The sequence below is a fragment of the Lissotriton helveticus genome, chromosome 12, assembly GCF_964261635.1.
Source record: "Lissotriton helveticus chromosome 12, aLisHel1.1, whole genome shotgun sequence".
Classification (NCBI taxonomy): domain Eukaryota; kingdom Metazoa; phylum Chordata; class Amphibia; order Caudata; family Salamandridae; genus Lissotriton; species Lissotriton helveticus.
In genome coordinates, this window is record NC_136073.1 from 312,288,318 (window position 1) to 312,360,406 (window position 72,089).

A 72,089-nucleotide genomic window follows, 5' to 3' on the forward strand; every position below is an offset into this window, starting at 1 on the left:
AATGTAGGGTCCAGCAAAAGGAAAAACAACCAGGGTGACCACACAGAAAAGGCAGATTTCCTACAGTAACTAAGACTAAGGATCTGGTTGGCATCGGTTTTTACTTTTCACTAACTGCTACAATTGTGCAATACAGCTACCTCTGTATCTTATCACAACATACCAAGAGTTCTTTCATACAAAAAGAGTTGGTCACAAACTCCTTTCTACCAGCATCTCTTCCTTCGCTGGTTAAACAGGTCATGTGGAAGTACACCAATTTATTCTAAATGAATGATGTTAAGGTAACAAGATTTGAGGCAGAAACCATTATTTATAAACTCAATAATTTTTCCCTAGAACTGCTTGAAAAGCAATGGCTGGCAATAACTGCATTTTACAAAAACGACAGCAGCTGAATTTTTCTGTATTGAAAAATCTAAAAAAAAAGGCTAAAGAGCTTTCTGTGCACTTCATTATACAGAGAAACAGAAGAAACGTTTGCAGTTTTATTCAACATACTGGAATTTAACATACATTGAAGAAACAGATACATGACCAGTAGGTTCATCCATTTTTTTTACATATCTGCAAATGAGCAGTAGTCAAAACACTTCATGTTCAAAATAGGTTATTCAACAAAAAACAAAATACTTTGCAACAATATTTATGTAGTACAACCAAAGTGCAATAGGCATGTCAATAATGAACTGTAAGGCAGAATAAATATGTGTCACCCAATTGTAAACTTGTGCATACATCTCTACTGGTATTAGTGTCGATCTAGAACAACTGCAAAACCAAAATAAACCGTCACACATAAAAACTAGATTAATCCACCAGATCACGGAGCATATGATGGTTTGTTCTACAAAGCATCATATGCCACATTCAATTTGAAGATCTGAGCAGTTTTGCCAATACAGAAGACACTTTTAGCTGTGTCCAAACAATGAATTTCATGCATTGAATGGGTTGAGAAAATACTTAACTCACAGTTTGGCATAGTTTTGTGGTTCAAATGATCGACTCGATTTTAAAACCGTAAGAAGATTATGAACACTTGCAACATACATTTGAAATTGAAGCTTCACAGTAAAAAGGCAAAAAAACAATTTTTGGTGTTTAACAGTGGAAAGTATAAATAAATCAGACACTCATCACTTATTGGTTCACTTTGCTACGGGGAGGAGAAGTCACTTTGCAAGAGCAGGATGGTGTCATGCACAAGATATGGTCAACAGCTGCAATAGTCCCTCAGATTCCATCAGTCTCCCAAATTATCTGAAGTGTGAAACAATGACAACAGCTCCTTACAGGTCTGTGTTTCTACAGAACTAAACTGAGATTCCATGGTGTTCCAAGCCAAATCAGCAAGAAGAAAGTCATCCATTGCAGTCTGAGTCTCATTGCTGGTCAGGAAAAGGCTACCGAGAGTATCTAAGCAGCTGTCAATCGTCTGTGTCTCCGCACTATTAAGCTGCACTTGATTTTCTAAGCTCAGAGTGGGAGCAAGTTTTCCAGAGATCATATCAGTTTGTGTTTCATTGTCAGACGAGTCTGTGCTCACAGAAAAGCTGGCTTCTTTCAGGATATTTCCGATTGGGAGAGGAGTACTGTGATCCAAAAAGAAATTTAAATCAGTCTGGGTCTGCGTATCAAACATTGCCAAGAAGTTGGCATTTCCTCTTAGTGTAGAGCCAGAGGAAAAGAAATCGGTCTGAGTTTCGATGTCCAGAGATTCTGCATTGATATTTCCAAGATCACTTTCATCAGTTTGAGTCTGTATGTTGGAAGCTGAAAAAAACTCTTCAATGTCAAAGTCAATTCCTGCATGAGGTGCGGAGCCAGAAGACAGATGCATTTCACCCCCAGCATTTGCATCCGATAGAAGACTACGGTTATCTAACGTTTGATTAGACAAGTTACCGGATAAAATATTTTCCAGATCACTTAACAGGTCCATAGTCTGTGTTTGACTGTCTGTCATGTTTTGCTGTGGCAGGACATCTCTCTGTTCAGTGAAGTTAATAAACGGTTCAGATTTTACATTATGTGAACCCAATTCCCTAATTTCGCTTGTTTCTAGGAAAGTATGGTCCATATTTATACCAATTAAACGGTTTTCTGAGAGGTTGGTTTCGGATTTTACTGTGCCAGAGCTCACGTCCCTGAACATATTGGACTGTAGAAAGCGTTGGTCCACAGTTTCAGCACTTAAGGTCTCTTCTGAAAGGCTTGTTTGAGTTGACACAGTATATGATGAACTGACAATATTGAAAAGATCATTACACATCACAGCTTGGTCCATTTGCTCTCTGTTCTCAGCTGAATTTACAGGTTCACTGGTCTGAGTCTCCCTTGTAATGCTACTGGGTGAAAAGGAATCACAACCAAAGGGACCAGTCTGAGTGGCCATTGAAGAAATCCCTTTGGAATCAGACCCCAAAGTCTGAACCTCAACACTAACTGGTAAAAACACCGGAGCACCAAATGATAAGTCAGTCTGTGAACAGGAGGATTCACTGAAATTCCAAGATCCGGTTGGCACAAGCACCTGTGAGATGCAAGATAAATCGGTTTGTGCATTTGATGATGCAAACCTAACTTTCGATCGGTTATGTCCTAACCCCTGAACCACACTTCTAGACAGAGTGCTTCCAATATCTGTTTGTGCAGTTCCGATGATTGTTTCTGAACTAGAAGGGGCTATTTTTGAGAAAGGCATTGCTCCCTTTAACACAAATATTTTTGCATTTGGAGAAGAATTTACTGAGCGAGATACCAAATGAACAGGACTTGCAAGAGAGCAATCTGCTGATGGTACAGTAGGGAAGAGAGCAAACTGCATGACTGGAAGCTGAACCAGCCCAATATTTGGCTTTGGAAGAAGAAATTTTGGAGTACGTTTTGACTGTCCGAGGGCTTGCTCAATGATACAAGGGCTATCCAAGTCTGAAAAGGTTACCAGGGGCTTGAACGCAGAAGAATCAAATTTCTGAGCAACATCACAATGCAACACTTTTTGGTTGAAGAATTCAGATTGTTTGTCTGAGGTTTTATAACTTTGCACCAGTTCTTCCATCTTCCTCTTCCTAACTGGTGGATCCCTGTACGAAATAAAGAGACACCTTTAGTACATTTATGTCGTAAAGCAATGGCTTACACTGAAAAAGTCAATCTGGTAAGACATTGTTGCGTATTTAAATGTTTCACATCAGTAGTTACCATTATCAATCTGTGCTGCACTCAAAACTGTGACCTCCCCACACCTAGCTCCAAAAGTGTCTCCTCTAACATGTTCACTATAATGCATAGAGCTGGCTGACCGCCATAATTCAATTAAAAAACTATTTTTACACTCCATCTGACCAAGCAATACATTAATGGACTTTAAAATGAAGATGCAGTGGTTTGCATTTATAGACCTTTCTATGAGCTGTACTTCCTTTGGAATTATTCTTAGCTACGTTTTTTTTCAGAAACTGATCTTTGTCATCAGAGAGTTAGTGACTATTACAATGCTCCTCCTCCTTCTTTAATATGGGAAACCTCAGAATGAACCATGAAGGGGGGGTAGAGGCGCACTCTGGTTTTAAAAATTAATTAATAGTAAAGTTATCCTATGTACTCAATGGGTGCTACACTACAAGAGTGTGTTGGCTACACAATATGTGAAAACAATAGTGGGTTGAAACATTTTACTTTTCATATTTAATTTCCTGGAGAAATAAATAATTATTGGACTGTGTTTGTGAGGCAGACAGGTGACAAGTGCTGCTAATGGTCTGATATGCATCACTGGTCCTTCCTCCAAGTTGTCCTAAAGCATGACAGGTTGGGGACCTACAGACGCAGGCTCATTGGGGTCCTTTACTGTCAACCCTTCGCATAGGTCCGGGTCAATAGCGCCCTTTCTGCACCGTTTTCTATCCGTAGAGGCACTTGCCAGGGCTGAACTTTATTGTTCACCCTCGCGAAAAACCACCACCACCACCCCCCTGCCGACACACACCGCACCCAGATCCTCCACTGGGAGGTTCAATTCCGAAGATGGTCTTGGGACAACAGCCCAGAGAAGAGACTTGCGCTCAATGCAGACGATGTCCTACTTTTTCTGCCCCATCCACGTGCCTGAGGGCCCCGATGTCGCCACCTCATTGGCCGATATAAGGAAGCCTCTGGTCTCCTTGTAAATAGGTCTTTATCGGTTCCATTAGAGGGAGGCGTGATTGTTCATTCCTAGCAAACAGACATACCGGTGCAATGTCTTTCCTTTAAATACCAAAGGGTCTACATCAACTTGCTGCCGGAACATGAGACACCTCAACCTGACACATCTGGTGGTAAAAATGAGGTGGGCATCCAGAAATGGATTTAGCTCCCACTGCACGTTTTGAGCTGCATAGCCCTTTTAAAAGGATGTTCCTTCCTCGCTTCCTGTACGCCTTCCAGCATTTCCTGCTCCCAATCCCCAACCGGTGGTTCCACACTATCAACTCCATCCTCCGAATGTTCTTATGGTCCGGTGGTGCCTCACAAATAGCCTTTATCAATGGCCAACAGTCCCCATATATGGCGGTGATTGGGGACGGTTGACCTCCAATGGGACTACCTGGGCTCACAATTGATCGTTATCAACTATTGGTTTAGTGGTGGTTGGGATGCTCTCCCTACTGGACCTAGACAATATCTTGGGTATCTAATATGGTGTGCTGATACCCCAAACCCTTCCGACATCACCAGAGTGAGATTCCTTCGTTGGAGATCCTCCCTATGGCTCCTGGGCTGGAAAGACCATTTGACAAGGACGACGCCCCTCTGGGATGAACATGGCTGTACCACATCGCAGGCCTAAATGGGTTCACAAATGGAACACAATCGGCATCACAGTTCTTGGGGATATGGATGGGGTCTCATATACTAACTTTTCAGGTCTTGCAAGACGATAATCACCTCACTCAGACAAAAATCCATAAATACCTACAACACGCTGCCAATATCCCCTCAAACACAGACATCCCGGCATTCAACCCCCCAGAGGTTAGGTCATTATTAGGACGTATCAGCAAAGATACCATCTCACAAATCTACCACCTTTTTGTTAATGATCATAGCTGCTTGGAGACGCTTACACTCCGCTGGGAAGGGTGAATTGGTGACCTGGACGAAGTGGACTGGAGAATCCAAAAACTGGCCCCAAGCGTGTTTACTATTTCCGTGCATCTCAGTTTGATCCAACTAAATCACCTCCATACGACATATATGACTCCAATACAACTGCATCGTGGTGGGAAAAAAATCCCCCAATACACTTGCTTTCATTGCTCCACACCCAAAGTTGATTTTTACCATATGGTCTGGGCCTGCCCGTACTGACACCTTCCTGGCAGGTGATACAACATGAACTCTCAGAGGTAATGGGGCGACCCCTTGACCGGACTACTGGAGTGGCCCGGTTTGTAGGGGGTCGCATCCATGATTGCAAAGTGCAACGTTGCCTGGAAGTGGAACTCCTCACAGGAACTGGAGAACGGGCGTGGACTGGTGTGCTCAATTGAAGAAACCTATCTACGCTGCGCAGGACTGCCCGCAAAAACACGAGCAGATTTGGGAGAAGTAGGACGCTTATTAAGGTTTGGTATTTTAAACTTTGACATCTATATTGCTTATAAGCAAATGTAAATATGTTCTTATTGGTGGACTTGAAGTTAATAAAGTTTGTAATTACAAAAATATGAACCTACACCTTTTAGAACCCTGAAACAGTGGATAATACCATCGTGACCAGCAGGGTGTCCCCTATACAGTAATTTTTTCACGCAATTTGAGTGAGATTCTACACAAAATACCCCTTTATTTAAATATTACTTTTGGTCATCACCATTTTTTGGATCTCATTCGACATCCTAGCACTTTACCTTTTAATGCTTTTTTTCGGAGAAGAGAAAGTGTTGCTGTTTTATTTCCCTGTTCCTTTTGGCTACTATGACAACATTTTTTGTAATTAATTTTCAGGTTGTGAAGGGTAAATGTCAAGGAATGAGTACCACAACGTCTGTGTGGTGTTGTCTTCCTGCACCTATCCCATCAAAGGCTGTGGGATATGTGTGAAAATTTTGTACAGGAGTATGGCAGAGAAGTAAAGGGTTGGGCTTAGCGCTAACAAAAAGGAAATAGGATGGGGGTAGTCATCTGCAGAGTCAATTTCTGTCACTGAAGTGACTGGAGGGTCACCTTTCTACTTGCTTTCCTCCATGATGCTACTGTGAACCCTTCTGCAACAGGATAGGCAGCTACTCAGTCACCAGCAGTCCCAACTGACGTCAAATGTTCAGTGACATCAAGAGATGTTGGGGGAGAAGGCTATTTGTCTGTCAGTCTCTACCTCTTTAGCGAGTTGGGTCGCCTACCACCCAAAAGTCCTGGAAAAGCATTGTACCACCGTCACCATCTCCTCCAGATGTGATACAGACTTCATGCCTTTACAGCTTCTAGGCTAAGAGGGAAAGAAAAAAGAAGCAGATCTTCAAGAAACAGGTTCCAAATGTAGTTTAAAATCTGACTGCCATGATTTATCTCCAGCTTCTCCCGAGCCAAATCTGTATAGGTTTTTTCTATTGACAATGCTGCGGCCTTCCACAAGAACTCAAACAGAACAGCAAAGAAATTTAATTTGCAGACCACCACATCTGAAAGCAGCATATAAATCACATGTGAGACTGTGAGCCAATACAGGCAAAACATCAAGTTTGCCCAAATATGACTTTGGTACTGGACTCATGGAGACTATGATGGATACTTCAAAAAACCCTCTCTGTTTAGTCTATCAGATATAACCGGGAGGAAGAAAAAAAGATAGTCTGCCGATTTATAACCAAGTTCCTGAAGGAAAGGTTTCCTGTAGATTCCTAGGTTGTAACTGTGGTGGTAACAAAACATTAATGCAGTTCAACTAACTTCTTTTAATCTGCTGGAGAATTTAAGAAGATGGGATGCTTTGGGGGTGAAAGGTGTGTGAAACATCAGTGGCTATTTCAAAAGCTGCCAGTTCCCCATCGCTTTAGAGTCATTGCGATCTATTTCTTTGGGACTCAATGACAGTTCCTGGAGTTCCTTTTTAATGACTAAAGGGAGAATTTTCTTGAGACACTGAAGGAAAGAATGATATCCCGATTAGTGTTAGGATGGATTCTGCTGATCTGGCCGCTGCAAACATAGATTTCTAGCTAGACACTTTTCCTGGCTCAGACTTGTGTTCACCCCTGATGTGCAACAAAAGAAGCTGAAATAACCCTTCTATGGGACATCTCTTTTCCGTCCCCAGGCATGGGAATGGAATCCCCCCCCCCACTCAAAAAAAAATATATAGCTGCACATACCATTTTGGAAAAGTCAAATTCAGGAACAGGTGCAGCATCTTTAAGGCAAAAGCTTTCCATAGAAAGAGGCAAATGCCAATATTTTTAAGGTACAGTAAAGGCACTTGCAAAACAATTAATCCAGCCTACAACAACAAGCACTACAGCAGGAGAGAACATTTCCAACAATTTCTATCCCTAGCAACAAATTCTAGCTCTTTCATTCAGATTACGTAGAACGGTTAAAATCCTAGTGTTGGACCACCTAGATCTAGACATTTTACACTTCTAAAGAAAGGCCGGATAAAGGCAACGGCAAGACGTTTATGAAACAAGAGTCTTTTCCTGTTATTCCCTCATCCACAAGCAAGGTCACAGGTCACCCATTTTCACATCTATAAGCAGCAAACAAGTGGGTGAAAAGAGAGAACTTCATCAAACTGTTCTTCATTTGCAGCAAGGAGCCTGGATTTGTGGGTGAAAAGAGAGAACTTCATCAAACTGTTCTTCATTTGCAGCAAGAAGCCTGGATTTGTGGGTGAAAAGAGAGAACTTCATCAAACTGTTCTTCATTTGCAGCAAGGAGCCTGGATTTGTGGGTGAAAAGAGAGAACTTCATCAAACTGTTCTTCATTTGCAGCAAGGAGCCTGGATTTGTGGGTGAAAAGAGAGAACTTCATCAAACTGTTCTTCATTTGCAGCAAGGAGCCTGGATTTGTGGGTGAAAAGAGAGAACTTCATCAAACTGTTCTTCATTTGCAGCAAGAAGCCTGGATTTGTGGGTGAAAAGAGAGAACTTCATCAAACTGTTCTTCATTTGCAGCAAGTAGCCTGGATTTGTGGGTGAAAAGAGAGAACTTCATCAAACTGTTCTTCATTTGCAGCAAGGAGCCTGGATTTGTGGGTGAAAAGAGAACTTCATCAAACTGTTCTTCATTTGCAGCAAGGAGCCTGGATTTGTGGGTGAAAAGAGAGAACTTCATCAAACTGTTCTTCATTTGCAGCAAGGAGCCTGGATTTGTGGGTGAAAAGAGAGAACTTCATCAAACTGTTCTTCATTTGCAGCAAGGAGCCTGGATTTGTGGGTGAAAAGAGAGAACTTCATCAAACTGTTCTTCATTTGCAGCAAGGAGCCTGGATTTGTAGTCTGGTTAAACTCAGTTTAAAATTTGCTAAAAAGAAACGTGTTCTATCAGTACAAAGTATTTCACTTTGGACTGAAATTTGCTTCCAGGGTTTATTTTTTTTAATTACATGGGGATGTATGGCGGGGCCCAGCGATCCTCTAGTTCGAAAACCTACAGTCTAAGTTCCAACTTGCGGAAACAGAGCGATATAAATACATGCAACTAGGCACGCACTTCATACACATATCCGTGAGGGGGAAAGTATCCCGGAGTACAGCCCTTTGGAGGATCGGCTTCTATTGGATCCCATCCCCGAAAAGGCATGATCCCTAACATAAGAAGATTGTTAATAATTCGCCCAACCCCTTAGGGGCACTGAGAGAGGCCTGGGAGACCGACATCAGGTTACTAGAAGAAGATGATTCGGTGGAGGCCGTGCAAAGACCGAGGGAAGTGCCAATTAGGGCAAGATTTAGGCTAGTACAATTGCAGATCCTCCACAGGTCCTACTTCATTAATACACTCATGTATAAACTGGGAGCATTACACACAGACCGATGTATCCGGATTTGTGGCAGTAAAGGTACCATCTTTCATATCCTATGGGAATGCCTTCTCATACACGGTTACAGGGTGAAGGTAGCATGGCTCATGTCAGAGGTCCTGGGACATGAAAGTCCTAGAGATGCCAGGTGACTGTGTGTAATGGGGGAGCAAACATGGCCGAAATACCAGAAACTCTGGCTAATGGTGGCTGCAATGGTGGCCAAGAGAAATACTGCCCGGGCGTGGGAGGGCAAGACTGCAACAAGTAGGTAATAGCCATTTCCCACTAATGTTGTTGTTTGCATAACAAAGGAAAAGCAAGTGAGCCTCATTTTCAGTGTGATAATTATGTATAGCCTCTGTTTCAGAGGAGTAGTCCATGTGTTTCGGAAGCTATTTATTGGAAGAGCCTCCCAATTTGAATTTTATACATAGGGTTTTGCTTTCACAGGCTCAATTTTGTCACGGTAGGATTCAAATAACTTACTTTTTATCAAGACAAACTTCCCCCTTAAGTTCCCTTTAAGGACTCCCTCGGCCATTTATCATGGACAAGAGCCCAATAACTTGCCTTAAAAAGTGCCATTGTTTGAATAGTGACTGTTTCCGGGGTTTCCCAGACCTCCTTTAAATTCAGTTGCTAAAACAAAGATTTTATATGGAGAAACCAAGAGCGTTCACAATTAGTGTCCAAAACCTCCCATAACCTGGCTCTTGGAGCCAGATAAAATGCAGCTTTAAGATTAACAAATACCACATACAGATGGTCTTGGCGCAAGATGACAGTCTTCACAATAAAACAGCAAAGCAAAATATTTGATCTATAGTACTTATTTTCAATCTAAATGAAAGTGGGATAAAAACCAAGATACTAGCATAAAATCCTCGACCCTCATCAGACCCGGTTTGTAAAAAATCTTCTGAAGATTGACTATCAGACTGATGGGTCTGTAATTCCAGGGCAGTTTTGTCTCTAATCTTATTTATATACTGGAATTATTTCTGCCCCTTTCCAAGAGTCAAGGATATTGGCACCAGATATGATTGCAATAGAAAGAAGGTAGATTAAAGGAGTCCCAGATCCCATGCGATATAGGTCCCCTGGAATATCAGGGCCTGGGGCTTTGCCCTTTTTGTGGAATTTCTAGCTTGCAGAGTTTCATCCAATGTAAAGAGGGAGATGAGGCCAGGTGCGAGCTCAGCAATAAGAGTAATCTTTAATTAGTTACTCGAGCTTGCTAAATGATTCCCGCCACGTTGAGTATAAATTCGAAAAATGTTCGACCCAAGCCTGCGCCTCTATGAAGTGTTTGTCAGAATTATCCAGCCTTACCGTGCCATATGTCAAAATTATCTATAATTGTCAGCAGACAGAAGATCCCTCCACATTGAATCCTCCCAATCTCTTTTACTGATATCTTGCACCCTTGTGCAACTCCTTCTGCAGTCAACTCTGCCTGCATGATCATGGCTCCTATCAGCTTTAAGTAGTTTTGTTTTTGCTTTTCTTTTCTACACTTTGCTTTTCTTTTCTACACTTTTCTACACTTTGTCACACCAAGGTGTTGAATCTGTAGATCTAATTGAGGATTCTTTATAATAGATATCCCCCTCAAGGGGAAGCTCGCAACTTCCCTGAGCAAGAACCCTCCCACCGGCGCAACGAACCCCAGCCAGGCGGCCACCAACCTCACAAAGTGGATCAGCAACTGCGCAGACGACCTCGCCCCTCTGAAGACCCCGCCTAGCAGACCCAGCAGCAAGAAAGCCCCATGGTTCACCAACGAACTGAAGAGCTCCAAGAGGAACTGCCGAGCCCTCGAGAATGCCTGGCGCAGAGACCCAACTCCGGACAACATGACTGCCCTCAAGCTCGCCACCCGAAAACACCACCAACTGATCCACGCCACCAAGAAAACTGCATTCAAGGAACGACTGGACAACAACGCACACAACAGCAAGGAACTCTTCAACACCGTTAAAGAGCTCTCCAACCCCAACGCCGGAAACAACGACATCACCCCTTCACAAGACCTCTGCAACTCCCTGGCCTCCTACTTCTACAACAAGATCGCGGACATACACAACAGCTTCAGCACTCAACCGACGCACGCCACGACCGAACCACCGCCCCCCACCACCACCCTCCGCGCCTGGACCCCGATCAGCACCGAAGACACCATCCGCACGATGAACTCCATCCACTCCGGATCTCCGACCGACCCCTGCCCTCACCACGTCTTCAACAAGGCCGACGCTGTCATCGCACCCCACCTGCGGGACATCATAAACACCTCCTTCGACACCGCTACCTTCCCGGAGAGCTGGAAGCACGCCGAACTCAGCGCTCTACTGAAGAAACCATCAGCCGACCCCACCGACCTCAAGAACTACCGCCCCATCTCGCTGCTCCCATTTCCTGCAAAAGTCATCGAGAAGACCGTCAACAAGCAGCTGGCCGCCTTCCTCGGGACAAACGGATCCCTCGACCTCTCGCAGTCTGGATTCCGGGCCAACCACAGCACCGAGACTGCCCTGATCAAAGCCACCGATGACATCCGAGCCCTGCTCGACAACGGAGAAACAGCGTCCCTCATCCTCCTAGACCTCTCCGCGGCTTTCGACACTGTCTGCCACCGCACCCTAGTGCAGCGCCTCAGCAACGTCGGAATCCAGGAGAAGGCACTGGAATGGATCATCTCCTTCCTCGCCAGAAGGACACAGAGTCCGCCTCCCCCCGTTCAGGTCAGAAGCCACCGAAGTCATCTGCGGCGTTCCTCAAGGCTCCTCGCTCAGCCCAACCCTCTTCAACGTCTACATGAGCCCCCTCGCAGCCATCGCACGCCAACACAACCTCAACATCATCTCCTACACAGACGACACCCAGCTGATCCTCTCCCTCACCAACGACCCCACCGCCGCCAGAGCCAACCTACACGAAGGGATGACAGACGTAGCCAAGTGGATGATGAACAGTCGCCTGAAACTGAACTCGGACAAGACGGAAGTCCTCATCCTGGGATCTTCACCCTCCGCCTGGGACGACTCCTGGTGGCCCCCCGCCCTGGGCAGCGCACCCAAACCAACAGACCACGCATGTAACCTGGGCTTCATCCTTGACTCCTCCCTCTCCATGACCAGACAAATCAACGCCGTCTCCTCGTCATGCTTCAACATCCTGCGCATGCTACGTAAGATCTTCCGGTGGATCCCCACCGAGACCAGGAAGACGGTCACCCAGGCCCTCGTCACCAGCCGTCTGGACTACGGCAACTCCCTCTACGCCGGTACCACCGCCAAACTCCAGAAGAGACTCCAGCGGATCCAGAACGCCTCAGCACGACTCATCCTGGACATCCCCCGTCGCAGCCACATCTCCGGACACCTGAGAGACCTGCACTGGCTCCCGGTCAACAAGAGAATCACCTTCCGTCTCCTCACCCACGCACACAAAGCCCTACACAACCAAGGCCCCGGATACCTCAACAGCGGCCTCAACTTCTACGCTCCCACACGCCAGCTTCGATCGACCGGCCACGCCCTCGCCGCCATCCCCCACGTCCGAAGAGCCACCAGAGGGGGAAGGTCCTTCTCCTACCTGGCCGCCAAGACTTGGAACTCCCTCCCGACCCACCTCCGCCTGACCCAGGACCACCTCGCCTTCAGGAAGCAGCTCAAGACCTGGCTGTTCGAGCAGTAGCGGACCCCCCCCCTCCCCTAGCGCCTTGAGACCCTCAGGGTGAGTAGTGCGCTATATAAATGCTGTGATTGATTGATTGATTGATTGAAGGTAGTAAATAAAGTGGTGGGCATCTAAAAATAGAGATTTGAGATGATAGCATCTTCAAGTTGCTCAAGAATTGTGACAAACAGCTTGTGTATGTTTGCTAAGACAGTTATACTCTTCGCAATGCTTGGCCATTTGACAGATCTTTTTGAGTAAAACGTAAGGAGGTCATTGGCAGGAGCTGTCAGATCTTTCAGAAGCAATCTGCTCAGAGAAAAACAGTGCCCCTATGGAAGTTGCCAGAAGAAATGACAACAACCACATCTTGCTTATTTGTTCAGAGGCGAACATCCAAAAGGATGTAATCAGTCATGCTGGTGCTTCTACTTCTTTCGACGGTATGAGCAGTGCCCCATCTGATAGACAGTAATCATTACAGGCACGTAATCCATGTGACAAGGTAAAAAGTGGTCCATTGTTCTGCTGCTATTGATATCTTTTTTAGAAGGCGTCGTAAGAGAAGGGGTGCCCCACTCATGTTCCTGGCCGGAAAGGGTACTTTGAGCTAGTTAGCTCGAATGTCACATTGAAATCATCTGCAAGATGAGTGGATGATAACCATCGCAGTGCTCTATATGTGAATCTAAAGCTTGTCAAATAGGGGACTCTCGATTAAGCGTAAAATTGCAGTTATAAACATTGAATAATCTCAGCAATGGACCAGATGTAGTCAGAAAAAGTAGACCTAGAATATCAGACAATATGTGATCTAGGTACTTTATCTTACAGTCCAGCGAGTTCTTAATCCATACGGTAAGACCTCCAAAGGGGCATCCAGCAACCAAAGGCCTGGCATCAATGCTATAGTTCACATATCCTGTCCTATGGACAGCAGACACTGCCCAAGTATCCTGGAAGATGCAAATGTAATGTTTAACTATACATTCTCTTTATACTGGCTCACCTAGTTTAGAATTCAAGCCTACAACATTCCCAGGAAGTATAGAAATGTGAGCATAAACAGGAGTCATACTGTGTAGAACCTACGAGATTTACTATATCTAGACCGGCATCCGCTGGTCTATCTTGAATGTGCCCAGACAATAAAAGGAAAATGCATAGCGAGGTATGAAGTTCTGTTGCATTTAAATCCTGCAATGGCTCATTTTGCAAAAGGGAAATCAGAGCATGCAGTCAATCCAAGTTTGTCAATCCAGATTCCCTTTGTGTGTTAAGAAAATCAATGCAGAGCATGAGATTTCGCTTAGGCAAAAGAGCCAATGGAGGAATACGATTTATAATGTATGGAGGCGAGAGGGTAGCTTACACTGTATTTGAGAGCAGTTAATAGAAGTGGGTTTTACGTCAAGAGCCTGCAGGCCATTAACCAAGTCTTCATTTTCCAAGGAGAGAGCTGTATAAATCAAATGGCCCCTTGGGTCTAGAGTGGCGCAGTGCGTGAACAATGTCAGAGCGTATTATTGAATAGTCTAGTGTGTCTAATCCAATGTATAATTGTAGTTTTTTTTAAATTTTATTTTTTTATAAAGAGTGCCCTCTCTATTGCTTTCGGAGAGCTTTGGGACTCTGATCATGTATCTTCCCTATTCCTGAGTGAAGGGTGGTGGCTCATCAATGGTTCTCTACATGTTTGTTTGCTCCCAGTGGACTTGTTTGTGAATATGGCTAACATTGAAGCGCTAAAAAGGGGAACTTTTATGTTGTCAGGGTCTTATTTAGCTAAAAATCAGTCAGACCTTGGGAGGCTATCTCCCCACTATGTGGTGTAGTTTTTGCAATCACCAGTGCATCTCTTATCCCACATGCCCATCCTATTAAGGGCTGGAAGATGTTTTGACTTTGTCCCTTCTAGCTCATTAAGTATGTGCTACTGTACCATTTGGGGGTAAAGCCTTTTGTATTGCCTAGTCATTGCTGGTACATAGCCATCAACCAAGACTTGGAGTTTCCCTTCACTCACCAGTAATTTACTTTTTAAATATGTGATTTCTTTAGCAAGTAACTTTAATAGTTGCAAGTGCTCCAAGATCAGTTGGGCAGGAGCTCTCCGCTGTATTCTTCATGGTATATGGAGCGCTGCTGCATTCTGTCAGAGTAGAGCTAGGTGGATTTAAGGCCATTAGAAGGGAAAATTGGTTGCTGCATGCTGCTCCACATAAATAACAATGCCGTGTGATATTTGGGGGATTCTAAGACTGCGGTCTGAGTAGTGCATTGTGGCAGGGAACTGACCTTGCGTCCTCTTAGCCGAGCTGAGGAAGTGGGACATTTTAAAAAACAATTGTAGTAACTTTAGGGACTGCTTTCCCCTCACACTTCCCCCTTTTAATTTAGAATCAGCACAACTTCTTCATTTCAGCCATCAATTTCTGCAGAGTGCAATTTTCTGCGGCATGTCAGTTCATTTTATTGTTAGTAGTTGCACCGGGGCAGAGGAGAGGGCAGACCGCCCAGCACAAACTTCAAAGACTCAGACTCAAAATCATATTTTATGTATGGAAATGGACTACAAGAAACGGAGCTTGAGGCCCCCAAAACTGTCAACTGAGAAACAGCCACTTAAGGAGGAAGATAAGTTCTGCAAGACTTCTGTCTGTGAACAAGACTGAGGGGGCCAAGGCATGCCATTCTCCCAGCTGAGCGAGGAGACTTCACCCAGGGAAACCAAGATCATGTGCCCCTGGAGCACCAGTGCCTGCATGCTTGCCAAGATCAGCGAGAAGAGGACAGCATTGGAGGTAGCGAAATCCAGTGTGGGATCCTGCCATTAGGATCCATGTAGCGAGGCATGAGGAGACGGTTGCGGCACTGATCGGGTCGTTGCCTGTGCATAGGTTAAAGTCATCAACCCCCTGATGCCAGAGGAGGACCATATTAAGTGAGCAGTAAACATTGCTGCAGTGATCATATCATTGCCCATGTGAAGTTTTGTTGTGGATGACCCCGTATGCCAAGTGGGGCCACAGTGAAGAATACTCCGGATCGGGCCATAGCAAGAGTGCGGAGTGAATTCAGTTGACACCGTGTTCCAGGTGGGGCCGCCGTGAAAATTGCACCTGCGCACAGTGTGCTGGGGAGGGTGTGGGGGGGGGCTTATACAAGGGCGCTGAGCAAAGGCAAGGAGAATGGTATGGGCAAGACCATTGTCAAGAAGGAGGCTGCTGTAGTGACCTGTTCAGCCCTGACTGAGGATTAGGAGCCACCAATCACCCTACCAGAGGACCCCAGAAAATGTACTAGCATTTGAAGAGCATTAGGTATCCCTGGGCCACTGTCTCTTCAAGACCACGTGTGAGGCACTTTAGGACACCAGATCGCTTCCCCTCCAGGGCTGCATCTGAAGATCTCACTAGAGAGAAGTACTTCAACATCCACAAAGGGGGCGGGGGGAACTCCAGTCGTGCAGGTCCTGCTGGTGTAGATGAGACCTATTTACAGGCCGGACAGCCCTAGGGGACCTTGCCTACCATATACTTTTGACTTTAATAAGAGTTGTAGCAGTACTTCTAAGACCGACTACTTGTGGGGATTTACCTGAATGTGTCATAGTGAATGGGGAATAATCATCACTACCGCTAGTAAAAGGGGTGTGGGACTCAGGAACCTGCCTGTTAAAACAATAACTAGAGCCATGACCTCCGAGAACTGTGTGTATTGCTTGTAAAGGTCTTATTTTACTTCTTGTTGATATATAAATACTACTTTTTCTCATAAAATTAAGTATTTGACTAAACAATCATGTATTGTTGCGGCAGAAAGCATTTTGAATTGTGAGCTTGGGATCACCCTGCTGTGTATCTAAGCCAACAAACCCCCCCCCTCTGGGAAATCTAGGAATGCTCGACCCGCGCTACCACTGAGAGTCAAGTGATGAAGGGGTTCTGGCCCCAGAACGTCAGAAGTAAAAGGCTTCAGCCCCCACAGCTGGGCTCAGAGCAATATCTGTCAAATACAATCATTATGGACAAAGAGCAAGCAAATGTCTACTCACTTGGACCAGAGCTGATACTTCCAATTATCAACCATATTGTTAAATGAATATTACACAAACGAACAAGTTACTTATCTTCGGTAACGCTTTTTCTGGTGGATACTGTATCTGCCTGTGGATTCCTCACCTTGTGAATATCCCCCTGCGTCAGCAACATTCGGAAATTCTCTTGTAGCTCTTCACGCCGACGTTGACGACGTCACAGAACGCACGGCTTCGCGCGCGGCTCCGCTGACGCCACTGACTCCGTCAGCGTGATGACATCAGTTCCGCCTTTTTTTCCGTGCCTTCGAGGCACACGGATAGACCGACAACTGTAGATATACACACAATGTACACAGTACCAAATATTTCAAAACACACAGTGTGTAGTCAATGCAGGAAAGCACTTATAATAACACATTTCCTTTGACAATAAAATATTTACATTAAAACATAGACACTAATACAGGTATGGAAGGGAAGAGTGGACAACGGGGAGGCGGGTGGGCCAGTGAGGAATCCACAGGCAGATACAGTATCCACCAGAAAAAGTGTTACCGAAGTTAAGTAACTTGTTCTTCTGATGGATACATCTGCCAGTGGATTCCTCACCTTGTGAATAGAGTCCCACAGCAGTCCCCACTCCCGGAGGAGCGTGTCTACTCTCCTATACCAGAAAATACTGGAGGACAGAACGCGCAAAGTGGCCGTCCCTCCTCACTTCAGAATCTAAGCAGTAATGCTTCGCGAAAGTGTGGAGGGAGGCCCAAGTTGCCGCTCTACAAATGTCCTCTACATGTACACTCCTAGACAAAGTAGATGTAGCAGACCTTGCTCTAGTAGAATGAGCTCTTAAACATTCAGGAGGTTGCTTACCCACCAGAGAGTAGCATATCTTGATACACAAGACAATCCATCTTGACAGCGTGCGCTTGTGCACCGCCTTGCCTCTTCTGGCTCCAACAAAACCCACAAAGAGCTGGTCATCCACTCTGAACTCTCTAGTTCTGTCCAAGTAGAAGCTCACCACCCTCTTAGGGTCCAAGCGGTGAAGTCTCTCCTTCTCCTTGGAAGGGTGAGGGGGAGGGGGAGGGTAAAAGGTAGGAAGGGTAACGGACTGCCCTAGATGGAAGGGAGTTACCACCATAGGCAGAAAAGCAGCCCTGGTCCTGAGAACCATTCGTTCAGCATGAATGGTCAAGAATGAGGGCTTTGAACTAAGAGCTTGAAGCTCACTTACCCTCCTTGCCGAGGTAATTGCTATCAGGAAGACCATTTTAAAAGATAACGGTCTCAAGGGACACTTGTGCAAAGGTTCAAAAGGTGAACCCATCAAGAAAGTAAGCACAAGATTCAAGTCCCATTGAGGCACAATAAATGGAGTAGGAGGAAATGTATTTGTAAGGCCCTTTAGAAACCTTAAAACAATAGGAGATTTAAATAAGGACGGCTGATCTGGCAGAGAGAGAAATGCCGACAAGGCCAAAAGATAACCTTTGACCGTAGCTATAGCAAACCCTTGCTGAGCCAAAGAAAGTGCAAACTGAAGTATGTCAGACAATCGAGCCTTCAAAGGGTCAATGGACTTCTCCCCACACCAAGAGACACATTTAGACCATCTATAAGAGTAGACAGACTTGGTGGAATCACGCCTGGCCGATAAAATGACATCCACCACATCATGTGGGAGAGAAAAAGAATTTAGGTTGCCCCGTTCAATCTCCAGGCATGAAGGTGTAAGGTCTGGAGGTGGGGGTGTAGAACCTGCCCCTCCATCTGAGAGAGATCTGCCCTGAGAGGGAGATGGAGCTGTGGGCACGAGGAGAGGTGGAGAAGATCTGTGTACCACACCCTTCTTGGCCAATCCGGGGTGATCAAAATGACTTGGGCCCGGTCTTCACATATCTTCCCTAGTACCCGAGGAATCAAGGGTATGGGAGGAAACGCGTAAAGGAGTCTTGAGTCCCAACTCAACTGAAACGCGTCCCCCAAAGCTCCCTGCATCGGATACTGGAGACTGCAGAATGACGGGCAGTGAGCATTCTCGTGAGTGGCAAACAGGTCCACCTGAGGAATTCCCCATGTCCGAAAGACGTGACGAACCACTTCTGGATGAAGCCTCCACTCGTGATCGGCCGAGAACTGCCGACTGAGACTGTCTGCACGCACGTTCAGAACTCCGGCCAGATGATTTGCCATCAGACAAATCTGATGGTCCTGAACCCAGGACCAAAGACGCAGAGCCTCTATGCAGAGACACCGCGATCCCACTCTTCCCTGCTTGTTGACATACCACATCGCGGTTGTGTTGTCAGTCAGGACCTGAACAGACCTACCGCGAAGGAAAGGGAGGAAGGCCTTGAGCGCCAAACGAATCGCCCGCAATTCCAGAAGGTTGATGTGGAGCAACCTTTCCTCTGGAAACCAAAGACCCTTGATCTCCAGATCCCCCAGATGAGCACCCCACCCTAGGGTGGATGCATCAGTTATCACTGTGGACACCGACGGAGGCAGTTGAAAAGGCTTTCCTTGAGACAGATTGCCTTCCAGGCCCCACCAAGACAGATCCGCTGCAGCTTCTCTTGAGATCCTCACAGACTCCCTGAGATCTCCGTTGTGTTGATACCACTGCCTGCGGAGGCACCACTGGAGTACCTTCATGTGCCAGCGTGCATGGTTGACCAGCAGAATGCAGGAAGCCATCAGACCGAGCAGACGACGGACCTTCAGGACTGGAACGACCGCTCCATTGTGAAATAAAGGAATAATTTCCTGTATGTCACGAATCCTTTAGGGAAGGAGGGAATGCCCGACACAGTTGTATCCAGTACAGCACCTATAAACTGATTGAGCTGGAAGGGCACCAGGTGAGATTTGGGCACATTTATCGAAAAGCCCAATCTGTACAACAACTGAGTTGTGACTTGCAGAAGATGGAGCACTTTCTCTGGAGAATCTGCTTTGATCAGCCAATCGTCCAGATAAGGGAATACTGGTATCCCTGACCTTCTGAGATGTGCTGCCACCACAGCCATCACCTTGGTGAAGACTCGAGGCACAGTAGTAAGACCAAACGGAAGGACCGTAAACTGATAATGTTGCGAACCCACCGTGAAACAGAGATACTTCCTGTGCGACTTCAGGATGGGGATGTGAAAATATGCATCCTGCAAGTCGATCAACACCATCCAGTCTTCTTCCAGCAGCGCTTGAAGAATCTGCGCAAGGGTGAGCATCTTGAACTTCTCCTGCTTCAGAAAGAGGTTCAAAATCCAGAGGTCCAGGATTGGACGAAGTCTGCCATCCTTCTTGGGAATCAGGAAATACCGGGAGTAGCATCCCTGACCCCTTTCCTGCTCCGGAACCACCTCTCTCGCACCTTTTCTTAGTAACGCCAGGACTTCCTCATGCAGAAGTGGCAGGTGGTCCTCTGAGCAAACCCCTTGGCAAGGAGGGTAATTCGGAGGGAATTCCCGAAAGGGAAGAGCATACCCATTCTCCACGAGATTGAGAACCCAAAGGTCCGAATTGACAGATTCCCAATCTCGTAGAAAATAGGTAAGCCGACCCCCCCACAGGACCCGCATGATCCGGAATGGCAGATCTAGGGCTGCTTTGTGGAGGTTGGAGGGGGGTGGGAAGAGGAAGCTTGACGACCTCGAGGACGAGCTCTTTGCCTGCCCTGTACGATTTGTACAGCGGATTTCGCTGTTGCTGCAGCGGTTGCGGCTGCTTGTAGGCTCGAAAGGAGGACCTTCCAAATCCTCTATACCTTTTACCTACAGTACCTCTGGACTGTAGACCCAAAGACCTGGCAGTTGCCCTGCTATCTTTGAATCTCTCCAACGCAGCGTCAGCCTTTTTCCCAAAAAGGCCAGAGCCATCAAAAGGAAGATCCATTAAGGCAGCCTGGACATCAGCAGAGAATTCGGAAGACTTCAGCCAAGCTGCTCTTCTGGTGGCAATAGAAGACCCCATGACTCTCGCCACAGAGTCAGCCGTGTCCAACCCACTCTGGATGACTTGCCGAGCAGCTGCTTGGGTATCAACAAGCAGTTCATTAAAATTCTGCCTGTCCTCCTCTGGAATTTTAGGGGCCAACTGTTTCACAGAATGCATCAGAACATGGATGTAACACCACAAGAGGCATGTGGCGTTCGTCGATTTGAGAGCCATGCTCGCGGAAGAAAAAAAAAAAAAAAAAAAAAAAACCTTTCTTTGCTGCTTGGTCTTGCTTTTTAGAATCTTTGTCCCCAGGCACCTGAGGGAAAGCACCTGCAGATCTTTTGGAGCAGGCTGCCTGTACCACCAAGCTCTCTGGTAAAGGATGAGAAGATAAAAAGTCTTGGTCTCCAGGAGCCACCCTATATCTTCTTGCGCCAGCCTTCGAAACTGCTGGAGCTGTAAGAGGCCTATTCCACACCTCCAAGATTGGCTCTGTCAAAGCTTCATTAAAATGAAGCATAGGCTCTACCACAGAAGATGGAGAGTGGAGGACTTCTGTTAATATATTTGACTTGTACTCCACAGTAGGCAGATTTAAATTCAACAGTTCTGCTGTCTTCTTGATGACCACATGATATGGTGCCACATCTTTTGAAGGGGCATCTGGGACAGAGGATAACGCCCAATCCGGAGACAGTTCTAATCCACTAGCCTCCCTTAGGTCATCAAAGAAATCTTCAGATTCCTGCAGCTCACCTTCTTCCATCTCCACTTCTCTGTACCTCTGTTCCTCTAGAAGTCGCTGAGCCTCACGTCTCGACCTCTCCTTCGGGAACAGCATCGAGCTCGGAGCCAAAAGAACAGGCCGCTGCACTCTAGGTCGAACTGGAACCGGTGATGAAGGAATCGCCGTCGAAGACATCGGCGGCGCCGAGAGATGCCAAGGCTGTGTCGGAGCCAGCATAAATGGCGCCGGAGCATACGTCTGGGGGACTCCCAGATTAAAGGCCATCGGACCAACCGGTGCTCCAGAGGGGTACATGGCTCTCGTGAAGACACCATACATAGCGTTTAAATACTGTGTAGGGTCTTGCCCCGGGCCTGGAAAGGGAGGGTATGAACCCACAGACTGCTCTCGAGGAGGCACCGGAATTCGTGTCAACTTCTTCCTCGGGTTGGTGAGCCAGAGTCGTCGAACCCTCAGGCAAGGGAGCCTCTTCCTCCTCTCGAGTTGGAGTTTGAGACGGCGTCGGAGAGGGATTCAACACCGGAGCCGGTGAATACTCCGGCGACTCCATGGGCGAAGCCTCACCTTCCGGATCCAGAACATCTGGAGAAGGAGATACATCATCCTTACGATGTCTTCTACCTGGTGACTTCGGCCTCGAATCCGAATCCTTCCCAGAATGGTGGCGAGATCCGTGCTTCCTCTTCTTATGCTTTTGTGTCGACCTGGAAGCATGCCCCGATGACGACCTCGAAGGCGACCTCGACCTCGTCCACCTCGATTGCGACTTCGAACTCTTCTTGTCCTTTTTACCCTTCCTTCATCTTGGCAACTAAGAGCTTCGACTCTCTTTCATGAAGGGACTTGGGATTTATTTTCTTGCAGCATGGACACCCCTGGACATCATGGTCTGAAGACAGGCACCATACGCAATCTTCATGCGGGTCCGTGATTGACATCATTTTCCCGCATTCTCCGCACGGCTTGAATCCGGTCTTCTTCGAGGACATCTCAACAGGAGACAAAGAAACAAAAAAACACTAAAAGCAACAAACAGTAACAGTTACTCAATAGCTACAGAGGATCCCTCGAAAACCGTTAGCGTCGACGACGCGGAAAAAAGGGAACTGACGACGGAGTCCTATTATGGAGTCAGGGACATCAGCGGAGCCGCGGGCGCGAAGCCGTGCGTTCTGTGACACCATCCACGTCGGCGTGAAGAGCTACAAAAGAATTTCCGAATGTTGCTGACGCAGGGGGATATTCACAAGGTGAGGAATCCACTGGCAGATGTATCCATCAGAAATACCCGTTGACTCAAACCTTTGATATCCTAGCAGTATATGAAACTTTCATACATCTGCCAGAGAAGGCTTAATGTTCCTTGAACAGCTAAGGGAGCCAAAAAGATCCTATAAAAAAGCTTCAATGTAGCCAGGGTATAACTCTTCAATAACTCGGTATTTTGCTTCTTCCCATACACAAACCATACTCATGGTACTCTCCGCAGTGATATCAGTAAAAACTGACCCACTTACTCACCTGCATTCCTGTTTCACGTTTAAAAGATCCTAGCAGCCATCAAAACTAAAGGCAAGCCTGAATGCCCAAGAGGCAATATCTGACAGCCACTCATTCATAGACCACCCTACCTTGATTTTAGATTACTCTTGCAAAAGCCACTCGCAATAGGGAACACACTAATGATGGAGACATGACAACATATTAAGCCTCGCTTTAAAGAGGTAACCATTGCTTTGATAGCAAGCATAGAACTTCCATAATCTAAGAAGACAATTGCAATAGAGTATTCAGGTTGCGACAAAGTTGGGATGGAGGAGGAAGGAGTTGATGGGAATCTTTGGATCCATAAAGCTCTCCATAAATAAGGTAGCAGGCCAGATCTTGAGAAGTGGGCTATTCTTACAGTTTTGTAAGGCAATATCCCGTGCCACAGGCACAATTCTACACTCTATGTCAGGATCAAAAGGACGATGGTTTGCCTCATCAGAGCCTTTCTTAGGTACTCTAGACGTTTATATTGGTGTTCTAGGCATTTAACTATACTGGAAATTTGTCCTGGAGACATGTCTGTAAACGCAAATCGAAACATAAAAATAATAATAACAACATTCATATTAGACAGATAAAAGAAAAGATAGATCAGCGCGTCATGGAGCAACTTATATCCATATTTCTGCCTTGTGCAGCCCAATTCTGGCCCTTTTCAATTACTTTTAGTGAAAAGGAAAGTTGTAACACTCCTCTTACCTGTGTTCAGCTGGGATCTCATGCCCAGTTCTGTAAATGTGAGACAATAGTGCTGTTCGGCTAGCATACGGGCATCCGCAAGTACACTGGAATGTTTTCCCACAGCAACTAGCATGCCGCTTCAAGTCACCTTCTGTGCTGTAGGAGTTATCACACTTCTCACACTTGTGCTTCTTTTCAGCATGCATTTTCATAAAGTGCTACAAGTGAAAGGAAAGAATTTTACTACAAAGAAAGTTTTATGTTGAATTACAAAGTTTTTGAAGTGGTGCATGTGATCTACTAACTAAGGGCCTGAATTAGAGTTTGCTGGACAGGTTACTACAGCACAACTCTTATAACAAGTGCCATAGGATATGACGCAATTGTAATAAGGCATGCACGTAATATCCATCTAGTTTGTAACCATCAGTCAAACTCTAAATCAAACTCCAAGTTCTTCCTTACAATACATTTATAAAGTAATGTTTCCCTTGAAGACTGGTATTTCAAGCCTACACACATTCATTTAAGCTACTTGTAAGGTGCTAAATACACAGAGTAACGCATGTCTCTGTGAAAATATACATATTCAAAGTTTGTCTGTGCCTCCATTCTGCAGAAGAATTCTGCAAAAAGTTGTAGCGAGAACTTCGTATGTATATTGCCACAAAGAATGAATTGGTTTCACTATTCGGTTGAGGTATTGAAGTCTGAACACACGCTATGCCATTTCCAGAAAGCTTTTCTGATATTGTTACTTTCTACGTTACTGTTGTAACACGGCCAAGTAGCTACATCCTAGTCTCAAATAATATGAAGCAAAATGACACATTGCTTGATAGTTCTCTCTCTCTATAGGCCGTAACTCTACCTGCTGAAACTGCGGTTATTTTCAAGCATACCAACCGACCTTGCCATTCACTGATGTACATTTGAAAACTTTATTTACATGGAAAACTTTACATAAGTGTTTACATACTGGAGAAGCACAACACAAGTGCAAATATACTTAAACGTGTGTGCTTGTGATCTATTACATTTAGCTGCATGTTAAAGCAAAAACAGAAGGGGTTCAAACTCACATTACATCGAATTAAAGTAAAACCCTCGAGTTAATATTCATAAATTGCAGGCTTGAAAATTCTGAAACCATAGACTTTATCCAGGAGACCTGGGGAATTACCACTTTAGTCAGATTTCCATCTAATTAGCTAATTAGAGCAGGTTCTTTAAATAATGTACTTATCAAAACACACTAAGTTAATCACTTCTCTTTGTTTGTTAAACCCCATACTCATCATGAAAGGTAAAAAACACCCTGAACATTCTCTTTGCAGTCAGTGGCTCACTGTTAGCTTAACTCTGAAGAGAAGCGTTGTAAAACCTCACTTCCACAGACAAGACAAGATTCTTCTGCAGCAATGTCTTCCCTAAGAACACACCATTGACTAGAACATGTTTTTTCTATTGACTTAAATACACAAAATACGGTTTCCGTTTAAAATGATCGGTTTGAAATTAGATCTTTTTCAAACTAAATTAACTGAATTAAACATGCAATACTAAAAACGTAGTGGGCAATGTGCATCACGGTCCAAAAAAACACCACCGCAGAGTTTTGGTAACCTTTTTGGTTTAGTGGTTTATTAGCTTGTAGCCAGGAACACTCAAAAGCATTACTGGGTAAAAATACACAGTTGCCGGTCATGTTTAGTGCAGAAAAAAACCGTAGCCTGCAAAAATAAAACAAAAGAGCCACACTAATGTTCATTCTGTGTTATTTCAACAGTGCAGATCTACATACCTGTTTCACGAGAGAAAATTGGGAAAAGGGCCTGTTCGGCCCTCTAGGGCATCCTTCGATGGGGCAACAATACAAACGCTGGGAATGAGGTTTTAAAACTTTTCTTACGGTTGGATTTATTAGACCTTCCTGATAAAAAAAAGTAATTGATTAAATTAGATTTTTCAGCAGACCTTAACATTTACCAACATACGAAATTCGCGCAGATGCAAACAGTTCAATAAACATTCTTGTGCCCATGAAATGATTTAACGAGCTAATTAAAATTAAAGAAAACACACACACACACAGAACATGAAACAAAAAAAAGGATACTAAATAAAAAAAAGTTATGAACATACTATTCTGAAGAGTCATTGTAACTTTGAACTTTTCGAATAGCTTTCATGAAGTCTCAATAGTGTAAAGGATAATACAAATTGAGGAAAACCCTCCATATTCTCTCACATTTACAGATGACTTTGCTTTAGTATCACTCAGGATCGCCAACCGACCCATGTCCCCACCACATTTTCAACAAAGCAGACTCCATTATCGCGCCCCATCTCCGAGACGTCATCAACTGCTCTCTCAACTCCGCCTCCTTCCCGGAAAGCTGGAAACATGCCGAACTCAGCGCCCTTCTGAAGAAACCCACAGCAGACCCCACTGAACTTAAGAACTACCGCCCCATCTCGCTCCTCCCATTCCCTGCCAAAGTCATTGAGAAAGCCGTCAACAGTCAGCTCGCCGCCTTCCTCCAATCCAACAAATCCCTCGACCCTTCACAGTCCGGCTTCCGGGCCAAACACAGCACCGAGACCGCCCTCATCGCAGCAACAGACGACATTCGAACTCTACTGGACATCGGAGAAACAGCTGCCCTCATCCTACTTGACCTCTCCGCTGCCTTCGACACAGTCTGTCATAGCACCCTTATACAGCGCCTCAGCAACGTCGGAATACAAGGAAATGCATTGGACTGGATCATCTCGTTCCTTGCCGGAAGAACGCAGAGAGTCCGCCTCCCCCTTTTAGATCAGAGGCCACCGAAGTCATCTGCGGCGTACCACAAGGATCATCACTCAGTCCCACCCTCTTCAACATCTACATGAGTCCCCTCGCATCCATCGCGCGCCAATACAACCTCAACATCATCTCCTACGCAGACGACATCCAGCTGATCCTCTCCCTCACCAAAGACCCAAACACCGCCAAACCAACCTACACAAAGGGATGAAAGAAGTTGCAGAGTGGATGAAGAACAGCCGTTTAAAACTGAACTCGGACAAAACGGAATGCCTCATCTTAGGTCCATCCCTCTCCGCCTGGGACGACTCATGGTGGCCACCGGCCCTGGGAAACGCACCCATACCTACGGACCACGCACGTAACCTGGGCTTCATCCTGGACTCCTCCCTCTCGATGACCAGACAAGTCAACGCCGTCTCATCATCATGCTTCAACATCCTACGTATGCTCAAAAAAATCTTCCGTTGGATCCCCACCGAAACAAGAAAGACAGTCACCCACGCACTGGTCACAAGCCGACTGGACTACGGAAACACCCTCTACGCCGGAACCACAGCCAAACTACAGAAAAAACTTCAACGCATCCAAAACGCCTCAGCCAGACTCATACCAGACATCCCCCGCCAAGCTCACATTTCCGGTCACCTGAAAGACCTCCACTGGCTCCCCGTCAACAAGAGAATAACGTTCCGTCTCTTCACCCACGCACACAAAGCCCTCTACGACCTAGGACCCGAATGCCTCAACACGCGCCTGTCTTTTTACACCCCCAGCCGCCAACTTCGATCGTCCAGTCAAGCCCTCGCCGCAATTCCGCGCATCCATAGATACACCATGGGGGGAAGATCTTTCTCCTACTTAGCGGCCAAAACCTGGAATTCTCTCCCCACCCACCTCCGCCTTACACAGAACCACCTCTCCTTCAGAAAACTCTGGGTGAGTAGTGCGCTATACAAATGTTAAACTTGAACTTGAACTTAGTATCACTGCTCCCAACTTTGAATATCCACCTATAGTACAATGTTAATACTCGGAGACCTAAAATATAACTTTGGGAGTTTCCACCACGACTTTAGTGTCCATTTAAAATCAGGCAAAGTACACTCAATCATGTAGACAATATGCCTCTCTCAAGTTCAGTCAGTCTCTCAAAGTTCACTGCATCATTCTTCTGCACCCTCACCCCTCATGTTAACCTCATTATAATACATAGGATTCTGTAATTCTGTATATTCGCCTGTCTTAAATGTCTTTATAATGGGCGACTTGTGACGCACCCAGTCGCCGATTATAAAGATGGTGTCCGAACTGGACTAAAAGTTATAACAGATGGGATAACTGTATTATAAATACACAGGATTCTGTTATCCATGTATTTAATTCAATATTTGCATTTGCTAAATAAATTACTACCAGGAGAGAATCATAAATTATCATAAAACCAGAAAAGTGCAGATGACAGGGGCACAGTGAAACCGCTCACTCATAGTGACTAAAATAGCGGCAATAAATCAAGGTGCATGCACCCCTTCTGAAACGTTATAAGGGTATTTTAAGTCACCTTGTAGTTCTAAAACCTTAAAAAGAAACTCGGCCTTCAGCCTCATTCCTCTAAATGGCCATGGAACTCCTCCATGACTTGCAATATCTTTATAATGTTTCAGAGGGGGTACTTTAGCCGATATCTTAATGTACAAATGCTGCTTCCAGAGTACGCACCAAATGAGTATAACAGGAAGGTCTCAGTCATTGGAAGAAAGGCTACATTAAGAGGTTTGGAGTATCTCAACTTTGGAGTTGTAAACCAAATAGCCAAGGAATCCAGGCCCCTATGTTCCATGCTTTAATTATGAGCCACTTTTGACCTGTGACCATAATTATTTATTTTTATCTATGGGTAAGTTTTCCTGATTCCCCCATAAAATGTTTACATCCTGAAACCGATATGTTAGACCTATACTTTGACACCTAATTAACTAGTTGCAGACAGCTCATCAGTTTTTCAAGATAGCCATTATCTTCCTAAAGTCCCAACTTCCAAATTAAAGCTGGCCCACGAAGGCAAATGGTCTGTATGCTGGTGGTCGCCGTATGAACTGTTTCAGCATACTTCTCAACTCACCATTTGGGAGTGGGGGGGTGGGTCATCGTTGTCTACTTTGGACTTAACTGCTTATATCTAGGAACATTACTGCAGAATTGTTATATATCTTTTTTTTTTTTAATGAGACACTTCGTTAGGTCACTTTTTAGAGATACAATATAATCAAATCATACAAGATTCATGTCTTTTATTGTCAATGCCACTTCACATTATCATAAAAAGGTACATATGGATACAGATGTTTTTTGCAAATAACTTCTGCTTTTTTTTTTATAAAGCACCTATCCTGGCTCAATGGCATCAAATAGTCTTACAACAGACCAAACTATGTTACAAATGTTTTAAGATGCAGACTAAGGGCCTGATAAAGAGTTTGGCAGTGTGGGGCGGCAGGCCACCGCCCCCTCCCGCACAGCTAAACTCGACCACCAGCTGCCACACCCGATTAAGAGTTCCCTCGTTGTCTGGCAGACAGTCCTTTTGCGTTTCTACGGCAGTGCCTTTCAAATAGGCACCGCAATGGGACAGCCAAAGCCCTTTCCTTCACGACACGGACTGTTAAGTCCATGCCATTCAGGAAAGAAGGTGCATGTACACAAAGGGGCGCACCATGTGCCACCCTGCATACAACAAAGGGCTCAGAGGCAACAGGGGGCCCTGTAGGGTCCCCTTTGTTTCCTCACCGCCAGAATTTCATGGTGTGAACACTGCCATGAAATCCTGGCATTGAGGAAAACTCGTAATATGCTTGGCAGTGCCGCAGCAGCACCACCAGCATATTGTGCACCTATGACTGCCGAACTCGTAATCAGGCACCAAGTGATTTGCCCAGAATCACAGCAAGTTGAGTCAAAACCAGGATTTGAACCTGGTTCCACATTTTTCAAGGTCGGCAGCTCTAGCCACAAGGTCATCATATTCAAGCATCTGCATGTCAAAAAACACACCATCAGACAGTGTGGCTGAATTATAATGTTACATTTACTGAAAAAAGTGTTCAAAAAGTAAAAATGTATTAAAAGATAATCGCCATAGACGGGCAAGGATCAATGGATGGGTATGGATCAATGGCAGTCATCTTTGAATGAGTTAGTAATCTCTGAACAAACCCATTCAAATATGGCAGAGGAATATATGTGTGCATTGACAGTGGCCATCTCTGAATGGGTATGTTCAGACATTACAAATGCATTTCTTGGTGTCAGCTGCGCATTCATGGGCAGCCAACTTGAAATGGTAAAAACCCATTTTAAGATGGATGCCTGACTGTGGTACACCAGGCAAAAAAAATGAACTGTATAGGGTCATGAGAGCAAGGACGGGACAGGGGTGGGTCAGCAAAAGCAACATAAGAACTAGGACAGGGTATGGGGTGATGGGAGTTAAGCAAACAGGGCAGCAAAACGTGGAGAACAAGAAATCACAAACACGCTATTGAACTGCATAAATTAAATTTCAAAAATATATTTTCGCTGAATGCAAGCAATGTAATTAATAAAAGGACAAAAGTGATGGAATCATAGCACGGAGACCAAAACGCTTTTAAGTATGACAAAGAATAGGGGCGGTAAGCCATCACATAAAAAGAAGACGACTGAAATAAATAAACCACCCAAGAGAAAGCAGGCTGAGTTATGTCTTTACAAAATGAATGCCCAACTCTGAAAAAGTAATGTTCAATGATAGTGAACGCAAGTCTTAATCGTGAAAATGTCTATCAATAGTAAAAGTGTGCAGGCATTGAACTGCTTTCAAATCTATGGGGCACTTAAGTGGAGATTAAGGAAGTGGCTAGACATCCTACCAAGATGGAGAGGTGGAACAAGTGAGCTCTGCACGTGCTCTGCCTGGGGAATGGCCCCATGATAAATAGAGACTGACCCCGACAGTGTAGACAAACAGATGGGGAGGCAACTGCTTTCCAGCAAAATAACATCTGTAATGTGAACACCTGTACGTGAACCGCGGCACTATGAATCTTCTCCGCACAGTCAAAAGTACTCTTCCAAGACTATTCCCGCTATTGTGGCGGGCAAGGAAGAAGCCGGAGATTCTGTTAGTTCCTGGACTTATGAAAACAAATACAGATTTTGCAGTGTAGTCTCTAGTCCTTAACCTTCTGCCGCCCCCCCCCCCCCACCTACGCCACCAACTGACAGCACGACACCTGTCAGCACAGCCCCTAGGGTGCCAGAGGGTTTGTGTGCTGTAGCACAAACTGCACTGCTGACTCGAGTGATCCCAATCCGTAGGAGGAAGCAGGGAAGGTACACTGGAGAGAGGAGGCCAAAGGGAGAGAGATGGAACTTAAAATCTTTATGTTACTGCCGAACTCCCTCCCGATCCCACCTCAGGGAAATGAATTAAATTATCTGTCTATGGAGGAAGCCAAGAGATGTCTGGAAATCATTGTGAAACTGATCCTTAAACTAGCATGGAAGCAGAGGTTCAATTTGACACATGTTGTGCAATGAAAGAGTGTACCTCGCCTCCAAGGAGATCAAAACCCAATGAGCTTGCAATCCTATGAGAAAAGATGCTTCAAATGCCACCAAACTGCATGCAAAAGGGCCTGCTTTCATAGCTACCCACAGCAGGGGTGCAGAAACAGGCGATGTGAGGAGACGTGCTCCTGGAAGGAGGACAGAACCATGATAAAGTGCTAGCCAGGGTCTCATCAAGTCAGATTTGCAGGGTAGCCAGGCAGCATTAGCAAGAGAAGTAATACATTATATGTTAAAGACCTCTGCAGAGGGATACAAGAACTGCTCACCAATCTATGTCCTACACTGGAAGATGTAAGAAAAGATGATTTTGTGTGGGTCACAAATTTTGGAGGTGGAGAATAGGATGAACCACCAAGAAAGGCCTGGTTCAACAACATTGAAAGCCATTTCCTCATTCTGGGAGAGAATCTGAGACTCGAAATGAGAGGAAATGGAAAACTGCCCGAGAAGAAAATATATTTGCATGAGTGCGCTGAAAGAAGGAGCAGGAGGGCTGGATCTAGAATATTTTGCATTAGGCATGTTCACTTTGCTGCTGGATGATGGCCATACAGAGGTACAGCTTCACATAGCACACAGTAGGGCCACAGCAACATATACATGATCAAAGTCCAAGAACTGCCCTCACTAAATTGCACTACTTAAAGGAGAAGGAAGAAGTGGCAGGAGCACCTCTGCACGGTGCTGAGCATATTATCGAACCGGTGTACTCGCCATGTCTACATGTAAGCCTTGTAACATCACATTTTGATAGTCTCATACAGCATCCGTGTTATTTAAAAGAGTTACATTATGCCTCCTATTTTTCTACTTCTTTTCGTGTACATTTGGTCACCACAATGTTTCTCTATACATGTGTATTAATTTTCAGATGACATGACTTCATTTGTTTTCCCTCTTGCATTTATATTATGATACACCATATCGCTATTGTATCCACCTGAGATGTAGTAAAACGGTCAAATTTAATAAAAAAACACTGAAAACTGGAAAATCCAATTAAAAAACATTGGGGGAAAAAAGAGGAAGGAGAAGTACTGAGGGTGGCAAGAAGTCTGAAACACGACAGCTTAAAAGACTATACATGCACACCCTCCCCTATTTCTATGGTTATGTTAAGAGAAGGCTATCATTCAAACATAGTACAGACTTGAGGAGGGAATAATTCGCTGAAAGTGGGCTTAATCTTATGGTACAGTGTTTGTATAGGATAATAAAATGTGTTTCTTTAAAGACAGAGGAGAGGCAGAGACAGTCATGAAATTTCAACTACAGAAAATGTACATAAGGGAAGAGATCCTAATGATTAAGAAATGAATCAAGGCAGGTAGGCCCGAATTACAAGGGTATTTGAGAGAACACACTCAACTGAGAAGTTCTACTTGAAGAGGATAAGAAACACAAACACGAAAGGGCTGAGACAAGTGACTTGGCTGAATATTCCCACACATGGAACAGGAAAGGCTTAGGAAATTGAAACTGTCTATTTAAATTATATTAACGTGCTCAGGAGAATAGGTTTTATTTAAAGAAGTGGAAGGGTGGTTGATGGAGGAAAGGGTTATTAATTTATATCACATTAGTATGTAGATAAAATATATAGTGGGCAGGCACCCCACAGTGCAGTTGGGATTGGAAAGTCTTTTGTTAGCCCACATGGGTGATGGCTGACATATGGAATCTTACAAGCACATTGGGAGGTAGGTCCTCTTGCACTTTGGGTGTTTCTTAAAAAGCGGATTATCTGTTTTTATGGGGGTTTAATCGTTTTGGGTTTTTTTAAAAAGGGGGGGGGGGAATGCGAAGGCTTAAGTTTGGCAGGTAATTATGTAATGTTCTGCCACATTCTGCGAACATTTGTTTACTTTGGAGCTTAACAAGCTTTTTCAAAGGAAATAGAAGACATGCTGATGCACTCTTTAATGCTATTCTTTTTAAGTCATTCTACAAAGGGTTTGGTCATCCATTGGGACTCAAATCTCCTATGATGAGACTGGCAGTGTAGCTGTAACTTCTAATCCATCACTCGGACATTATTTGGCTCTAGGATAAGCGCTTATCTCACCGTGGTCAGCTCGAAATAAAGCACAGGCATTACATGCACATTTATTATTCTTATGCGCATTTTAAGCTTAATGGTGTAGCCTTTTTCCTCTTTAGAGACTGCCAGTTCAATATTTTAGGTAGTAATAGACCTTGCGATGGTGATGCATAATGGTAAAAGAGTTACTGTTCATCTGATGGGGCAATGGTACTCCTCAAATAAAAAAACAACATTGCCAATTAGATCTTATGCTAAACCTCCTGAATTTTGGGGAAGGGGACATAATACCTGCAGAAGCTAGCTTTTAATTGTGTGTATGAGGGTCAAAAGGATAGACCAGGTTGGTTTGGGGGGTGTTAATGATTTCTCAAAGAAGTTTAAGACTTCATTACATGAAGCAGGTTTAAGAGATATTCCATAATCAGGACAAGGGAAAAGAAGCTATTTTAGCAAGTGCATGGAAAATTTTAAAGAATGTATTATATGTTTGTGAGTAATGATAGGGCCCTCTTAATGCAGTTTAGTGCTTTATGCCTAATCTCTGTATCAGGTCATGCTCCAGTGATGATGAATGCAGAGCTACTGTTGGAACAAATCTGATGGGAGACAGAACCTCCATCCCAATCATTAGAAAAGAAAAAGTAACGATGCATTCAAGTCAGTCATAAGCATGGGCGTCTGCAGTTGGGGGCAAGGAGGGGCGCTTGCCCCCCCTGGAGCGACCCTCCTTGCCCCACCTGCGGACGCCCATGAAAACTGTGACTTCAAGACGGGGTTCTCACTCTCTTTCCTCTACTTTCTTTTATTTGCTTCCCTGTGAAATGGATCCAAAAAAGAAAGACGCTTTTGCTGGAAATGTCGTATTTTTCTGACATTTTAAGTGCAGCATTGGGAATAAAAGGGTAAAAATATGAAAAATAGATAAATAACTAAATAAAGTAAGGCAAAGTGGTAGCAAACTGGCCAAACTGATTTTATTCACACTGAAACACATTAGCGCCACTTTTACAGTGTTTGCCAGTGAAGCGCTATTTTTGTTTTCTTGTCTTTGTTTTCCCTGGACTTGGAACTAGTGCACCAATCCTGGAGGTGCTGCAATGTGTGGATTGGAAAACAAAATATGTGCTGTGGTTCTGCGTCCAGGGATGTGGTCTTTTTACCATACTGCTTACGTTTTGTAAGGATATAAGCAATTGCCATTGAAATGGGTCCATTCAGGGCCCTGTAGTCATGTCCTTAACTTTTCAGGCAAAAGCACTCACTGATTTCTGAATAGTGAGTGTAAAAGCATTAAGGTAACCATGTTGCTCCTGCTTACATTTCCCATGGTTTGCTAAATTTTGCATTCCCTTTAAGTGTTTGCTTTTTCCAGGATGTCGTTACTTTTTTTTTTTGAAGGCCGCATATTGCTCTTGTCCAGTTCGTAATTTAAATTGAGCCGCATCCAGGTGTTTATAGCAGGCAACAATTGGGTTGTAGTTGAAGACAGTGGGAGTTTTTCTCAGTGGGACAGTAGGGACAGTACGGTGTTCAGTGGGGGAGAGGATGTGGCACTATGGTCAGAGCTGCTGAATTTGGAACTGGGAACCAGGTTCAGCCTTAATAACCAGTCCACCAGACCGCTCTCCTGCGAGAGCACGAGCACAATCACATGCTGGACCTTAGAAGGCTTCGCAACACCTTAGAAGTCCTGGTGTCTTCGCACCAGCAGGTGGACCCTAGCATGACAAGTGTAGGTTAACCTTCAAGGCTTGTCCACCACTATCCATGCTGAAGTTCACTCCCAGTCTTGCGGGCAGGCCTATGAAGCAGCACACCCTAGAACAACAGTCACTGAGGTCACAGGACCCTTGTGAAGGGCCAGCTCTAGGGCGGTGCAACCAGTGTGACCGCACCGGGTGCTGACTTTAGGCGGAGGCATCATGTTTACAAGTATATTATGGTTTTAAAAACGCATGCTGCCTCCTTCCTGGCCTCCAGCAATTTTCGGCAACAATAAACATTTCATGATGACTCTGGTGATTAATGTTCTTCCTAGAGAGAGATCAGAATTTTGTCTAGTGGAAGTTTTGACTCATGGAAAGGTAGCACAGAGGGTTAATGTACCGGCTGCAAAGAACATGCTCCATGCAGTTCACAAAGTGCACATAATGTAAATAGGTCAGTGGGCTACTGCTTTTGTCAGATAGATCTTTTTGTTACTTGCAGTTTAGAAGTTAAAATCCTTACTTGGAACAGTGAGCTATTAACTGTCATCTAAGAGCTGCATACAAACTGCAAGGTATAAATTAGAGCGTTATGTTCCCCCCCCCCACCCACCCTCAGTCTTTGATTATCCTAATGTCGCAAAAAGTGTTCTTTTGGACAGAAATCAATTCTGATTATTAAGGAGAACCCCCAACCATGGTATTACGTTTTAAATTCTAGGTATTGTGTTTCTCCAGACCAATCATTATAAAACTATACGGGCTACTGGTATGGTTGTCATGTGACTCCTACATCTTGTAGTCCTTAGTCTTATGTAACATTTTCTATACAGTGATTTACACACATATTGATTGTCTCTGTGTAATGTGTGTGATGTAAAGTGCTCTGACACCCTACAATGGTATGAGTGGCGCTGTAAATCAAATTAAATGCATCTGAGCGAGAGTGGTTATGGAGAATTGGGGGGCACAGTTAAAGGGTGGTAGTGAGGGAACCCATGGCAGAGGTGGTCATTGGGGGGCACTAACAAACATTAATGCACAGGACACCACCAGTGCTATAGCTGGCCCTGCCCTTGAGGCCAGTCTGCCTCACCCATAGGTACCTCCATTGGTCTTGTTTCAGAAGTAGTAGCTGCAACTCACCAGGGATTGGCAATGCAGGATTTGCACGCACACCAAACTAAGGGGCCTATTAGGATGGCGGACGGACGAGATGGAGGGTCCGTCCGCAGGGCCAGCGGCGTTCCCTCCCTCGGAATTAGGATGTGACCGCCACCCTGGCGGTCACATCCCATATAGTTAACATTGCGGCGGGTGCTGCTTGAAGCAGCACCCTCCGCAATGTTAAATATGCATGTTTTCCCTTTGCATGCACAAAGCGGCAGGCACCGCATGCAAAGGCAGGGGGGTTTCATAGGTACCCCCCATGTGCACCCCCCCCCCCCATCACCCCTGGGGGCCCGCAATGGGCCCCCAAACACAAAAGACCATATGCTTTTCCACGGCAGGAAACCCACCGTGGAAAAGCATGTTTCCGCATGCATCCTAATATGGCTGGCGGTGTCTGATAGACACCGCCACCATATTAGAGCTTTTCCGCCACGGTCGGAAGGCGACCGCGGCGGAAAGGCGGCGGACGGTCTTCCCGTCTGCAGATGACCCCCCTGCCATCCTAACCTGGCGGGGGGTCTTTTCAACCACCGCAGCGGTGACTCCGCATCCTCCGGGCCGGTGGTGGCTTCCGCCGGCCCGGAGGATGCGGATTCACCGCCATCCTAATCGGCCCCCTAGTTTGCAAACTTCACAGACTCCCTGCTTCATTCACAAGCACTTTTAACATGTGCTGCCTGCTGTGGGGCCACTGGAATTAATGATGCAGCAAAGGATGACAACATTATGCCGTAGTGTTGACTAAATTATGCATTAAAAAAAAGTCTGCCGCGTAATGCAGTATATTTTCAGATATTTTATTATTTTGACGTGTGTACACATGCTAACAGTCTCTGGAAAGATTTTGCCTTATTAGTACCAGTGTAACATACAAGCGCAGCAGTGAGAAAGGTGACCAGTCCACCTTTTGCAATAGGCAATCCACTCCGCAGCAACACAAGTCACATTTTATATTAACTTTTGATATTTTTGAGATACAAACAATTTATTAGTTTAAATGGTCAGATCATGCAGCAGATCTTGCAATATGAGGCAAATATGGCAGAGCCATAATTTTAGAGAAAACATTTGCAAACTAGGATATTTTGCCATTCATGTTTGAACTGCTGTTGTGGAAAAAGGGAGAAGTGCTGATGACAGAAACTCCATGGCTTGGAGACAAATGGCTTGTGTTTCCACATTTTATCGTATTTGGTACATTCTGTGATTAGAAGCATATCCCACTTTGTGAATATATTTTAATGTCAATGACTCAGTATAACCTTAAATAATCATGTGTATCCATTGGTTAATCAAACTGGGCAGTGAAATGCCAAACAAATACTAAAAATTGGGATGTCAGCGCATTCTGGCCACACCTCTGGCTCCACCCACAGATCCAATCCTTGGGTTATTCCCGCCCTCTGATTCTCCGCCCACTGTTCCCCTACTTTTTTTCCCCCACTTCGACCACTGTGTAAGACTCAGCATCCCTGGACCTGTGATGTGCCGCCGCTGCCACACATTTATGGTGCCGGGCTTCCGCATAAGGGAGCTGGCAATTATTGTATCCCTAAACATGCGCACGTTGTCAGTTTGACATTGACTACACGTATAGGGACTCTAAGTTTCTTTTCAAAAACATAGCTAACATTTGGACCTATACATTTTATTTTGTAGAAATTAATTGAATGTGTGTAAAATTTAGCAATGCCCGGGGAATTCTAGTAAAGGGAGCACCCATTGGCGAATCACTTGCGTGTGTGATTGCTGTATTATTTATTACTAACTTTGACGTTATGCTTTAACTTTGGATAAAATGTTATCATGAATTCTAGCACCAAGAAGCCAATATTGGTAAATATGTGTGCTACAAATAATCCCTAACAAACACTGTGCATACAGTATATTTAATCTGGTGCTTTAATCATAGGCTGTTTTAAAGTATTCTGATAAAATCGATTTGTGCTGAAGACAGCCTTGATTGGTGTTGAGTGTGTGTGTGTGGCTCTGTCTGTGCATGTGGGGCTCGATCTGTGTGTGCTTGTGTGGCTCTGTGTGTGTGGCTCTGTGTGTGTGTAGAGATTTGCGAGAGATTAAGCTATTGGCATTGTAAATGGCAATGCCATTTATTTATATGTTTTAAAAACAAAAATAATGTTCCCTGAGTGTGCTCGCTTTTTCTTGCCTCTGTTCCCTGCTTGTGTGTGGGGGGGCTCTGTCTGTGTGTGGGGGGGCTCTGTCTGTGTGTGGGGGGGCTCTGTGTGTGTGGGGGGCGGGGGGCTCGGTCTGTGTGTGTGTGTGTGGGGGCTCTGTGTGTGTGGGGGGGGGGCTCTGTCTGTGTGTGTGGGGGGGGCTCTGTCTGTGTGTGTGGGGGGGGCTCTGTCTGTGTGTGTGGGGGGGCTCTGTCTGTGTGTGTGGGGGGGTGCTCTGTCTGTGTGTGTGTGGGGGGGCTCTGTGTGTGGGGGGCTCTGTGTGAGGGGGGGCTCTGTGTGTGGGGGGGCTCTGTGTGTGGGGGGGCTCTGTGTGTGGGGGGGCTCTGTGTGTGTGGGGGGGCTCTGTGTGTGTGGGGGGGCTCTGTGTGTGTGGGGGGGGCTCTGTGTGTGTGGGGGGGGCTCTGTGTGTGTGGGGGGGGCTCTGTGTGTGTGGGGGGGGCTCTGTGTGTGGGGGGGGGGCTCTGTGTGTGGGGGGGGGCTCTGTGTGTGGGGGGGGGGCTCTGTGTGTGGGGGGGGCTCTGTGTGTGGGGGGCTCTGTGTGTGGGGGGGGCTCTGTGTGTGGGGGGGCTCTGTGTGTGGGGGGGGCTCTGTGTGTGGGGGGGGGGGTGTGTGCGCTTGTGTGGCTGTGTGTGTGGCTCTCTGTGTGTGTGTGGCTCCCTGTGTGTGTGTGGCTCCCTGTGTGTGTGTGGCTCTCTGTGTGTGTGTGGCTCTCTGTGTGTGTGTGGCTCTCTGTGTGTGTGTAGAGATTTGCGAGAGATTAAGCTATTGGCATTGTAAATGGCAATGCCATTTATTTATGTTTTAAAAACAAAAATAATGTCATGAGCAATGCCAATAGCTCTAACTTTAACAAAGACGAGACCATTGCATTGTAAATGATTGTTTACATTGCTTGGAGGGGGCAGGACTAACATTTTGCGCATAAAGGTTGTAAAACCTAAGCAGGTCACACACAAAAAACACTATTTGTACAGAAAATGTATTTAAGTGCAAAGACTTTGGAGTGATAACACAGGTTTCCCGTTTTTTAGTGCAAATGGTAATTTATTTAAAGTAAAAGCATTATATGGAGGATTTAAAATTGCCTGCAGCTGCGATAAACAATTTTGCTTTCTGTACTTGGATCGAGTTAAGCGAGGAGCTTAAACGTACAACTGACTTTAACCGGATTAAATATTTCACTTTTAAGATGTTGAAGTTTTAGATATTTTCTGAATAAAAATGTATTTCAATTTTGCATTTAATGCTACACAGAACGGATATTACATACATTTTATAATTAAGTTACACTTTCACTAGGCAACTCAAAGTGCAGCTATGACAAAGAACCGTACATTTTCAAGCAGTTTTAGTAATGCAGGACTTTTGTCTTCAAAATACATTATCAATATCATCAGAAACATCCTATCTTTAAATTACAGAGAGGCCACACCATAGATACTTTATATAATGTGCCGATATCAAAGCATTATTTCAAACATGCGAAGTGTGGCTCAATGGTTAGAGCGGCAGACCCTGATACAGAGGTCTAGCCCGGGACCAGGGTTCAATTCCCCAGACCCTGATGCAGAGGTCTAGCCCGGGATCAGGGTTCAATTCCCCGCTTCGGCGGGTCTTGGGCTCAAAATTCCACGGACCTGATAATTCTCGCCTCGGTGCCTATTCCAATCATGGAGTCCCACTCTGCAACTCTGGGCAATAGCTTGCTTAATCTCCACAATGGCCCCCACAACGCTAAGGATGCCTGGCCTCCACCTTGGGGGTGCCCAGGAGTGGACACCTCACAGGGAAAGCCAGGATGGGTTCCACAGTGGTATTCGTACAAGCGCCTTGAGAGCCTTGCGGTGAGTAGTGCGCTATACAAGTATCAATTTACATTACATTTACATAACATGATGGCCACCACGCTTCTGCATCTTTAACACGATACAGTATTACAAGCTCGTTTATCATTCTATCCACTGGGAAAAAAACGATTATATTCCATCTGAAACAAAATGAGCGAAAATTACCAATGTAAGAGATATGTACATTAAAAAATAAGTGGGTGTAGTAAAAGCTATTACTGAAGGAAGGCAGAAGGGGCAAGATGGGGAGGTCACAAAATTAGCAAAACAGTGCTAACACAACTGAGTGGTCATTGGGATAGTATAGTTAAGGTAGGAGAAAAGAAAAACGTAGACAGGAAAAAGTGTTGTGAATCTAAACACGGGTTCATGAAAGAGAAGGGAGTGGGTCTGGACGCGAAGGAGGGAATTGATCTGGCCAAACAGCCAAAGCTGACGACTTTGGAACTGAACTAATCGCGTTCGAGTCCCAGCCTCGGTTTAGCATCTTGTGATCTTGGTCAAATCACGTAAGCTCCCCGTGTTTAAAGAACATCTAAGTAATCTGGTGCTTTTAGGTCTTCGGTCAAATTTTCTGCTATATACAACTTAAAACGGTCCATAGAGGAAGAGTCACAATAATGAAGGGAGAAGAGATAATTAATGGCTGTAAAACAGTTGAAGAAGGTCGCTTACGGGGACACTAGAGAAACGAGGGCGGGGAGGGGGGGGGGTAATGCAGGACTGCCGAAGGTGTGCACTTTGAAGCCATAATGAGGGAAGAGAGGACGGGTGTAGCACGGTGGATGACACGACCAGGCAGGGTCAGGACAGGAAAGATGCGATTGAAAAATGTGTTCATTCGGGAGGCAGAACTTGAGAAAATTGAGACGATACACACAAACCAGCAATTAGACGGAGACAGCACACCTGAACACCGTGACTCTTAACGAGATGCATATTGAGAGCCGGAGGGTTAGACAGCACTTTCCCGCAGCCCTGCACGGTGCAGAGGATGTTGCTTCGCCCCTCCCGCGTCAAGTCGGAAACGGACGGCTTCACTATCTCCCAATGCTCGCAGGAGAAATCGGCCCGAACCCGCGGGCTTCCACTCTTAGATGTCCTTTTGGCAGTAGAGACACAGGCAGCTGCCATGGTGCCGCACGACGGACCAGCCGCCCCAAAACACTAAGCAACAACACCGCTGTCATTTCCGGGCGGAGCTAGCTGCAAAGTGTAGTAAGGAAAGAAGGCCAACTATCCAAAGAAAAAGGATTAAAAGCGGTAGCAGCCCACAAAACGAGCACTCATGGCAATAAAAATGTCATTGAGCAGGCATACTTTCATTGGCTGAGAGCCTGAACACGCCCATTTAGGTTTTTATTTTATTATTTTATTTTATTTATGCATTTTTATATAGCGCGGACTTTACCCGAAGGCGTCAGAGCGCTCCACAATAGGAACACAAGTGAAACATGATGAGAACATTACACAGGAACCGATTACAAAAGTAGACGTTACCGATTTTGGGACAATTTATTTATTTATTTATTTAATGCGATTTTATATAGCGCGAACTTTACCCGAAGGTGTCAGAGCGCTTTACATAAGAACCTGCTGCAAAACATAAGAACTAAGGATTACATGCATTACATAAAATATACAAACAGAAAAAAATTGTAAATGTACAAGATGTAAAGTCACACAAGGAAGAGATACAAAGAAAAATTGCAAATAGTAAAGTCACTCAAGGAAGATATACGAATGGATATATTCTAAGAGACACATAGGAATGGTATAGAGTACAAAGGTCTACTGCATATACTAGTGATTAGCGTTATCTATATACATAGGAAAGGGATATGAATGGATATACTCTAAGAGTCACATAGGAATGGTAGAGAGTACAAAGGTCTACTGCATATACTAGTGATTAGAGTTATCTCTATATACATAGGAAAGGTATATGAATGGATATACTAAGAGTCACATAGGAATGGTAGAGAGTACAAAGGTCTACTGCATATACTAGTGATTAGAGTTATCTCTATATACATAGGGAAGCAATACGAATGAATATACTCTAAGAGTCACATAGGAATGGTAGAGAGTACAATGGTCTACTGCATATACTAATGATTAGAGTTATCTCTATATACAGAAAAGAAGAGTTCCAATAAGTGGGGTCGGAGATGGGATGCAGTCAAAGCACCAAGGGAGGGTGGGAGGGATACACGGGTATGGAGAAAAGGCAAATCAGAAAAGGGAAGAAACATTTGAGGATTGTCAAGGGGGAAACGAGGGAAAAGGGTTAAAGGACGAGGGAATGGGCAAGATGGCGGGTCAGGGTCCAGAGAAAAGCAGCCGAGTGCAGCGGCAAAATGGCGGCCAGGACAAAAGAAAAAGTAAAGAAGTCAAGGAGAGTCCGTGGCGTAGTTTCTTTCAGTCGTATGTGGCTGCAGGGCTGCTGCCTGCATCTGGTGTTTTCACGGCCCCGCTGCTTTGTTTTGCGCAGGGGTGTGTGTGCCCCGAGGGCCGCTCCACACGGGCCCTCTCTACTGGCCCAGAATTGCGGGGGTTTCTGCAGACGTGGGGCGGCCGGGGAGCGCGGCCAGGGCTCACCTTTCTCGGCGGGGGCTGCATGGTGATCCTGCAGGTCCAGGAGAACCATAAATCCCTGGTGTGGAGAGGAGCCTCCGGCGCTGCTCTGGCCCCCGGGAGCACGGGGAGCCTGGGCTCCGCTTCAGAGCGGGCCAGGGGAGCTGCTGTTGTTGGGTGGCGGGTTAGACGCTAGGCTGACGGGCTATACGCTCCTCACATGCCCCCCTCGGCAAGCCATTTGCCGCCGATCGCTCATTCCTTTCTACTCACACTTCAGTCCATCCCAAATTGTCCAATTAGAACTCGAATTTATGCTGAAAGTTACACTTTTAGATAGATAGAGCTAGTGAAAAAGGTATAAAAAGTGCTGATTTTAGTGAAGAAAAAAAACTCCTTTTCGATTTCCTCTCGAGATACTGTCCGTATGCTGATTTTTCCTGAGATGTAAGACTTTGAATAATTTTCTTATTTCTTTAGAATGAGATTTGAACTTTATATGAGGTTATTAGTCAGGGAAGTTAGGAGAAAGAATTAATTTTGGGAAATATCTGTCTTTTGCTAAAATACTTGCATTCTGCAATCTAAATAAATGTCTATTTCTGAATTTTCTAAAATAAATGAAATTAACTGTTTTGAAATAAAATCCTTATTTTCCTTTTAATGTCATTTTTGAATAAAGAAATAAAGTGAATACATTTTAGACATGTTAAATTGGCTTTTAATAAAAATTAGATAAATGGAGAATTAAGCTGGTCTTGAGTTTTCCTACGCCTAATTTTTTTCTAGCAGATCCGTTGACCACAGTGGCGGCGTGTCTAAATAAATGTTTTATTAATGAAAACCATGGTAAACTCATTTAAACTGCATGTGTAAATAGAATAAATATTCAGTTATAGTTTAGACATCCCGCTATGATACAGCAGCTCTCCTTTGAATCTCACCGATCCATGGAGTAAGGTGTAAGTATTTTGTGAGTGACTCGCAGTGTTATGGGCCCCACTGTCGAGTATATGTATGATTTTGTACTTCAGGGAAAGGTGTCATGGTCTTAGAAATGATTTCCGGAGAACTGCTGTATCAGTAATTAGCTTGGTAGTAGAACATTGGTTGCTATAGAATTAGCTAGGATTATGTAAAAGGTGATATATATAGAATTATGACTAACATCTGTTGAGTTCGTATTACGTTATATATAGTCCTGAAAAGGCTTCCGAGAATTGCGTGAAGCTGGTCACTCTGTCTGCAGGCAGAGGAAGAGTGGCAATGAAGTCGCACTTCGCATAGTCTGTTTCAAAAAGTAGTATCGTCGTATACTGCGGTGGTATCGTCGTATATCACAAGTGGTGTCGCACATCACTAGTTTAGGGATTTTCCATATGAAAGGGAAAATGTATAGCGAGGGCAGTCTATAAAATCTCGGCTTTCAAGTACAGGGATCATTGCATATCCTGATTTAAAACTTACTGCTGGGAGAGTAATAAAGCTTAACATGAGCTTGTGAGAAGAATAAAGTAGAGGAAGTGGTGCTAATTTATTGGCGAGTGTAAAAAATTCTGTGGTAGAGAAGAGGTAAGCGCTGTCTACTGGAAATACAGAATACTTGTGCGATTGAGAACATTCTATCACTTTGTTTAGCGAAACAGACCAATGGAGTTGTTTTGTGTAAGTTACTAACCGATTTAGTCAAATATCTTGTAAATACGACTTCTTGAAAAAATCTTGTAAAGGAGGGGTCAGTCGGCACTGCAGAAGCCGGAGCGCTGGTGACGTCAAAAGTGTCAGGCTGGGATTGGTCCTCGTGACCAAAACAGGGCAAAGAGCTGATTGGTGTATCACGAAAAGCAGCAAAACTATTGGTTAAGCACTAAGGAGACATATCTTGTTCTAATTGGTACGCTAGTGTGTGCCGCGCTGTGATAAGTTGGTGTTACGGAACAGCAACAGGGAAGTACGCGATCTTTTGAAAGACAGGAAATTTACAGAAAAATTGATTACTATTACAGAGAGGAAAAGAAGAAACCTTCATGGTTTAAGAAATTGAAAAATATATTTGTGAAGGACGAGGCGATAGTCACAAGAGAGGGAAAATTACTTCCTCCGCCGAAAACGCCTGCTTCCTATATGTTGTCAAAATATGGTTACTATACGTGTGTTTGGTTAGAGTATTGGGTGAGATATACCAGAAATGATGGCATGTTAACTTTCCCGGCAGGAGGATCATTTGATGTGGCAGTTTTGAGCAATTTGAGAGAAAAGATGATGAATCTTGACCCAAGACCTAGACCAACTCAGTTCAAAGCTTTAGTTGAATTGGAGGATGAGATGCATGAATTAGAAAGTGAAAGATTGAAAGGACATGTCAGACCAAGAGGTAGATTCCAAAATTTATGGGGAGAGACACATGAGAGTAGAATGCGTAGATGGAGAAATGCTGACATGTGTGATGGCATGTATCCAGTCAGATTAGTGGATGATTATGAAGTGCGGAAATGCACAGAAAAGAGGAAAAATATAGAAACAGGGAGAGAAGGTTTTGGTGAAAGTGAATCAGAGGATGCTGTGTTAGAAGAAATATTAAATAGGAGACCGCCACCATATCAACCAGGTTCTTCATGGACTACACCTAATGCTCCACTCGTACATGAAAGGATTAATGAAACCCCAAGACAATTTTCTAATTTTAGAGATGTAGCAGAAAGAGTAGAAATGAGATATAATCCGAATACTTCAATAACAGAACCAATACTTACTGGTACGCCAGAGCAAATTAATGAGCGAGAAAGTGTAAATAGGGTAGAAAAAAGAGTTGAAGAACAAGCAAGTACTGCTTAATATATACAGACCACAAATGCATTGACAGAAAAGATACAAGAGCTTACGAAAAATATAGAAGCAGTAACAGTCCCAGTAACGATAGGACCTGTAATTCCCGTGTTTGAAAACCCAAGAATAAAAGAACCAAGTTTGACAATCCCTTTGCAGCAGAGTTTGCAAAAAGTGAGAGGAAATATTTATCCTCATTTGTCAGAAATCAGACAGACCAATAATGTAAATCCGCCTGACTCAACTTTCAATCAGAGTTTACCCTATAAATATGCAACCAGAGCAGAGTCTGATTTTGCTACACCTGAAAAGAGTATAGAAAAAATAGATGTAACGCAGACACCTGTAGGACCATCAGATCAAGAATTAAGTGATTGGATTACAACTCTGAAATTAAAAGAGTATGAACCTAAAGCACTGGATGTAGCGAGATTAAAAGTTGACATGGAACAATTAATTATTGGAACAATTGGCACAGACAGACTAAAAACGTACCAAGATGATGAACTCATGTTCATGTGTAAAAGCATAACATGGAAAGCGAAGTCTGTACATGATCAGTTAGAAGGCTTGGCAAATAAATTTGAAATAGAATTTGCAAATAAAACAACATTGCAGAAATCCTATAGAGTGGATTTTTCAGAAAAAGACATTGAAAATATGAATACTGCCGGAAGGTTAACCCAAATAAAAGAATTAATTGTGCTGGTACGAAGATGGGGAGATGTGAATAAATGGAGAGTGAAATGGGCAAAGAAGAAACGGGAGGCTAGTGATAAATTCACATTAGCGTTTCCAGTCAGAGAAAAAGAGACAGTCGTAAATGAGTTCCCTATGAGAGAAATACCTGGAGGAGGATATGTGCATGTACCATGGAGTAGACAGGATATATTATCATTTACAAATGATTTCCCCAGATTAAGAGAAAAACCAGTAGACTGGTATCGACAAGTGGATTGATTTGTGAAAGTTTCAAAAGTGCTATGGGTTGATTTAGATGGATTATTTGACATAGTTGTGTCAGCAGATTTAAGGGCCGAATGCAAAATAACTGTGAATTGGCCAAAAGAGGAATATCCTTGCGACATAGTAACAGGTGCTCCGTCACCTGAAGTGATGAGGAAATATGAGCAAGTGATAGTGTTTTTGAAAAATAAAATCCCACCAAAAGAGACAGATTGGGTTAAAATAGACAGGACTACGCAGGAACCAAAAGAATCTGTACATGCATTTTATGAAAGATTGTTGTTGGTATTTAAACAATACAGTGGATATGAAGAGTTGAGTGAGAAGGATATGAGTCATTTTATATATCTATTTGTGTATGGATTAAGACCAGAAATTGGAGATATGATTAGACATAGTATGATAGGATGGCAGTCAGGTTCTGTAGATGATGTTTTAAGAAAAGCAAAATATTGAGGTGAAGAGATCGATGCCAAACAAAAGAAGCTAAAAGAAAAAGCTATGTGGGCACAAGTGAAAGTAGCAGAACACCAAGTGGCACAATTGGAAAATAAAAATACTGATGCAAGTCAGGGAACATCAAAAGGAAATTTCCCAAAAACTAAATTAGTAGGAAACATAGAAGAGCTAAAGAAGAAGTTCCCTTGTCATAATTGCGGCAGAATAGGGCATTGGATAAAATAGTGTAAGTATCCACCAAGAGTTAATCCAGAAAATACATCATTGAATCCACAGGTGCAGAATGAGGTAATTCAGCAGCAGCCGCAACAGCAGCAGATAGTTAATCCGCAAAGCCAGGTGCCACAACCGCCACTTCCACACAGTGTAAACCATCAGAGATACAGTGCAGATACAGGATTCAGTGGAGGCGAACAAGTAAATAGATCGCCCAGAGTGAATGTGAGTTCCCAGTATTGGTTACAAGAGGAAGGTGGGAGTGAGTCGGATTAAAGTTTCTGACAGTGCCTGAGAGGGGAAGAAGAGTGTGTGCTTGGAGCCACTCTTGAGGTAGATCAGTCTGGTCCATTTGTGAACAGAAAGGTGAATGATGTAGAAATAACTTTCCTAGTGGACACTGGTGCTACCCGTTCTACTGTTAGGTCAGTGGAAGTCCAAAATCTTCCTCTCTTGGGAGACCAAATCCAGGTTGTAGGCATAGCTAATAGGCAAATTAAAACTTCTTTAACTCAACCAGTTGAAGTAGAAATTGGAAATTTTAAAGACATGCACCGATTTGTGGTGTGTGATAGTAGACCCGTAAATTTGTTATGACGAGACATTTTGTGTAAGGTGAACTGTGCCATATATTGTTCACCAGATGGCATAGAGTTACTTACCCCAGATGAAGATAGCCTGTATAAAATGACAATGCTTATGATTGAAGCAGAGCAAACCAAATTATTCCCTGTGTTTGATCGAGAAAAGATACCTGATGAATTAAAAGAGGTAGTGAAAGAGAAAGTGTGGGATTTCACAGTAAAAGATATTGGGCTGATGAAAGATGTAGATCCTGTAAAAGTCTCTGTAAAAGAAGGTGCAAATTACCCGAATATTCATCAGTACAAAATGACTGCAGATATAAGTGAAGGAATAACCCCAGTGATAAACAAAATGATTGAACAAGGCATATTGAGAGAAATAGAGAGTAGTCCTTGTAATTCACAGATTATGAGATTGAAAAGCCAAATGGAACATTTAGAATTGTACAGGATTTGAGAAAGGTGAATAACATAGCTGTCCCGTGTTGTCCGATTGTACCAAATCCAGCAGTGATTGTATATCAAATTCCCCATGATGCAGAATGGTATACCGTAATCGATTTGTGTAATGCGTTCTTTACAGTTCCATTGCACCCAGAAAGTCAGCCAATTTTTGCGTTCAGATTCGGAGATCGTATCTTGGCATGGTGCCGAATTCCTTAAGGGTATACTGAAAGTCCATCTATCTTTAATCAGTTACTAAACAAATCATTAGAAAGTTTGAGCATACCTGGAGAGTCTGTATTGGCTCAATATATCGATGATCTCCTAGTAGCATCAAAGACAAAAGATGCATGTGTAACAGATACTATTGCATTGCTGAATCATTTGGCAGAAGAGGGACATAAAGTGTCTCCATCACAATTACAATTTTGTAAGAAAGTAGTGCAATACTTAGGTCATAAGATTGCCAAAGGAATAAGACAAGTTACTGCAGAAAGAATTAAAATGATACAAGGAATGCAGCCACCAAAAACCAAAAGGCAAGTGAGAATTTTCCTGGTAATGGTGGGTTATTGTAGACAGTGGATTAGTGGATTCTCACTGATTGCAAAGCCATTACAGAGATTAACCAAAGCAGATATCAGAGACCCCAAAGTTTTTACCAAAACTGAGATGGAAGCATTTGAACAGTTAAAAACGAGCTTATGTGAAGCTCCAGCTTTAGGGATACCTGACTATGAAAAAGAGTTTTAACTGTACTGCAGTGAACGAGAAGGATGTGCATTGTCAGTACTAATTCAGAGACATAGAAATCTGAGAAAGCCAATAGCGTATTTCTCAGCTGTTTTGGACCCTGTTGCAAAAACATTGCCAGGTTGTCTGAAAGCAGTCGCAGCCACAAGCGTCAGTCTAGAACAAAGTGAAGGAATAGTGACGGGATTTCCTGTAAGGGTGTATGTACCTCACTCTGTGGAGATTCTCCTCACTAGAACAAAAACACAGTACTTGACCAACAATAGGATGACAAAGTACGAGAAGATAATTCTGGGAGCAGAGAATGTGACAATTTCTAGATGTGTAAATGTGAATCCTTCCACATTATTGCCTGACACCATGGAAACAGAAGTGAGAAATGAGGTTGATCACAAGTGTTTAGACGTTCTTGAATAATGTACCAAACCAAGAGCAGACATCAGAGATGAGCCATTGCCTGAATCCGACTATGTGATGTTTGTTGATGGTTCGTGCTTGAGAACAGATGAGGGTGTTCTGAGTGCAGCATATGCTGTCTGTACAGTGGCAGATGTATTGGAAGCTTCTTGTCTGAAATGAATTAGTTCTGCTCAAATAGCAGAGTTGATTGCCTTAATTCGAGCATGTGAGTTGGGAAAGGAAATCAAGGTAACGATAGTGACTGATAGTCAGTATGGTTTTGGGGTTATCCATGACTACGGACAACTGTGGTCCCAAAGAGGTTATTTGACTTCTGCAGGATCCCCCATATGAAATGCAGAGTTCGTGAGAATGTTGATAGATGCGATTCAGCTGCCTGACAAAATAGCTGTTGTGAAGTGTGCAGCACACAAAAAGGGGGATGACTACATCACCCGAGGTAACAGGTATGTAGATTCAATTGCAAAATACTGTGCCAAAAATCTTGCATCCATTAATCGGGACACCGAAAAGGAGCATGTTTCAAGTCCTTTAATGCTAACAACTTTAGTTGAGACTTGGCAGGAAGTGAGGCAAAAGCAGGAAGAAGCTGACGAGGAAGAGAAAAATGTCTGGTTAAAAGCAGGATGCAGACAAGGAGAGGAAGATGAAATCTGGGTTTACAAAAATGAAAGACAAGTAATGCCTGATAGCATGATCTCAAATATGGCCCGAATGTACCATGGTCAAGCTCATATAGGAAGAGATGCCATGCTTCGCCTAATTAGACAGACATGGTATAATCCTAAATTCAGGATGATTGCTGAAAGCTTATGTCAAAGATGTCTTGTATGCCAACAGTTTAATCCAAACAGGAGAACAATTGTAAGTTTGGGAACCATAGGACGGGAGGAGGTCCACTTACACGAATGCAGTTGGATTTTATTGAACTTCTGCCATGTAACAGACTAAGATATGTTTTGGTGATCATCTGTTTGTTCTCCTGATGGGTAGAGGCCTTCCCCACGAGGAGGAATCATGGGCCAACTGTTGCAAAGTTACTCCTATGGGAAATCATCCCTAGGTTCAGCTTCCCAGTGACGATCGAGACTGATCATGGCCCCCATTTTCAGAATGAACTCATGCAAATGGTATGTGAAGCACTGGACAGTCTTCAGAAACTACATTGTGCTTACAAACCTGAGGCTTCAGGAGTAGTTGAGCAGGTAAATGGAACTATTAAGAACAGGATTGCTAAAATGTGTTTGGCAACAGGACTGAAGTGGCCAGATGCTTTGCCACTTGTTTTGATGACCCTAAGAAGCATACCTGACAGAAAAACTGGATTGAGTCCACATGAAATCCTGATGGGTAGGGTGATGAGACAGGCATTTGTACCAGCTGATAAATTGTTGACAATAAATGATGACATCATACTGGATTTTTGCAAAAACCTATCTGACTTGGTGACTTCTGTGTTCCATCAGGTGGGAACTGAATCAAACACCAAAGAGAAAAATCCAGCTCATGACCTAGTTCCTGGAGACTCGGTGCATATAAAGGTGCACCGCAGAAGAAACTGTTTGGTGCTTTGTTGGCAGAGACCACGAGAAGGTCATTTTGGTTAGCACCACTGCAGTTAAGTGTGCGGGAGCAAAAAGATGGGTACATGCAAGCCATACTATTCGTGTGCATGAACCTGAAAATCTAAACGAAGAAGGTGAAAGCACAACTGAATTAGACTCTGAAGGTAAACCAGAGAGAAGTCCAGATACTGAAGATCGACAGGAACGTCGATATCTGGAAGTATCAGATACTAGCTCCGTGTCTGAAGTAGAAGGAGAAAGTCTTGAAGTACCGAATTCTGAAGATTAATCTGAAGATCGAGAATTGGTAAAGACTGACACTAGTGAAGACACTGAGCAAAGTGAAGATAAAGCTGATATGGGAGAAAACTGAAGAACAGTCTGAAAGCTCTGGAAGCAGGAACGAAGATCCTGAAACTGGAAAAGATGGAAAAACTCATGATAAGGATGAGATTCCAAGCACCAGCTATGGAGATGTTCCTAACAGAGTGAAAGAACTGTCGAAAGAGAAAACTGACTCTGAAAAGGAAAAAGACATTGTAAAGTTTGTTGTAAATGAAACTGTCGAGGACACTGAAAGTAAAACTGATGACAGTGAAGATGAAATTCCGTTAAGAAAAAGTTCAAGAAAAAGGGCTTGGAGAGTGGAACATAACACCACGGAGCCGAAGACAAAAAGAGTTTGTAAAGGAGACAATTGGTCTAAAGGAAATGATGGACTGAGATTCAAACTGGTTAACAAAGAAAGAAAGCCAGAGGAGCAGGTTAACGAAATAACCAGTCAAAGAGAGACATTGGGAAAGAAAATAGAGGTAGTCCAAAGGCCAAAAAGAATGAGGAGACCAACTCAGAAGTACAAATCACCTGAATGGACTTATATTGTTCTGCCTCCAATTGAAGAAGTAAATAGTAGTCAAGAAAATGTGAATTGCCCAAAGACAAATGGGAAAAGTGAGTAAAGAACTGAATCACAAAGAAAAATAGTAACTGATCAAAAGGATAGGGTAAAGGTAACACCTTAAGTTCAGATAAAAGGAAAAGGGTACTTTAAGTGAAAAGTAAAAACTTGTGGGTGACACAAGGTCAAAGAAAATTAGTTAGAAAAGTAAAAACCTGTGGGTGACATAAGGTTGAAGAAAACCTGTTGGCAAACCTTGCTGTGTAAAAAATAAATTAAAAAAATGTCTACACTAATGATCATAAAAAGAAATGTTCTATTTTTAGAAAATGGTGCAGAACGTGTTTAATTTGTACTGGATTACTGATATTGATATGGATAATTTTAGCTATTGTCATTCCTTTCCAAGATAACTTAGTGAAGTTGAAAAATAATGTAAGTTCAAGTGAACAAAATGTTGAATCAAAGCCTAACAAGCAGCATGTATATAGGCCAGAATTACATCAAGATAGCTCTATAAGTAATTTTACCAAGAAGACGTTTTCAAGATTGTTATCCGAGTATGTTAGAACAATGGATGCTAGTGATTGTTATGTGTGTGTAAAGTTACCTGCATCTGAGGGGGTGACCTATCATCATCTTCCACTTACATATGGAGTCACGTGTAGTGTGATTGCAAGTCTGTTTTATCAAACAGGTAAACTGGAATATCATTATTCTAATTCGGATGAAGTCTTTGCAAAGCTGAAAATTGATAAGGCATTGAATAAGAAAAAGCCTACTACAGTTATGGGAGAATATTTTTTAGAAATAGATGAATTAAGTCATGACTATGCGCTTAGACATGTAAAATGAGAGTAGAAGAGAAAGCCTTTTTAGATATGGTTGAGGAAAGGCGAATTGCCTATAAACGTAAAGAAAAAGTAAAGCATGAGAAATCCAAATATTGGACATTTAATGATGAAAATATTGATGAAAGAAATGTGAATGTAGCAATAAATATAGACACTCCATTGTTAGGAAAATTCTGTATTAGGAGAGACAACACTATGTATGACAATTATTTTGAGGGAGCAAGTCAATGTAAAGATACTTACAGAACCCAAGGGGGTTGGGGATTTAAAGGGGGAAATGATCCAGTTTTTCCTGGTGTTTACTTCATTTGTGGAAACAAGGCTTATTATAGATTACCTGATCACTGGTACGGGACATGTTATGTGGGTTTGGTCTTTCCTAAACATTTTCATGTAGATAGAGGTACTAATGGTATCCATGAAATAGATAAACCCTTAAGTCATAAAAAGAGAGAGAGTGTCATAGAAATAATAGGTGATGTTTTTGGAGCACTGATACCAGCAGTGGGAATATCTTTCAATGCAAATCGAATTCGAAGATTGTCAACGATAGTAGATAGTTTGTCAACTGATACAGCAGGTGGATTCCTAATGGTAAACACCAAAATGATTGCTATGAGAACTATGGTAATACAAAATCGTCTTGCTCTTGACATAATATTAGCAAAAGAAGGAGGAGTTTGTGGAATGTTGAAGGTACAGCACTGCTGCACCTACATTCCATATAAAAGTCAAAACATTGAAAAGTACATCACAAATATTACAGAGTTGCATAGAGAAATTGAACCACTGGAGGTTGATGATATTCTTGAACGACTTGGTAGAAGTTTTACATCAGTTAAACATTGGTTTCAAGAAATAGGTAGTTCAATTATAGGCAAAATACTAATTCCAGTAACAGTCATAGTATTGGTTATTTTAGTGATAAGATTATGTTGCATATACATAAAAAGAAGGAATGTTAGAAAGTCATTAAAGAAGATGATCCAAGAAAAACGAGAAAGGGAAAGAGAAAAAGGTGATATAGAAATGGAAGAGTTCAGAGAAAAGATTTTTAAAGAGACCAGAGAAAAGGAGACTAAAGTATGGAATATACTAATCTGAAGAATTTGAAACATGTTCTGATAACATTTTGCAAAATTTTGGGAGATATTTGATGATAAATCACCAAAGGGGGGAGTTGATGGAGCAAGGAGGAGAAACAACATTTTGTGTACCCCTTGTGAAGTCATACTTCCATAACTATAACATGAACTAATGGAATGATGTGTGGAATTAATCAATCTAGAGTAAAATTGCACCTACACAAGTACACGTGGGAATTAACTTTGCTTATGTTACAATCATAATTAACTATGTGATTTTGTTGTGTCCTAAACTAATAAGCAGCTTTGAAATAATAAAATGCAGCATAAATGTGCTTTTGTTTACGTATTTGTGGCAGGAACGAAAGGATAAGTAAGTATATTACGCCTATTTATTTATTTATTTTATTTTAGAGGTTTTATATAGCGCTGGCGGCACCCGGGGGCATCAGAGCGCTTTACATATTGTGAGCCAGAAGGTAAAAACACCGGGACCCAAAAACATAGCAGTATTATATATACACAACATATACGTCAACATATGGGGGACTTCAGGAGGATAAATATGGGAAGACAAAAAACACCATACTGTGGAGTAAGTGGTAATAATAATTACATAGGCACAAAAAATTAAGAAGAGCGCTGGGAAGATAGGGGAGTAAGGAAAGGGAGGATAGTGGTCAGTTAGGTTGATAAGGAAAGGGAGGGTAGGTCAATACATTGGATGGGGTTGGAGAGGGATGATGAGGGCTGAGGGTTGATGACGGAAGGGGGGTGTGAGGGAATGCGAGGGTGGTAGACAGGGAGGGGGGAGGTGATGAGAGGAAGGGCGGGTAAGGCAGGTCGCAGGGGGGCGGACACATCTACGATCGGACAGAGGTAGCCAGTATAGGAGAGCAGATAGGGATTATGGTCCCCAGTATTTATTGAGGAGATGTAGTTTGAGTTCTTTTTTGAAGATGAAATAGGAAGGATTGCATCGAAGTTTAGTAGGCAGGGCATTCCAAATGCAGGGAGCATTGCCGGAAAAGGATTGAGACTGAGTGGATTTATTTTTCATAAGGGGGGGGGGATAAGAAGGAATGAGTTAGTGCTTCTCAAGGATCGGGAGCAGCCGGCTTTACTAAGTTTGTTAGTGAGGTAGGATGGTGTGTTCTGATGGAGAGTTTTGTGTATAATGCAGGCCGTTTTGTAAGTGGACCTATCTTCAATGGGGAGCCATTTAAGGGTTTTGAGGGCAGGGGAAATGTGGTTGAATTGTTTGCAGTCTGTGATAAGCCTCGCAGCAAGGTAGAGAACAGATTTTAGAGGTGCTAGACGGATCTTGGGAATTCCAGTAAGAATGGCATTGCCGTAGTCAATTTGTGAGAGTACAAGGGATTGGACTGCTAGTTTGAAATCATCGATAGGGATGAAGGGCTTGATTTTCTTCAGGTGGCGGAGAGTGAAGAGGGCCCCTTTGGCAGAATTGTTGATGTGGACCTTGAGGGTGAGGAGGTTGTCAAGGGAGATCCCTAGTGATTTGACTGAGTCGGACAGGGATAAGGAGCAGTTGAGGGCATTAAGGTCTTTGATCCAGTTCTGAATGGGGAGCTGATTGTTTTTTGGGGAAAAAAGAATTAATTCAGTTTTTTTGGGGTTGAGTTTGAGGTGGTTCATGTGGATCCAGGCTTGAATCTTGATGAGAGCGTTGTTGAGGTGAAGTATGTCAGCATGAGTTTTAATCTTATAGTAGAGTTGGGTGTCGTCGGCATAGAGATGATAGTTGATCCTGGCTTGTTTGAGAATGAGCGTTAGGGGTTCCATGAAGAGGTTAAAGAGAGAGGGAGAGAGGATAGAACCTTGCGGAACTCCTAAGGAGATGGGGGTAGGCTTAGATAGGCAGTTCTGGACTTTGATTTGTTGAGTGCGGTGTTGAAGGTAAGAGACAAACCATTTGTGTGTCATACCATTTAGGCCAAATCTATCTCTAGGAATATTAAGTAGAGCAGAGTGATTAACAGTATCAAACGCTGCAGAGAGATCTAGGAGGATCAGAAGGCTAGATCCGTTATTGTCGAGTGAGTGGTGGATGTCGTCTACAATGTTGAGCATGGCGGTTTCCAAACTGCATCCTCTCCTAAAGCCAGATTGGAAGGGGTCAAGTAAGTTAAAGTGTTCAATGTGTCTGTCTAGTTGGAGAAGTACGCATTTTTCAAGGGCTTTAGAGAGAAGGGGAAGGTTGGAGATGGGACGGAGATTATTGAGATCATTTGGGTCTGCCAGTGGATTTTTGATAATGGGAGAAATTTGTCCAAGTTGCAGGGAAGAGGGGACACAACCGGTGGCAAGGGAGGTGTTGATAATTGCAGTCCAGGGAGGGGTGAAGATATGTTTGAGGTTTTGGACAAGATTGGAGGGGAGTGGGTCTTTGGTGTGGGAGGAAGGCTTAAGTTCGGTAATAATTTTGAAGACTTCTCTTTCTGTGGCAGGCTGGAAATTAAGCCATTCGGCATTATTTTTAAGGAGCGTGTTAGGTAGCTTAGGGTCAAGGAGAGTGTGGGGCAGGGAAGGGAGAGGGAGATTAGAGTTACGATGGGTCGTAGCGGGAGTAAGGAGAGTTATGATGGAGGGGGGTAATAAGAGAGATGTCAGGAGTGGTAGTAGGGATCACAGTGGGGAAGAAGGATTGCTCAATCTTTTTAATTTTGTCAGAGAAAAAGATATATATATATATATATATATATATATATATATATATATATATATATATATATATATATATACGCCTAAATGTTACTTATCTGCTAGGTAACTACTAATAGGGAAAACCTTAGTAAGGGGGAGGTAAACATAAGGGCTAAAATTCTAAAATTAACGTTTGTTTGTGTTTTTTTCTATGATAGTTCCCATTCTGGCCTGTAAGGCCTAACAAAAGATGGCTGATTTGCTGAACTGCAAATAGAAAATGTACTGAGGATGCGCAAGCCTGACTCCGAGTTCGAATGCGAGCTGCTTGTGCCTGGAGTGAATGTAGTTCAAGGACGATGTGGCCTGGAAGTCTAGATGGCTGCCAAAAGATGAGCACAATGGTTCAGAACGTGAGAAAGTCTAGCAAAGTAGTAAAGTGAGAACAGGATTAAGCCAGACGAGGCCCAAAACAATGACCCATTTAAAATCAGGCTGACGGAAGCGGAATAAATGTTGTAATGATGAGATGATGCTCATCCACCCCAAATTGTCCAATCAGAACTCAAATTTATGCTGAAAGGTACACGTTTCGATAGATAGAGCTTGTGAAAAAGGTATAAAAAGTGCTGATTTTAGTGAAGAAAAAGAACTCCTTTTCGATTTCCTCTCGAGATGCTGTCCGTATGCTGATTTTTCCTGAGATGTAAGACTTTGAATAATTTTCTTATTTCTTTAGAATGAGATTTGAACTTTAAATTAATCAGGGAAGTTAGGAGAAAGAATGAATTTTGGGAACTATCTGTCTTTTGCTAAAATACTTGCATTTCTGAAATCTAAATAAATGTCTATTTCTGAATTTTCTAAAATAAATGAAATTAACTGGTTTGAAATAAAATCCTTAGTTTCCTTTTAATGTCGTTTTTGAATAAAGAAATAAAGTGAATACATTTCAGACATGTTAAATTTGCTTTTAATAAAAATTACATAAATGGAGAATTAAGCTGGTCTTGAGTTTTCCTACGCCTAATTTGTTTCTAGCAGATCCATCGACCACAGTGGCGGCGTGTCTAAATAAATGTTTTATTAATGAAAACCATGGTAAACTCATTTAAACTGCAGGTGTAAATAGAATAAATATTCAGTTATAGTTTAGACATCCCGCTATGATACAGCAGCTCTCCTTTGAATCTCACTGATCCAGGGAGTAAGGTGTAAGTATTTTGTGACTCGCAGTGTCATGGGCCCCACTGTCGAGTATATGTATGATTTTGTACTTCAGGGAAAGAAGTCTTGGTTTTAGAAATTATTTGCGGAGAACTGCTGCATCAACAGCATGGGCGCACAAACATGAACCTTCATTGGCAAAGCATTCTCATGTGTGCTGTCAAAACCACCAACACACACCAGTCTGCAGAGGCCAGTAACGCCCTGGCACCAGTCTGTAAGTGATATCTCCTATAAGGACAGCTGACTGAGGCAACAACCGCATGTCCACCCCACAGCACGGACGTGTGTCGCATCAGAAGGATCTGCAGATACCGTAAATAATTACATGCAAGGCAATGACCGCGCCGACACTTTGATTCGAATGCATGGATATTGTCTGACTCACTCTGGTGCAGAATATCCTGGGCTTGCTAATACTTTGGTGGGGTAGCTGTCATCTCGGACACATTTAGCGTCTATGGAAACAAGGCTGTTATCTATGTCCGGGTAAATTAGAAAATAAATTAGAGAGCTGAAAGCAATCCAGACAAGACAAGCAGGCCTGTCACTCACGGCCACAGGCGAGCACGGAGGCAGCAAGCGATAACGAGAAAGGCCAGGTCCCTGAACTGTCCCTACAATTACCAAGAGCCAGACTGATGCCGCTGGAAGCTGTGGGCAGCCCCGTGGGTACACAGGCCCCGCTCCACTTCTTATCTCCACAATGTGGCATGGTGTTCAGCTACTCGGTAGTAGCATCCCGCTGCTGCGAACTGTAGTCGGCTGTGCTTTTACATAGAATACAGCCCTAAGTGTTACTATGTGGGGGAGGCGGGAGAGAGGGAGAGGGAGAGGGAGAGGGAGAGGGAGAGGGAGAGGGAGAGAGAGAGAGAGAGAGAGAGAGAGAGAGAGAGAGAGAGAGAGAGAGAGAGAGAGAGAGAGAGAGAGTGTGTGTGTGTGTAAACCAGTGGTGCACGGGTACCACAGAGAAGCGGGGGCAAGGGAGCATGGCAGCGCATGCTAGACATGGACGGGAATGGGTGGAACAAAGGCGGGACATGCGCCCGCCTTTGCCCAATCGCGTGCCTTTTTTAAAAAACAACACGCGAAACCCAATGGCTGCCGGCGAAAGCCTGATCACACGCACAAGCATGTGGTCAGCTTTCAAAACCCCCTTACAAGAGATCTCGTGCTGCGCGACAGTGCTGCGCACTGCTACGCTAGGTGCAAGACATAAAAATTACACCTATTTGAGCAACAAGAAACTCCAAGATCTTAAAACTGCTGCTACTCATCAGAAATGGAAGGGCACTAACTGGAGACAGATTGTTAGTGACTGCAGTTTTATTTAATTTTGATTTAATGCAGTTTTATATAGCGCAGATTTTACCCAAAGGTGTCAGAGCGCTTTACAGTAGAACCAAGTACGTTACATAAGGAGAATTTATTTATTTATTTATTCAAAACATTTATTAAGCGCACTGTCACCTTGCAGGCATCCTGGCGCTGACTGGTTCAAAACGGATGTTGGCAGCTGGAGCGTGAATTTTAGAGAGTTACATTGGGAAACAGCCATGTTTTAATCTTTTTCCTGAACGGAAGAAGTTCAGAGATTTGCCTGATCTCGAGTGGGAGCGAATTCCAGAGTTTGGCAGCAGCCACCTCAAAGGATCTGCCTCCAGCTCTGACCTTCCTAAATCTTGGTACCTTCACCAACTTGGCCGTAGAAGATCGAAGCTGTCTTGTTGGAGCATACCAAACAAATTTCGATTGCAGGGAGGCAGGACCTGTTCCATGGAGAGCCCTAAAAACTAGGCAGAGGGCCTTAAAATGTATCCTCTGCCTCATAGGTAGCCAATGTAGCTTCACAAGGGCGGACAACCCATGTGCTCTTCTCGGAAGCCCCAGAGCCAACCTAGCCGCCGCTGATTGGACCCTTTGGAGCCTATCCAACAAAAACTCAGGGGACCCCAACAGGAGGGCATTGCAGTAATCCAGCCTGCTGAGAATTGTACACCTTATCACTTGAGCTCGCGCTTGAGATGGTAGAAGTGGCAAGACTTTCCTCAAGGAACGTAAGATGGCAAAACAGCAGGCAGTTGTCTTTTTTATGTAGGTTTCCATACTAAGCCTTTGATCTAATATAACCCCTAAATTACGGACAGAATCCACAGGCAGTACCTTGGTCACCGTTTCCGGAGGCCAAAAGTTAACTGGGAATGGACGGGGGATCTTATTCTCGGCGCTGAAGAGCACCTCTGTTTTACCAGCATTAAACTGGAGGGAGTTATCCTTTAACCATCGTGACATATCACACAGACAATTGTGGAAAACCTCCACAGATGTTGAGTCCTCACCCTCAAGGGAGAGGATCATCTGCGTGTCGTCAGCATAATTTACAATCCTGATGTTATACGATTTGGTAAGTGAGATTAAAGGTCTATGATACAGATTAAAAAGTATGGGGCTAATTGCAGAGCCCTGAGGAACCCCATGGGATATGTTGGACAGGCCACATGAAGGGCTCGCTCCCTCCCCGCAGGACAGGGCCCGGGCCCCGTCAGCCCCATTGCCCGGCCCAGCCGCCATCTTGGACACGGCACCACGCGGCCGCGCGGCCTCAGCCCGACCCCAACCCTGGGCCTGGCCAGGCCCCGACATCCCGGCACCACCCTCCACCCAGGAGGTGAACGGACCACTTGGCAGGTCAATGGGAGTAAGAAGTGTCGATGGCTCTCCCCCGCCAGGTGCCGAGCACCCCCAGCCTCCTCGGGCGCTGGCTCCACCCCCCTGCTGGGTGTCTGGACTCCCTCATCCCAGACCTCCCGACCTCCAAGAGCGAGGGTCCGGACATCAAAGGGCGCCAGACCTATAACTGAGGCTGCCCCAGGACAGGAAGGCAGTTGTATCCTGGAGTCGAGAGACACCGCGACGAACTCATCCTTGACGGACTGCTGGCGCTGCCACAGCCCTGCCTTGTGAACTATTGTCCTGCCTGCTGGCGCTGCCGCGGCCCTCTGCAACCTTCATCCTCGTGGGACCTGCTGGCGCTGCCGCGGCCCTCTGCAACCTTCATCCTCGTGGGACCTGCTGGCGCTGCCGCGGCCCGTTGTAACCTTCGTCCTCGTGGGACCTGCTGGCGCTGCCGCGGCCCGTTGCAACCTGCATTCTCGTGGGACCTGCTGGCGCTGCCGCGGCCCGTTGTAACCTCCATCCTCGTTGGGACCTGCTGGCGCTGCCGCGGCCCGTTGCCACCTACGACCTCTTCGGGACCTGCCGGCGCTGCCGCGGTCTGACCCATCCGAACACCGAGCTCGAGGATTGTGAGCTATCACCGTTACACCTCCGTACCCGTGGGTACCAAGACTGTCCCGCTACCCCCTTCCCTTACTAGAGACTAGAATTGAGAGGATCATCGTGTCCTGATCGCCTTGTATCGTACCACTCTACTACCAGAAGTGCCTATAAAAGGTGTTACCCTGATCTTTGTGTGGTGTCCATCTGTGGGGGGGAAGTTACCTGTCTGTGCGATCACTGTGCTCGGCCGACCCTCCAGGTCTCCGTCTAACATTGGTGGCTAGCGGCGCGATCCGAACCAACGCGTACCGTACAGACAGTAACTCACCCTACGACTAAAACCACAATGACGACCAAAGAGAGCGGATCGGCGGAGAAGTTCCAGATGGAAAAGCTGGAAGAATACAACCACCGAGAGCTCAAACAATTTTGCATGGACTTAGGCATTGCTACCACCGGGCTAAGCACAAAAGAAGACTTCAAAAACGCCCTAGAGGCCTGGACAGAGACAAATACCGCAACCCCCCGGGACCCCTCAACCCCGGAAGTCAACACCACCCGGATGGAGGAACGGAGAACAAGCCCTTCCCGTGAAGAGATCCAAGAGCGGGAAAAAAATAGATTACACGAGTTAGACTTGGCACGACTCAGATTAGACAGAGAATTGAAACTGGCGGAACAAAAAATAAACTTAGAACACTTACGGCTCAGAGAAGAGCGAGAGGAAAAACAGAGACAGAGAGACCTCGAAGAGAAAAGACTGGCATACGAGCACGAGTGCAAACTAGCGGAGATAGAAATACGCAAACTGAACAAAAACCTAGGGGTGCCCGAGCAACCGCACTCCCCGGGTCCTACCGAGCAGAAGGTCCACATCCCCAAGGATGTGGTCCGAGAATATCACCGGAACGACGACATACAGCAGTGGTTCAAGGCCTATGAGATTGCCATGACCGCCCACCGGGTCGCTCGAAGTGACTGGGGAGCCGGTCTATGGGGGAGATTCGTCAACGAGGGTCGTGATGCCCTGCTGCAGCTTCCGGACCATCAAATGACGTCCTATGACCACATGAAGGCCGCCCTCCTCAGTCAATATGGACTTACACCCGAAATGTACCGCCAGAGGTTCCGCAACTGCACTCGGATCCCAGGTACAACGTGGTTGGAATACGTGAACTATTTCAGCCGAGCCTTCGAGGGGTGGATCAAGGGTAGCAACGTAACCACTTACGAACAACTCTTCAATCTCATTGTGTGGGAGCACCTCTCCAACAACTGCTTCGTCGAGCTCAGGCAGCACCTCCTCGACAGTAAATTGACTGAACCCCGGCAGCTCGCCACCGAGGCTGACCGGTGGGAGAGCACCCGAGTGGCCCGGAGTGGGCCGAATGAGCAGAACAGAACCAACCAAGGTCACCATCGTCCCCGAGGAGGAGGAGGAGGCCCGGGCCGGGGCAGAGACGCCGTCCCGGCCGCGCCCACTAACGCCACTCCGGCCCCAGCAGGCCGGGGAAACCCCCCCGATGCGCCCGGGGTTCCGAGCTAACGTGACGTGTCATCGATGCCAGCGAGTCGGCCACTATGCCAGTGACCCGACCTGCCCGAAGAACCAGGTCCCCGGGCCCCGCCAGATGGCGGCCGCCGCCCTGGGAGAAGAACAAGTCTCCGAAGACACGGAGACCTATGAGTCGGAGCAGTTCGAGTGGGAACCCGCCGCCATGACCCTGGCATGCCTGGGAGGAAGAGACATGGTCCCGCGGACTCCCCTGCCCGCCAACACTCGGAAGTACAGCCAATGGGTGAGCATCAATGGGCGCAAGGCCGAGGCCCTGCGTGACACCGGGGCCAGTGTGACGGCCGTCCGTTGTCACCTGGTGACCCCAGAACAAATCCTACCAAACGTACTTTGCCCCGTCCGATCGGCAGATAACTCGGAGAGCCTGTGTCGGATGGCCTGCGTCCCCTTCGAATGGGGAGGAGTGTCCGGCATGCTGAAAGTAACTGTCCGCGATGATGCCCCCGTGGACTGCCTCCTGGGGAACGATCTCGAGAGCTCCCCGTGGGCCGCTGTAGAAAGAAGAGAGCATCTGGGGATGTTGGGTCTCCCGGACTGGGCGTGCGTAACCACCCGGTCCATGGCCACCCGCACCATCCCTAGACCAGAAGAACCAGAATGGGCAGCACCTCCGCCCTCGATCACCCCAGAAGAAGACTTCCTCCAGACCGACCACCCGGACCCCACCACAGAGGGGTCCACACAGCCCCCCGAGCTTCCCGACCTGGCTCAGTGGCGTCAAGAAGGGGGGCCCACCCAGGAACAATTCCGGCAGGAGCAAAAGACCTGCCCCTCCCTCGAGGGATTGCGACAGCAAGCGCTCGCCCAGAGCCAAGGAGACACTACCGGGGCCCACTGGGTTTATTGGGACAATGATCTCTTGTACAGCGAGCAGAAAATCGCAGAACTGGGGGCCGGGCGAGTGCTGGTGGTGCCCCTCCACTTCAGAGACTTCCTGTTGAACCTAGCCCATGATGTCCCCCTGGCCGGGCACCTGGGCCAAGACAAGACCTACCACCGCCTGGTGACTCACTTTTTTTGGCCCAACATGAGAAATGACGTCTCCAACCATTGCCGGTCCTGCCCGACCTGCCAGGCCAGCGGGAAGAGCGGCCGCAAACTCAAGGCACCCCTACAACCATTCCCCGTGGTGACCACCCCGTTCGAAAGGGTGGGAATAGACATTGTGGGGCCCCTGGACCCCCGAACAGCACAGGGGCATCGCTTCATCCTGGTCCTGGTGGACCACGCCACCCGCTATCCTGAGGCGGTCCCCCTCCGTACTATAACAGCCCCAGTAGTGGGTCGAGCCTTGATGGGGATCTTCTCTCGAGTGGGCTTCCCCCGGGAAGTCGTCGGCGACAGGGGTACGAACTTTATTTCAAAGTATATGAAATCCCTCTGGCAGCAGTGCGGAGTCACTTACCTCTTCACCACCCCCTATCACCCCCAGGGGAACGGACTGGTCGAGCGGTTCAACCGCACCCTCAAGGGGATGATCATGGGGCTGGAAGAACCCCTACGCCGCCAGTGGGACGTGCTACTACCGTGCCTCCTCTTCGCCTACCGAGAAGTCCCCCAGAAGTCCCTCGGCTTCAGCCCCTTCGAACTCCTGTACGGACACCCCGTTCGCGGGCCTCTCAGCCTAGTGAAGGAGGAATGGGAAATGGCCCCCCTACAGACCCCTCCGGACGTCTACAAATACCTCCTGACCCTCCGAAATCAGACCCGGAAATTTAGGGAGATCGCTAAAGCCAATCTGGAGGCCAGTCAGGAGGACATGAAGAAGTGGTACGACCAACATGCCTCCTCCATCGAGTTTGAACCGGGTCAGCAGGTATGGGTGATGTCCCCCATCGAACCGTGTGCCTTGCAAGACAAGTGGACGGGGCCCTTCAAGGTGATCGAGCGCAGGAGTCCCGTCACCTATCTCATCGACCTGGAGTCCCCCCCGGAACCCCCTCCGGGTCCTCCACGCCAACAGGCTCAAACCCCACTTCATGCGCTCAGAGCTCAGCCTGCTGATGGCGACCGACAGTGGCACAGAAGGAGACTCCGAGCCCCTCCCTGACCTACTGAGGACTCGGGAAAGAGATGGCTCGGTGGACGGGGTCCGACTCTCCGAGGCCCTGACCCAAGAGCAGCGTCAAGATTGCCGGGCCCTCCTGCTGCCGTTCGCAAACCTGTTCTCCCTCGCACCCGGAGTCACCTCCTGGTGCCTGCACGACGTGGACACAGGGGACAGTCCTCCTGTCCGACACCGGGCGTACCGAGTACCGGATCGGGTACGTACATGCATCCAAGAAGAAGTCTCCAAGATGCTCGCCCTCAGGGTCATCGAGCCTTCGGACAGTCCCTGGGCCAGCCCGGTCGTCCTGGTCCCCAAGGCCGCGGCACCGGGCACCACGCCGGAGCTCCGATTCTGCATCGACTATCGGGGGCTGAACGCGGTCACCCGAACCGACGCTCACCCTATCCCCCGAGCAGATGAACTAGTCGACCGCATGGGGGCAGTCCGCTACCTAAGCATCTTTGACCTGACAGCGGGCTACTGGCAGATCGGCCTCACCCCCAGGGCCCAAGAACGTTCCGCTTTCTCCACCCCGGACGGGCACTACCATTTCAGAGTGATGCCCTTCGGCATGAAGAACGCTCCAGCCACCTTTCAAAGACTGGTGAACCAGGTATTGGCGGGCCTCGAAGAATTCAGCACCGCCTACCTGGACGACATCGCGGTATACAGCCGCCACTGGGCCGACCACCTCCACCACCTCAGAGCGGTCCTGCAGGCCCTCCAACAGGCCGGCCTCACCATAAAGGCCAGCAAGTGCCAAATCGGCCAGGGGTCCGTGACCTACCTCGGACACCAAGTGGGGAGCGGTCTGGTGGCCCCCCTCCAACTCAAGGTAGCTGCCATCCAGTCCTGGCAACCCCCCGAAACACAAACAGAGGTCCGAGCCTTCCTGGGGCTCACCGGATACTACCGGCGGTTTGTGAGGGACTATGGCAGCATTGTGGGGCCCCTCACGGAACTCACGTCTAAGAACAACCCAAAACGAGTCAACTGGACTCCCGACTGTCACGCGGCCTTCGAGACGCTGAAGGCCGCCATGTGCACCGCTCCGGTGCTCCAGGCCCCCGACTACAGCCGCGAGTTCATTGTGCAGACCGATGCCTCCGACCATGGTATTGGGGCCGTCCTCTCCCAACTGAACCCCGAAGGAGTGGAACAACCCGTGGCCTTCATCAGCAGACGCCTACTGCCCCGAGAACAGCGCTGGAGCACCATTGAGCGAGAGGCCTTCGCAGTGGTATGGGCCCTCAAGAAGCTCCGGCCGTACCTCTTCGGAACCCATTTCCGGGTACAGACAGATCATCGGCCCCTGCAATGGCTCATGCAGATGCGGGGGGAGAACCCCAAACTATTGCGATGGTCCATCTCCCTGCAGGGGATGGACTTCACTGTGGAGCATCGCCCTGGCCAAGACCACGCCAACGCAGATGGCCTGTCCCGCTTTTTCCGCCTTGACGAGGAAAGTCCCCAAGAAGATGGGTGACTCTCCCCGCCTTCAGCTGGGGGGGACGCATGTTGGACAGGCCACATGAAGGGCTCGCTCCCTCCCCGCAGGACAGGGCCCGGGCCCCCGTCAGCCCCATTGCCCGGCCCAGCCGCCATCTTGGACACGGCACCACGCGGCCGCGCGGCCTCAGCCCGACCCCAACCCTGGGCCTGGCCAGGCCCCGACATCCCGGCACCACCCTCCACCCAGGAGGTGAACGGACCACTTGGCAGGTCAATGGGAGTAAGAAGTGTCGATGGCTCTCCCCCGCCAGGTGCCGAGCACCCCCAGCCTCCTCGGGCGCTAGCTCCACCCCCCTGCTGGGTGTCTGGACTCCCTCATCCCAGACCTCCCGACCTCCAAGAGCGAGGGTCCGGACATCAAAGGGCGCCAGACCTATAACTGAGGCTGCCCCAGGACAGGAAGGCAGTTGTATCCTGGAGTCGAGAGACACCGCGACGAACTCATCCTTGACGGACTGCTGGCGCTGCCACAGCCCTGCCTTGTGAACTATTGTCCTGCCTGCTGGCGCTGCCGCGGCCCTCTGCAACCTTCATCCTCGTGGGACCTGCTGGCGCTGCCGCGGCCCTCTGCAACCTTCATCCTCGTGGGACCTGCTGGCGCTGCCGCGGCCCGTTGTAACCTTCGTCCTCGTGGGACCTGCTGGCGCTGCCGCAGCCCGTTGCAACCTGCATTCTCGTGGGACCTGCTGGCGCTGCCGCGGCCCGTTGTAACCTCCATCCTCGTTGGGACCTGCTGGCGCTGCCGCGGCCCGTTGCCACCTACGACCTCTTCGGGACCTGCCGGCGCTGCCGCGGTCTGACCCATCCGAACACCGAGCTCGAGGATTGTGAGCTATCACCGTTACACCTCCGTACCCGTGGGTACCAAGACTGTCCCGCTACCCCCTTCCCTTACTAGAGACTAGAATTGAGAGGATCATCGTGTCCTGATCGCCTTGTATCGTACCACTCTACTACCAGAAGTGCCTATAAAAGGTGTTACCCTGATCTTTGTGTGGTGTCCATCTGTGGGGGGGAAGTTACCTGTCTGTGCGATCACTGTGCTCGGCCGACCCTCCAGGTCTCCGTCTAACAGGATACCTAAGTGAATTACAAACTAACAAGTAACAAATACAATCAGGCTAATTAAAAAGGTAAAGATAAAACAAGAGGTGCAAGAAATAGGTTAATACAGGCATAGGAGACATATTTACAGCCTTGCGTTCAAATGAATTGCAAGCAGTCTTGAAGGACATGAGAGCGAGTTGAATTAAGTCTGGAAATGTCTTACGAAGAGAAGAGATTTAAGATCTGTTTTGAAGTTTGGGATAGAGGCTATGGTTTAGAGTATTGGTGAAAGTGAGGTCCAGATTCTAGCCACATTGCCTGAAATAATTGAACCATACATCTTTCCCTTTTAAAAGTAGGGGGCTCGAGCATTAGCTTTTTCAGCATTGCGTGAAGGTCTGGAGCCACCTGAAGCCAGCTAGGAGAGAGTTGCAGTTGTCCAATCTGGAGAGAACCAGTGATTGGGCCAAGGTTTTTAGGTCTTGCATAGGAAAGAAACGCCTAACCCTCCAGAGCAGGCACAGTTGGTAACATGCATTCTTGGCGATGGTATTGATATGGGAGTGAAAATTGAGCCTTTTGTCCAGTATGACACCTAGGGATTTAGCACTGTCCACAACAATAGGTTTGTTGTTAAGTAAGTTCAGATTGTCCATCCAAAGTTGAACAGGAGGAGGAGAAAGAGAGGTAGATAGAAGAAGGAATTCCATTTTGGAAGGATTCTGAATAAGTTGATGAGTTGACATCCAATTTTGGATGGAGTTGAGAGTGCTGTTGAGGATTAAGATATCATCTGCACAAGACACCTTAAGGTAGATTTGGGTGTCACCTGCATAGAGGTGATAGTGGATAACAGTAACAGTAGCAGTTCTCAGTAACAGGCTTACGCTTGCCCTTGATGTAGCTGTAATTTAATTTGTAGGGGTGCATTATAATAAACACATGTAGAGCGCACCCACCTATAATCATTTGTCGTGCTAACAAAGTGTTAGGATCTTGAAATGTAATAATGTAAAATGTGATTTATTTAGCCCATTGGATAGAAAACGTGAGGAGTTAATATAGACAGTAAATCTAACTAGCAGAAAACACTAACGTGAAGAACTCGTGTTGTGCAACGTAATCAATCAATCAATCAATCAAGGGAATTGTAAGCGCACTACTCACCCGTGAGGGTCTCAAGGTGCTGGGGGAGGGTGAGGGGGTAAGCAGCTCTGTTCCGTCGAAGAGCCAGGTCTTGAGTGTTCATGGAGGGGCACGTCTGATGTAGATTGGGAGCTTGTTCCAGTACTTGGCTGCGATGTAGGAGAAGGCTCTTCCACCTGTTCTTGCTCTGCGGATGCATGGGGTTTCGGTGATGGCGAGGTCGGGGGATTGTAGGTTTCTCTTGGGTAGATGGAAGGAGATTCTTTCGTTGAGATATTGGGGTCCGGTGTTGTGGAAGCATTTGTAGGCGTGGGTGAATATCTTGAAAGTAACTCTCTCCTCAACGGGGAACCAGTGGAGATTGCGTAGGTGTTGGGTGATGTGTTTGTGTCGAAGGATGCAGAGTACGAGCCTGGCTGCGGTGTTCTGTATGGTCTGGAGCTTGCGTAGCATAGACTTGTTGACCCCGGCGTAGAGGGTGTGTCCGTAGTCGAGTCTTTTAATTATGAGTGCGTGGGTGATGGTCTTTCTTCAAAGTCAAAAGTAAAAAAAGATTTTGATTCAGACCTCGACTGAGGTCAACAAATACATGATATAAAAAAATTAAATGTAAATTTTTAAGATTGCATTAAAACTCAATGTAAATATAGTAAGTTAAAATTGACAAATAATAGTACATAAATGTATAACTAATCGGGATCCGTACTTTTAGAATAGTTCTAAGAAACTCTTTAAAAACATGAAAAGGTTATGGCAAGCAAATTCATTAGGAGGAGATTTTGAACAGCATAATTAAGTCTTGAGTTAAGATGACATTGTATATAAAATGTTGTCATGCCTCTACCAAAGTCTGATTTCAAGAAGCAAAAAGTAAGTGGAAAAATTTAAATGTAATGTAAATTGGCATTTGTACCGCGCGACTATCACTCCAAGGAGCATCTTGACGCCTAGATAGACCAGAGTAGATCTAGAGTCTGGTCCGGCTGCTATCCGTAGTGTGACCAGGGTCCTCATACTAGTGCACGTGCGCAGGTGTCAGGGAGACTAAAAATCCAGGTCTTTAATGCCTTTCTGAACTCCGATTCCTGTTCCATAGCACGGAGATGTGGGGGGAGTTTGTTCCATGCTTTGGACCCTAGGACTGGCAGGGATTGGCTACACCTTGAGCTGAGTTTAAAAGTGGGGATAGCCAGCAGGTTGGCGTTGGAGGACCTCAAGGTGCCGAAAGATGGTATCCGGAAAACCTCTTATATATATATACTTTGGTCCTTGCGAGTGAAAGGCCCTAAAGTGATTACCAGGACTTTAAACAGCATCTTGTACTCTCCGTTACACAAGTCACAAACACCTGAGGACTGTTCAAGGGACTTCCATCTAGAGGAATAAAGTTTTAAAGGAAGAAATCGTAGTCGTAAAAGAATAATACAACGCCTTACTCTATGTTCTAGTTGAAATTGTATATCATGCTCGGGGGTTGTGTATACTATAGTTTCTGGAAACTTTTAAAAGTGCTATAATTGCATATAGTGCTCACACCTGTCTAGCGCAAAACGTATTCTTGGCGTCGTATATTTTAAAAAGATCTTCAAGTGGGCTGGCGACCAATCCTTCAAAAGTGCACCAGTGCATTGAGATACCTCAAGGGCTATTTTGAGATTCCCATTAAAGGTGTGCAATGCAGAGTATTCTCCAAAAGTCTCTTGTTTTAATATATGTCTTAAAGAGCCGGGAGTTGCGTGTAAAAGATTGAAGGCCCACCGTTGAATTTTAGAAATAGCTTGAGTGTATGAACTTGTTAAAGAGAGCTCGAGGCGTAAGGCTTCTACAGGGACTGATTGGGTGATTTTCAGCAGTTTTCATAGAATAGTACCTTCTTTTACTTTTATTGGTCGCCAGGTTTTAATCTGTATATATTCAAAAGCATAAGACAAAATGGGTGGAATTTTCATACTATAAACCTCCAGGATAGATTTAATTTGTCTGTTCCCAGTTGAGCAATACAGTCTCTGATATACCCCCACATGGAAATCTACCTTTTGCCCGAGATGCTGAAAATGGGAGACATTTTGGGGGGTTGTATGAAAAAATTTGGCCCAAATAAACATATTCTTTCACTATATCAATCAGTTTACCTCCCAGAGACCAGGTGAATGGTGGTACTTTCCTTCTTCCTTTGAAAGGTAAAATTTTAGTTTGGGAGATGTAAGAAACCAGGAAATTCTCTTTTGAGTATCTATTTAATTCTTCCAAATTTCTTTGTAGACCAATAGGGGTACAGTTGAGTATAACAATGTCGTCCGCATACAATAGGCTATGGATTTCGCTTTGTGCTAGCTTAGGGGGAAAGTTATTAGTTTCGGAAAAGTACCCTGGGAGGTCACTTATGTCGATGGAAAATAACAAAGGGGCAAGGAGGCACCCTTGTTTCAGACAATTCATTGTGGAGATTTGACTAGTTAGGCCCCTTTCTCCCTCCATTTTGACTCTACACCACGTTGCTATGTGCAGAGATATAATTGTTGTTAGGAGGTCACGGGGTATCCTTAGACTTTCGAGCTTTTTTCACAGCCTTGGCCTATCGACGCTGTCAAAAGTGGTTGAAATATCAATAAATGCACCATAGACTATTTGTGATTTTAGGGCTATGTACTAATCAAGCACAGACTGAAGGACAGAGATATTGTCCGTGACCGAATGGTTTGGGCGCCACCTGGCCTGTGTCACAGGTATCACATTGTTTGAGAATTACCAGTCTTTTAAATGGTCCAATACAAATGCTGTGAAGATCTTACCCGTGGCATCAAGGAGAGCAATATGTCTGCAGTTAGTTGGATTTAGTCTAGAACCTTTTTATAGAAGGGGAGCCACTATAATCCCTCGCCAAGATTTTGGTATGTTCCCAGTGGCAAACTAGTATAGAAAAAGAGGTGTTAAAAATTTGCTCCAGTCTTCAGAATTTGATTGAAGGACTTTGATCGGGATGTTGTCTGGACCCATTGCTGCAGGCGATCTTGCAGTTTTTATGAAGGTAGCGATCTGCATTGTCGAAATAGTTAATATTTTCTATTCTGGTTGGCCCTTTTTTCCTTGGTGATGACTTGGTGAGGCTTGTATTTCGATATTGGGTTTATATAAGGTTAGAATATGTTTTTCCCATTCAGGTGAAGCGACAGGCGACGCTTGGATTGACTTTCTGGTTCCCATTTGTATGGCTGCTATATTCCAGAATGCCTTTGTATTTACTGCGTTGTGGATATTGACCCAGATTTTATCCTTTGGGCGTGCTTTTCTTTTTCTTTGTTTCGTTAACGGAGTTTTTTCAGCTTTCTTATTTCTCTTTGTCTTGTGGCAAAGAAAGTTAAGAATTGTTTTATGGTCAGGTTATTTAAGTGTATTGACAAATTGTCTGATAGCTTTCCGTTGTGGTGGGTTTTTCTTTTATCCTTACTGATTGTATTTGCGTGGAGAGTCGCCACAACCAATTGTACTATGTCTTCATATCAGGTTATGGGGTCTCCTTCCTCACTTACAGGATTTGGGGAAAAAGAAGAAATTAACATGCTCATTTTATTTATTGCTTTTGTATTTCAATAGATCCTACCTGTTTTTTCGTTCATGTTCGCCTGTCCCTTAAAAGCACTAAGGGACCATGAGGAGGACGGTTGCATTAAAGTTCCAATTTCCAAGGTCAGGTGTGCATGATCACTTTCGTGCGTGTATTGGATGTGTAAATGTCCTGACTTTCGCAAATAGATCTAAGCTACAGATAAGATAGTCTAGGATAGACGAGCTGTGGTTGCCTATTCTGGTAAATGCTGCCAGGATGCCTCTTTACAAATCTTCCATTGAGGATAACGCAGTTTATTGCCACAATGTGGGCTAGAAGCA

At 45.3% G+C, this 72,089-nt stretch overlaps 1 protein-coding gene across 1 annotated transcript; it reads right to left on the minus strand.

The window, feature by feature from the left end:
- Positions 1-475: 475 nt before the first annotated feature.
- ATMIN (ATM interactor) lies at positions 476-41,270 on the minus strand. The gene is made up of 4 exons (XM_078671557.1): positions 40,960-41,270; positions 25,464-25,592; positions 23,678-23,877; positions 476-3,089 (listed from the first exon to the last, which is right to left on the minus strand). The coding sequence occupies exons 1-4, from the start codon at positions 41,182-41,184 to the stop codon at positions 1,247-1,249; spliced, it is 2,397 nt and encodes a 798-aa protein (XP_078527683.1). The 5' UTR covers positions 41,185-41,270; the 3' UTR covers positions 476-1,246.
- Between the last annotated feature and the right edge of the window lie 30,819 nt (positions 41,271-72,089).

Coding starts and splice junctions, on each gene's coding strand:
- ATMIN (XM_078671557.1), bottom strand. CDS start 41,184: ATGGCAGCTGCCTGTGTCTCTACTGCCAAAAGGACATCTAAGAGTGGA. Junction 23,878..25,463: donor AATTTTCTCTCGTGAAACAG/GTATGTAGATCT, acceptor TTTCACTTGTAG/CACTTTATGAAAATGCATGC. Junction 3,090..23,677: donor GAGATCCCAGCTGAACACAG/GTAAGAGGAGTG, acceptor TATTTCGTACAG/GGATCCACCAGTTAGGAAGA.